Below are 72,089 nucleotides of genomic sequence, written 5' to 3'. Positions count from 1 at the left end.
ACTTCGGCCTTCGTTCCTTTCTAACTGTGCCTGTCTTCCTTCATGGTGTCTCTAACACATCTTTTCCCTTTGTGCAGGTTCGAAAATAGGCCAAGAAAAGAGGGCACGACTTACTCGAGCGCTGCGGGCTGGGAAAGGGGCTTCGCCTTCCTCCAGTGATGACTCTGATGAGCGCTGAGAAGTGGGCCGTTTGTGTTTTTGCATGATTTGTAGCGTTTGCTCCGTTTGTACTGAACATTGCTTGTAACAACCACCTTTCAATATCATAATTCTTTTGCAACGCCACTTTACTTTGCATATGCTTCATATACCGCGCGCTTTCCTTTCGTCTCGTTCTTCTAACGCTGCATACCTTCACTTGGGCGACGCCTTCTCAGGGCAACGCCCTTATCTAGGCGGCGCCTTCTTTCTGGGCGACGCCTTCTTACTTGGCGACGCCATGGCCTAGGCGGCGCATCACATAATCTTCAAACAAGGAAAGATAAAGGCTGAAAACCAAGGCACTTCTTTTTGTCAACTGGTTTTAACATTTATTAGGGCGACCTCATTAAAAAACCCCCGAAAGGGAAAAAGAGCGTCCCCTTCAACTAAATTGTTACATTCTTCTTACATAAGTCAACTGAAATAAAATTTTAAGTTGGCCGCATTCCAACTGCGCGAGATAGGGCCTCCATCTAAAGTCTCCAGGTTGTACGAACCGTTGCCCTTAGCCTCAGTAACTCTGAAGGGCCCGGTCCACTTGGGAGACAGCTTATTCTCCAACTCGTAAGGGTGAGCTTTCCTCATCACTAGGTCGCCCACCTGAAACTGTCGTGGCTTTACTTTAGAGCTATATTGCCGCTCCACTCTTCTCTTCGTCGCTTCAGCTTTTATTCTAGCTTCTTCCCTGGCCTCTTCTAGCAGATCCAGGTTTACCCGCCTCTCCTCATTAGATTCCTCCACCACAAAGCTTTGGAAACGCGGTGAGCTTTCGTGTATTTCTACTGGAATCATCGCGTCCGACCCGTACACCAAACTGAAAGGCGTCTCCATAGTAGAGGATTGGGGCGTGGTGTGGTATGCCCATATAATCCTTGGCACCTCTTCCGCCCACGCCCCTTTGGCCTTCTCTAACCTTCTTTTTAACCCCCTCAGAAGGACTCTGTTTGCTGACTCTACTAGCCCATTGGTCTGGGGGTGTTCAACCGACGCGAACACTTGCTTGATTCCCACTTCAGCGCACAGATTTCTCAACTGCTGACTGGCAAACTGGGTCCCATTGTCAGATATCAGGCGCCTAGGTACGCCAAAGCGACACACAATGTTTCTCCACACGAAATGATGTACCTTATGCGCGGTGATTTGTGCCACGGGCTCCGCCTCTATCCACTTAGTGAAGTATTCGATGGCGACGATCAGATACTTCATCTGCCTGATTGCTAGTGGGAAAGGGCCCAAGATGTCAATTCCCCATGTGTGGAAAGGCCACGGGCTGTATATGGACCGCAACTCTTCTGGTGGCGCCTTGTGCCAGTTGGCGTGCTTCTGACATTGCTTACACCGCTGGGCGTGCCGTGCGCAATCCTCTTTCACCGTTGGCCAGAAAAACCCTGCGCGTATTACCTTGGAGGCCAAGGACCTCCCTCCTACATGGCTTCCGCAGATGCCTTCATGTAGCTCCGCCATTATCCTGGTGCACTCATCGCCACTGACGCATGTTAGGATAGGGTGAGTGAAACCGTGTCTGAACAGCACCCCATCCACCAATGTATACCTTGCGGCATTTCTTTTGATTTTCTTACCCTCCTCAGGGTCCACTGGAAGAGCCCCATCCGCCAGGTATCGTTTATAGGGCGTCATCCAGGTGTCTCCCTTGGACAGGACACAGACCTGCATCCGCTCTTCCTCAGACACACCCGCGTATATACTGATGCGGGGCGCCCTCTGCGTATCTTGGGTCAAAGAGGAGTGACTCCTCGGCCTTCCCCTTGATGCATAAATCTGGAGGACATCCACCATGTTGTCTTCCACGAATCGACACGGAGCTTTGAGTGTCTCCTGGATCACTGTCCTCTGTCTACCCCCCTTGCCTGAGCTGGCCAGCTTTGCGAGCAGGTCAGCTCTGGCATTCTGCTCCCTCGGGACGTGTATCAACTCAAGAGCGTTGAACGCCCCTCTCAACAACTGGACGTATTTTAGATACGCCGCCATCTATGGGTCCTTCGCCTGGAACTCACCCGACACCTGCCCCGTAATCAACTGGGAGTCGCTCTTCACTAGGAGATTCTGAGCGCCCATCTCCTTGGCCAAGAGCATTCCTGCAATCAGGGCTTCATATTCTGCTTGATTGTTACTTGCCTTAAAGGCAAAACGCAAGGCCTGCTCGATCAGTATGCCGTCGGGTCCTTCCAGCACTATTCCCGCACCACTCCCTTGTTGGTTTGAGGAGCCATCAACCGAGAGCAGCCACTGTGAACTCGCTTCCACCTCTTGCTCACCTCCGGGCGAAAGTTCTGCTACAAAATCCGCGTACACCTGCCCTTTGATGGATCCTCTAGGCTCGTACTGTATGTCGAATTCTGACAGTTCCACTGCCCAGCGTACCATTCTTCCTGCCACATCGGGCTTCTGCAGCACCTTCTGTATAGGGAGGTTGGTCATTACCACCACCGTAAAACTGTGGAAGTAATGACGGAGCCTCCTAGCCGAGAACACTACCGCCAGCGCCGCCTTCTCCAGTGCTTGGTACCTTGTCTCAGCTCCCTGTAAGGCCTTGCTTACAAAGTAGATGGGTTTCTGGCTCTGGTCCTGCTCTTGGACCAACACAGAACTGATGGCCCTATCTGTTACAGTAAAATACAACCGGAGGGGCACGCCCGTTACCGGTTTGCAGAGAACTGGAGGCGTCGCCAGGTAATCCTTCAGCTTAACGAAAGCCGCTTCGCATTCCTCAGTCCATGCAAAGCGACTGTTTCTCTTGAGGCACTGGAAGTACGGGTGCCCCTTTTCTCCTCCGGCGGAAACAAACCTCGAGAGCGCCGCCATTCGCCCTGTTAACTGTTGAACCTCCTTTACCGACGTCGGACTCCGCATGGCGATAATAGCCGCACATTTGTCGGGGTTCGCCTCTATCCCCCTCTCGGTGAGCAGAAAACCCAAGAATTTACCGGCCTCTACCCCGAAAACACACTTCTCGGGGTTCAACTTGAGGCGGTATTTGGATATTGTGTTGAACAACTCCTCCAAGTCTGCCATGTGCTGCACCCTGTTCTGCGACGCCACCACCATGTCGTCTACATAAGCGTATACGTTTCTCCCAAGCATTGGCGCCAGGACCTTGTCCATTAACCTTTGGTACGTGGCGCCAGCATTTTTGAGCCCGAAGGGCATCACCTTATAGCAATAACTGCATGTTTCAGTCATGAACGCAGTCTTGCTCTCGTCTCTGGGGTGCATCTTGATTTGGTTATACCCTGAGAAGGCGTCCAGGAAGCTTAACACCTTGCTGCCAGACGCGCTGTCCACTAGGGCGTCGATGCTGGGCAACGGATAGGAATCCTTTGGGCACGCCTTGTTCAGGTCCGTGAAGTCAACGCACATTCTCCACTTTCCGCTCGCCTTTTTCACCAAGACGACGTTGGCGAGCCACTCGGGGTACTGAATCTCCCTAATGTGGCCAGCACTCAGCAGCTTCTGCGTTTCATCTTTCACCACCTGTTGTCGCTCCTCATTGAACTTCCTCCTTCTCTGACGCACGGGGCGGACCGTGGCGTCCATGCTGAGGTGGTGACACAGGAAATCGGGGTCGATGCCCGGCATATCCGAGGCGGACCATGCGAAGGCGTCCAGGTGGCGCGAAATCACTCCTGCCACCCCTTCCTGTTCTTCTGGACTTAGCGAGCTTCCTAACTTGAAAGCTTTGCCGCCAATCTCCCTTTCTAGGGTGTTAGCTGCAGGTTGCTCCCTATTATCATCTTCGGCGGGCGCCGCTTCTTCTACGGGTGCCGCTTCTTCGGGGGGCACCGCCTCTTCCACGGGCGCCTCCTCCATTGGCACATCTGCTTCGGGCATCGCCCTTTCTGCTATGGCCTCTTCAAGCGTCAGCCCAGCAGGCGTCGCCTCAATCATCATTGCGTCCGCGCTCGGCGGACGTTCGTACACCATGAAAACGCCTCTCTTCGTCTTCAGGCTGTTTACGTAGCATTTCCTCGCCTCCTCCTGGTCTGATCTGATGACTATCACCCGGCCACTAAGGTCTGGTAGCTTCATCTTCATGTGACGGGTGGAGGACACTGCGCTTAACCGGTTTAACGCCGGCCTGCCCAGCAAAATATTGTAGGCAGAATTAGCGTTCACGACGAGGTACCGGATACTCTCGGTGCGGGAGGCCTCTCCGTCTGTGAACGTAGTCCTCAACTCCAGGTACCCCCGGACCTCTACCTGGTTATCCCCGAACCCATACAAACATCCCGTATAGGGACTCAGCAGATCGGGGGACAACCGTAATTTGTTGAAGGTCGACAGAAACATGACGTCTGCCGAACTTCCTTGATCAACAAGCACTCTGTGAACCTTCCTTCCGGCCGTGACAACAGAGATGACAACGGGATCGTTGTCGTGGGGTACCACATCTCGGAGGTCTCGTCGTGTGAACACGATATCTGACTCCCATGGCTCCCCTGAGAGCCTGTCTTCGACTGAATTTACCCCCCTCGTGTATTTCTTCCGCTGGGAGGCGGTGGCCCCTCCGCCAGAGAAACCTCCAGCAATGGTATGGACCTCGCCAAGCACTGGCATCTCGTGCGCTGGCTCATCTGCCGGCGACGGCAAGGTGCGATCGTTGGGGAATCTGCGACATAATCTTTCAAAAACCCAGTCCTTACCAGCTCATCTAGCTGGTAGCCCAACGACAGGCAATTGTCAATTTGGTGCCCGAAAGCCTCGTGGAATTCGCACCAAGACTCTTTACAAGGCCCTAACACCTTGTCGGTCTTCGCCGGTCGCCTCAGCCTCTCAGCTATGTTGGGCACGGCAATCAAATCCTTCAACTCAACCACGAAGTTGTACCTCGCCGGTCTTGCTCTTTCTCTGGCGGGGCGTTCGCCTCCTGCTGAGCCCCGAGGCTGGGGCTTTCTGGCCTCGTAGGGGCGTCTCGCCTCTGACTTCTTTCTCCCCGTCGTGGTCTCATTGACTCTGACGGGTTGAACTCGCGTTGGTCCCCTCGGGCGTGGGGGTACGGCGCTGGTGCGCTTCACACATACCTCCCCTTCCGAAGCAATGTGCTCTACCGCCCTACGCCGTAATTCAGCAAAGGTCCTAGGGCGATTGCGGATAATAGATTCTCCAATGGGGCCGGGGCATACGCCTTTCACAAATGCGTACACAATCATAGGCTCCTCTGTTGTACCAACCTTCACAACCTGGGCCCCGAAGCGATTGATATACTCCTTCAGGGTCTCCCCCTGATATTGCTTCACATCAAACAGGTCGTAGGAGACCGGCGGCGGGGCTTTGTTGGCTAAGTATTGTTCTCTGAATAATCGCGACAACTGGCGGAAAGATGTGATATGGCCCTCGGGGAGGCTAATGAACCAGTCCATAGCCATCCCGGTCAGGGTGCTCAAGAAGAGCTTGCACTTGGCAGCATCAGAACCACCTATCAGGACCATCTGTGTGTGAAATGCGGCAAGGTGCGTCTCTGGGTCCTCCATCCCAGTGAAGATTACCTTGGGTCCCGCGAACGTGTTCGGGATCGCTGCATCTAGGATCTCCTGCGAGAAAGGAGTGGAAAACTCCCTTGGTGGGGAATGGTTCTCCGTCTCGTCCTGCCCAGGCCGCCTTCGATCGTTTCTCAGGCCCTGGCGCAACTCCTCATTCACACGGTGGAGCTCTTCGTTGCGCTCATGCGAGGCGTCAAGGTCTGCCTGCATGCGCTCCTGCTCCATCTTCGAATCCGCCATGTCCTGCTGCAGCCCCCTCATTATTTCCAGGACTTGCTGCATGGATAGGTCTGCTGGGGCTACGCGCGCTGCTCTTCGTCTGGTGGGGGCCATTGTCACTCCAACCTCCTTCAACGTTACTGTAACTTGGTAAAATTTCCTCGAACTTGTGATGGGACTGATGTTTTATATCGGCCCCACGGTGGGCGCCAAATGTTCCGTCCGGTTGACCGGGACGTCTTCGTGCACGACCTCAACAGTCAACTGGGGACTCCTTCCCGCCGGTTGCCCGTGGATTCCTGCAAAAAAGAGGACAAAGAGGCGCCCTAGCGGCCGTGTGCACTCCGACGCTCAAGTCAGCCAGCAAGAAACACCAAAAACTGTCCACCCACGTCTCTAAGCGCCGCGTATGGCACTCTGGGGGTGGTAAAAGAAACCGTGTATATGTGTGTGTTGTCCCCTTCAGGCAAAAATCTTCTCCGGTCAGTTGTACGTAACCTTAAAGCACGGGCAAGCAACCAAAGAGTTTCTCGTAAATTTGCCAAAGGTTCCAACCCTTTTTCCGACATTCTCTGCGCTATTTAAACTGCCCCAGCATTTAAAGCGCCTTAAAGCGCTTTTAAACTCGAACGTAACGCACTCATTAAAGCGCTTAATTACGAAACGTAGCGCATTTAAGACGTTGAAACGCTTGGGAGCCATAATAGTACCTAAATGCTGAAAAGGGAAACTGTATTGAATATCTTTAATTACCTGGCACCTGACTAGAGGGTGTTTCTATTCCGGCATTGCTGTCATACACGTGGAGGGCCTCACGACGTCATGACCCCATCTGGGGGCGTTTCTGCCCATCTGGGGACGTTTCTACGTGTGGGTCCTCCTGCTTGGGAGTGCTACTGCGCTAGGGGTGGCTTTTTGGGTGCCAACTCATGCCCCCAAGTATCTAGCCACTTACTCTGAGAGCGTATCTGCCTTCCTCTCACACCCTGCACCCGGTTATCCTGGGCGTGACCTTCCTCTTGGGTCGTATCTGTCCCGAAGGCGTCTCTGGGGCGGCAGGGGTACTTCGCGAGTCAGGCTGCCCTTCACTGGTACTATCACTATGGCCTTGAAGCCACCTTTTCCTTCTCTTTATCACTTTCCCGAGATATCGGGACCTGAGGCTTTCCCACGACGTCGCTCCCTCCATGGTCTTTCCTACCCATGGGTATCGGGGAACCACACCGTGATTGCCTTGCTTTTACACTGTTGGATCTGGCGACGCCCTCACCTGGGCGACGCCTTCACCAAGGCGATGCCCTCACCTAGGCGACGCCTTCACCTAGGCGACGCCTTGCCTTAGCGACGCCTTGTCCTGCCTTGGCGACGCTTCCTCTTGGCGTCTCTACACCTGGGCGACACCTTGAGTTGACTTTGACCTTCCAGTCGTTGACTTTGACCTTGACTTAGTCAACGCCCTGATACGGGACGGTACAGCTTGATTGGGTTTTAACCCACAAAACAAAAAGGATAGATTTTCAAAATCTTTTTCGAAAATGCCAGAAAAACAATCGATTGGACCATCGAAACAACTGATTATTACATGCTTCTATTGCATGAAAAGAGGCCATTCTGTGAGGTTCTGTAAAATCAGAAAATATGTTGTTCCTAAGGGCACTAAAGATTCAATTGATGAATGTAAACCAAATGGACCCACATTCATAAGGGGACCAAATCTTTGTGCTTGAAAATCTTCTTTGTAGGAAATCTTGGAGGAGAGCAAGCAACAATGGTACTTGGACAGTGGATGTTCCAAGCACATGACAGGGGACAAATCAAAGTTCCTAAGCATCTCCTTTAAGTAAGAAGGGCATGTCACCTATGGGGACAACAACAAAGGAAGGATTCTTGGCAAAGGATCCATAGGAGACAAAGACATCTTGGTCATCCATGATGTGCTCTATGTAGATGGTCTAAAGCACAATCTGTTGAGCATTAGCCAACTATGTAACAAGGGATATCAAGTGATGTTCAAGTCAAACACATGTGAAATCTGTCTACCCAACACCAAAGAGGTAATGTTGGTAGGTAAGAGAGTCAATAATGTGTATCTTCTAGATATCTCTTCACCATGTTCAATTGGATATCTTCTATCCAAGAAATATGAATCTTGGCTTTGGCATAGAAGAATTGCTCATATTCACATGAATCACTTGAACAAGTTAATTTCAAGGGATCTTGTGATTAGGCTACCAAAGCTCAAGTTTGAGAGGGATCACATTTGTGAAGCGTGCCAAAAAGGGAAACAAGTGAAAAGTTCTTTTAAAATAAAAAATGTTGTTTCTTCTTTAAAACCCCTTGAACTTCTTCACATGGATCTCTTTGGACCCTCAAGAACTGAGTCTTGGTGGAAATTATTATGCTCTTGATATTGTTGATGACTTTTCTAGGTTCACTTGGACTCTTTTCTTGGAATCAAAGAGTGATGCGTTTTCTGCATTCAAGAAGCTAGCAAGAAGGTTGCAAAATACAAAGAACTGCAACATAGGCTCTATTAGAAGTGATCATGTAGGAGAATTCCAAAATGAGAAGTTTAGCAAGTTCTGTGAAAAGATGGGGATTCTGCACAATTTCTCTGCACCAAGAACTCCACAACAGAATGGTCTGGTAGAGAGGAAGAACAGGTCTCTTGAAGAGCTAGCAAGGACAATGCTTAGTGAATCATCTCTTCCTAAGTACTTTTGGGCGGATGTAGTGAGCACTTCTTGTTATGTGATGAATAGAGTGCTTATTAGGCCCATTTTGAAGAAGACTCCATATGAACTCTTCAATGGAAGGAAGCCTAACATCAACCATCTCAGAGTTTTTGGCTGTAGTTGTTTCATTCTCAACAATGGAAAGGAAAACTTGGGGAAGTTTGATGAGAAAGCGGATCTTGGCATCTTTATAGGGTATTCTCTCACAAGTTATGCATATAGAATCTACAATAAGAGGTTGATGACTGTAGAAGAATCAGTTCATGTTGTCTTTGATGAGGTAGATCACAAAAACATCCAAATCCCGAAGACTAGAGCTGAAGAGGATGAACGGAGCATCAGTTTGGAGAAGCTAGAAATCTGTGCATAAAAACAACCAGTTGATTCGTAGAAACAACCGATTGAAATTCTACAACAGAGTGAGATGCCCAAAGAGTGGAGGATTCCTAGAGATCTGTCAGTGGAAAACATCATAGGGCAGATAAAGGAAGGTGTCTCCACACATAGCTCCATCTCAAACTTCTGCAGGCACACATCTTTTGTCTCTCAAATTGAACCTAAGTCAATTCATGAGGCTCTCAAGGATGAAAAGTGGGTTGAAGCTATGCATGAAGAGTTAAATCAGTTTGCAAGGAATGAGGTATGGTTTCTTGTCCCTAGAACATATGAAATGAATATTATAGATTCGAAGTGGGTTTTCAGGAACAAGTTGGATGAAGATGGTGTGATCACAAGGAACAAAGCAAGGCTAGTTGCCAAAGGCTACAGTCAAGAGGAGGGCATAGACTATGGTGAAACCTTTGCCCCTATTGCAAGGTTGGAGGCTGAGGCTGCATCTCGCTTTTGCTTGTATGAGTGGTTTAAAAATCTTCCAAATGGATGTCAAGAGTGCCTTCTTGAATGGCTACATCAATGAGGAAGTGTATGTAGATTAACCACCGGGCTTTGAAGATTATAAACATCCCAACCATGTCTTCAAGTTGAAGAAAGCTTTGTATGGACTGAAGCAAGCTCCAAGGCAGTGGTATGAGAGGCTTAGTAACTTTCTGCTATCTCATGTTTATAAAAGGGGAATGGTAGACAAGACTCTCTTCATCAAAAAGTCAAATTCAGAAATAATTCTTGTGCAAATCTATGTTGATGACATCATCTTTGGTGCTACACAAGATAGGTTGTGTGAAGAATTTGTGGCTGCAATGAAAGGTGAGTTTGAAATGTCTATGATGGGAGAACTGTCTTTCTTTCTTGGATTACAGGTTAAGTAAACAAAGGATGGGATCTTTGTATGTCAATCAAAGTATTGCAAGGAGATTCTCAAGAAATTTGAAATGGAGAGTTGCAAAGAAGCAAGCACTCCAATGCCATCAAGCTGCTACATGGATGTTGATACTGCTGGAAAGAGTGCAGATCAAACCAAATACAGAGGATTGATTGGCTATTTGCTTTATCTAACAGCTAGTAGGCCGGACATCATGTTTGTGGTGTGTCTATGTGTTAGATATCAAGCAAATCCTAAAGAGTCACACTTCAAAGCTGCAAAAAGAATTCTGAAATATCTCAAAGGAACATCATATGTTGGGTTATGGTATCCTTCTCACTCTCCAATGCATTTAATTGGTTATTCAGATTCTGACTTTGCAGGTTGCAAGCTAGATAGAAAAAGCATAAGTGGCACTTGCCACCTTCTTGGCTCAAGCCTAATCTCATGGCATAGCAAGAAGCAAGCTTGTGTTGCTCTCTCTACTGCTGAGGCTGAGTATATTGTTGTTGGAAGCTGTTGTGCACAGATTTTGTGGCTCAAACAACAACTAACAGACTTTGGATTACATATCAACAAAGTTCCTTTGATGTGTGATAACACAAGTGCCATCAATCTTACTAAAAATCAGATTCAGCACTCAAGGACCAAACATATTGAGATAAGGCATCATTTCATTAGGGATCATGTAAACAATGGGAACTGTGAAGTGAAGTTTGTGGAGACCAAACTGCAGTTAGCTGACATCTTCAAGAAACCACTACCAAAAGAGAGCTTTTTCTTCCTAAGAAATGAGTTAGGTATCCTTGATCTTAATAATCTCTCTTAAATCTGTTTTATTACTGTTAAAGTCTATTTGTGAAGACAAATAGGGGGAGAATAATTTGGTCTTGTGTATCCTTATCTGAAACTGTTTAATACTGATTAAAATCTCTGATATAAAACTATTTTCTGTTGCTGCTAATAGAAACAACCGATTGTTTATCAGGTTTTATACTTTCAATGTGTGAAAATCCAACCTGCTGCTGTAAGAAGCATTGGATGGTATATATGTTTTTCTTTTGTAGGTACTGCTTTAGATTCAATCAGATCAAACACAAGCACCAGGGATATGTCTTCATCAAATAGGAGGAGATTGTTGAACCAAGTGGTGTTCAAGCTTTGAAGAATCCAAAACCCTTTAAAGGATGTTGAAGGTTGTGCTTGTTGTTGCTGAGCTGTCTTAGAAAGGATCTGGGGTAGATTGAGTTATGTAATCCACTCTTGATTGAATCCAAAGCATAGGCATTCTCAATCTTTTAAAAGAAAAGTGTTTTTCAAACTAAGTGAAAAACAACCGATTGTTTTGTCGAAACAACCGATTGTTTTATACTTAGGTGTTTTTAGAAAAGGTTGAAAACTGTTTTTCAAATGGTTGAGCTGTCAAAACCAAAACAACCGATTGATTCGTGGAAACAACCGATTGTTTGTTTTGGTACCATAACAGAAAAATGGTTTGTGCTTTGACTAAGCATTAAATGATTTTCTGACTGTTTACGCTCCAGTTATTAATGTTTTGACCAATCTTTAAATGCAATGAATAGTTTGTTAAGATTTGATAACAAACAATATCTTTGAATATATTCAGAAAAACAGATTTGAGTTTTAAGACTTACACAAGTTTTGAGATTTTCAAAGAGTTGAGATTGCTTAGAGATTGAGATTGATCAAAGAGTGTGAGATAGGATTTTCTCTTGTATTGATTTCAGATTTGCTTTTGTAACAAGTGTAATCCTTGTATTTGTTGAACAAGAACCTTTGTTTGCTGAGAAGTGTTGTGTGTTCTTGAGGGGATCAAGATCAGCATTCTTAGTGTTGGTGTGTTGGCCAAAAGAAGTGTGTGTCTTGAAGGGATCAAGGTCACTTTCTTGGTTGTTTTGTAAGTGATCTAGGTTTGAGTACTTAGTAGTGTTCCTCAGCGGTTTCTGAGAAGACTGGATGTAGCTCTGGGTTTAGAGTGAACCAGTATAACTCTCTGTGTGCATTTTCTCTATCCCTTAACTCTTTAAATTCAGTTTTGATATTTGTAAACTGGTATAAACAACCGATTGTTTTGTTGGTGTTGTGCTTTTAGCTTTGTGTTTTGAAAAATTGATTTCTTAATCAAGATATTCTCGAAGTAATTTCATTCAAGGCTAAAAAGTTTTCGAAATCCCTCTTTAAACCATTCACCCTCCCCCCCCCCCCCTCTAGTTTAAAGCCATACATTCTAACAGTTGTTACATTCTTTTATTGCATGAAGAAAGACCATTCTGTTAGATTCTGCAAAATAAATAAATTTTCTGTTCCCAGAGGCTTTATGAAATGGATTCCCAAAGGTTGTGAGGTTTCATATGATAAAAGTAAACCAAAAGGACCCACATTTGTAAGGGGACCAAACCTTGTTGCTTGAATTCATGTTTATGCTGGGAATATAGAGAAACATGAGGCACTGAGTCATCTGATCAGGTTCTTGGAAGGAAAATATCAACATTGAAGTTGAATCAATGTTATGTATCAGTCCAAGGTACTCAATATTCAAAAGAGACTTCTTGACCAAAAGGCATATGACTCATTGAAGGAACATCATAAAGGATAATACCTTCTTTATCTCTATCTTTAATTCCTTTTAAAATTCTTTTTCATGCTTAATAAGTCTGGTTAAATGCTTAATTTCATCTACACTGAATTCTATCTGTAAATTCTTAAAATTCAAAATTTGTTTTGCTGCTGCAGAAAAACAACCGATTGTTTCGATTGTTTCCTCTCTGACAGCACTGTGAAAGAATGGATTTAATTCTTTTTTTTGAATTTTGTCTGTTGCAGATCTCAATTATGAAAGAATCCTTAGTCAATAAAGCAGTGTTGAAAGTTGATCACGTTCTGGAGGAAGTTACAACATGTCATAAAGGAATATATTCCAAAATCTTGAAAATTTAAGAGCCTTTATGACTAGTCAAAGATCACATTTGATGACCATGTGATTTTCTGCTTTTTCTTATGTTTTATGTGCAGGTCTTGGTCAAGTCTTTTCTCTCTGAAAAACTGAAACCCACTCACATCATTGAATGCAGTTTGGTTCTGTGTTTCTTTAAATTCTATTGCAGTTGTTCTCTCTCACAAGAACAATCAATTGAGTCATCTCTTGCAACATCTCTTGCTCTCCTTGTGTGAGTCTTCTTTGCCCTTTTTTTCTGCTATCATGGAATCAACTCCTCCTACATCAAAGAGGGTCAAAACCAGAGTTGTAAGGTCTGGAGGGAGATTAGAGGGCTGGTTTTCTGGAGACAATGAGCTCATTGAAAGGTATTGGTTTGAAACTAGCACAAAGGTGATTAACAACCCCAAAGTTGTTTCCTTTGATTGTTGAAAAGCCAAAAGCTAGATAATGTGAGGAAGTTGCTCAAAGATCAATCTCTAAGAAGGTTCTTGGAGATGAAGAGGAACATATACCCTGATTTGATCCGGGTATTCTACACCAATCTCAAGTTTGAGGGAAACAACCTTGTTTCTCATGTGAAGGGAGTTGACATGGAGATCACTTATGATGTGTGGACTGTTGTTGTTGATCTAAAATATGCTAGACTAAGAATCAACAAGGGAAATCTTGGAGTAGTGGAGGATTTTAACAAAGTCCAATACTACAAGAGTTGCTTGAAGAATCAAAATGCCCAAGTGAGAACTTGTTCGGTTGGAGGCTTAAAGCTAGATGAAAGGGTGCTTGCTCTTATTGTAACTTGGATTCTTACTCCAAGGGGGAGCAACCATTCTGTCCTAACAGAAGAAGACCTTGTATGCATCTACTGCATCATGAAGAAGATCAAAATCAATTGGATCCACATCATCAAAGAACACATGCAAAAAGCCATGAGGTTAAGTGATTATCACTATCCCTATGTTGTTTTAATCTCTAAATTCTTGCTCTATTTTGAAGTGAATCTTGAGGATGAGACATTTGAGCTGATTAAGTCAACACAAGAGATGAACAATGGCTCTCTTAGCAAGATGTGATTCACCAAAATAAATTGGAAATGGGTGAGTAAAGAAGGAGATCATGGTGCTTCATCAAGTGCTGCAGCTGCTGATTTTGATGAAAAAGATCAAGCTGCTGACATGGATTTTCACCATGAGGAACAACCTGAGATCAATCTAGGTGTTGGAACCAGTGCAGGAAATCAAGAAGATGAAATGCCATCCATGTCTTCTTTTGAAAGATACATGGTAAATAGGCTTGATGGTTTTGCTGAGAACCAAATAAATCTTCATGATTTGTGTGTAAGCAACTTCCAGAGTATAGACAACAGGTTCAACAACATGGATACACGGTTTATGACCTTGGATGAACAGATAGAAGTTGTTCAGAATCAGATTTTTGAACTCCAGTATGGCAACGATGATTAAAGTAAAAGCAACCGGTTGAATTCACAAAACAACCGATTGTTTTTGGTCTTGTATCAGTTTAAGTCCTTCTGTTTTTTCAATTCTGTAAAATCTGGAACAATTATGTTTTCATCTCTCTTTTTTTGTCTATTTGTGAAGACAAATAGGGGGAGATTTTATGTTGTGTTGTCTTTCATTATCTTTTATATTTTTGCAAACTCTATTTTGTGTATGAGTGTTTAAGTAAGCCTTATTTTTGCTGGTTTTAATGCTGCTGATATACTGTTTCTGTTTTTGCTCTAACCCTCTATCAGAGATATTGTGCTTTGCTTAAACTTTGTCTTGCATGAATTGCTTCAGATTCAATCAAATCCAACACAAGCAACCAGGGATTAGTCTTCATCAAATAGGGGGAGATTGTTGAATCAAGTGTGTTCAAGCTTTGAAGAATCCAAACCCTTTGAAGTTTGATGGAAGGTTGGTTGTGCTTGCTGTTGCATAGGTGTTTTAGAATAGGATTTGGGGTAGATTTTTTGTGTAAATCCACTCTTGATTGAATCCAAAGCTTAAGCATTCTTAAACCTTTTAATTGAAAGTGTTTTTCAAACTAAGTGAAAAACAACCTATTGTTTTGTCAAAACAACCGATTGTTTTATACTTAGGTGTTTTTAGAAAGGTTGAAAACTGTTTTTGATGGTTGACTTGTTGTCAAACCAAAACAACCGATTGATTAGAGTATTCAACTGATTGTTTGTTTTGGGACCATAACAGAAAACTGTTTTGTGCTTTGACTAAGCATTAAATGATTTTATAACTGATTACGCTCCAGTTTTAAATGCTTTGACCAGTCTTTGAAAGCAATAAATAGTTTGTTATGTTTGTAACAAACAAGAACAGAGATTTAATAAAAGAAAAATAGATTTGAGTTTTTCACTGATTTTTGCTTTTCAAGAGTTGAAGTTTGCTTTGTGATTGCTTGGATCAAGAGAGTGTGGAATAGGATTTTCATCTTGTATTGATTTTAGACCTTTCTATAACAAGTGTAATCCTTTTGTACTTTGAAGAAACTCTGTGTGTGAAGCTAAGAAGTGTTGTGTGTTCTTGAGGTTGTCAAGATTAGCATTCTTAGTGGTGTTTGTGCTGAGCCAAATGAAGTGTGTGTCTTGAGGGGATCAAGGTCACTTCTTTGGTGATGTTGTAAGTAATCTAGGGTTGATTGCTTAGTGGATTCCCCAGTGGTTTCTCAGAAGACTGGATGTAGCTCTTGGTTTAAGAGTGAACCAGTATAAACATGTGTGTTCAATTTCTCTATCCCTTGAACTCTTTAATTTCAATTTATATTGTAAACTGGTATAAACAACCGATTGTTTCTGCAAAACAACCGATTATTTTTCTGGTGGTGTGCTAAATTGCTTTGTGTTTTTGGCAAACTGAATTCTGAATCAAGTTTTCTAGAAGTAATTTCATTCTAGACTTAAAAGTTTGCGAAAACTCTTTTTAAACCATTCACCCCCTCCCCTCTAGTTTAAAGTCATACATTCTGACATGATTGACTAGATTTACTATTGAATTCATTAGAAAACTACTTGAGGTCATCTAACCTTATTATACTATTATATCTTTAGTGTTAAACCGGTCTAATAATGGGTAGACGATTTATACTGAAATCATTTTAATTTGACTAATAAACAACAATTATTAATATTTTTCTCATTTTAGATAAAAAAAAAATCAAAACTAACTATTATAATAAAATAACAAATGGAGTACTTATTTGTCTCTCACACCCAATTTAAGCTGAAAACAATTTTAAATCTACATCTTTCAATTTTCCTACATCCTTCTAACACCTAATAGAAAAAATAATATTTTTAATTTCTTATTGATTCATTTCAAATTATTTATATTTTAAAATAAAAATTTAATTTTATTAGTATAGAATGGTGTAGTGTAGAAAATTAGGTGTTTGTGTATCTGAGTAAATATGATACACAAACAAAGTTATTCCTCGTAGATCATGGTAAAACCTGACTTCACTGCATAAAAAGAAAATTTTAGTTGTGTATTGTAAATAAAAACATATTATTTTCAAATAAAAATTCATGAAAATTTAGTTTATCAATTTCTTTAATAAATTAGCTATTAGTAAATTTTATATTAATTATACAGTGAAAGTCGGTACACAAGAGTATTTATTATTAACCAATATATACACAGAGGACCAATTTACTCTAATTTTTTCTTTCTTTGAACTATTTATTTTTAATCTAAGAACTACGTATATATAAGTAGTATTTCAATAAAATGAAAAGTAAAGAGTGTATATATGAGTTACATACGAAACAACATCACGCATTGCATTGGCACTATTGATCCCACTGAATATGAAGTTCATACATATAACTAAGTTTAATTTGTTTTCAACTTAGATTTAATAGCACAAAGAAAAACTAATTGTAGTCATTGATGAACCCAATAATAGACATTAACATATCTTTGTTGAAAGGGAAATTGAAGTTATTGTGCAGAGGCATAGAGCCTTTATTTTTAAGAACAATTGCATGCAGAAGGAGCAGGTTGAGCTTGTAGTCTTAAAAGTGCTTCCCTAACAAAACAAAACTTTATCTGACAAACGATCCCTCTAAAACACATCACAGCCGCCACTTGTTATTAGTTTTTCTTGGATGGTGGAAAGTGACCATAGGGTGGGGGACTGCAACCCGGTGGGTAAGGAAGTTCGAACACTGGTGGCGGTTTCTCATAAGGGGGTAGAAATAGTGGTGGGGGCTTCTCATATGGAGGTTGAAACACTGGTGGTGGCTTCTCATAAGGGGGTTGGTACACTGGTGGTGGCTTCACGATAGGAGGTTGATACACCGGTGGTGGCTTCACGAGAGGAGGTTCATATACGGGTGGTGGCTTGACATGAGGAGGTTGATACACTGGTGGTGGCTTCTTATAAGGCGGTTGATACACTGGTGGTGTCTTCTCGTGAGGAGGTTGATATACCGGTGGTGGCTTCACGAGAGGAGGTTGATATACCGGTGGTGGCTTCACGAGAGGAGGTTGATACACTGGTGGTGGCTTCACGAGAGGAGGTTCATACACTGGTGGTGTTTTCTCGTGAGGAGGTTGATATACTGGTGGTGGCTTCACGAGAGGAGGTTGATACACTGGTGGTGGCTTCACGTGAGGCGGTTGATATACTGGTGGTGGCTTCACGTGAGGAGGGTGATATACTGGTGGTGGTTCTACGAGAGGAGGTTGACAGAATGGTGGTGGCTTCTTGTGAGGAGGTTGATACACTGGTGGTGGCTTCTCGTGGGGAGGCTGATACTCTGGTGGTGGCTTCTGGTGAGGAGGTTGATACAGTGGTGGTGGCTTCTCGTGTGGAGGTTGATACTCTGGAGGTGGCTTCTGGTGAGGAGGTTGATACACTGGTGGTGGCTTTTCGTGGGGAGGTTGATATTCTGGTGGTGGCTTCTCGTGTGGTGGTTTGTCATGAGGAGGTTTGTATAGTGGTGGTGGCTTTTCATGAGGGGGTTTGTTATGAGGAGGTTCGTACACTGGTGGAGGTTTCTCATGCGGTGGTTGATACTTTGGTGGTGGTTTCTCATAAGGAGGTTGAAAGACTGGTGGTGGGTTCTCATATGGAGGGTGGAAGAGTGGAGGAGGGATGAATGGGGGTTTATATAATGGCGGTGGTATTTCAGTTGGTGGAGGTTCATAGATGGGTGGTATCTCTATTGGGGGAGGCTCATAAATGGGTATGTTGAAATTAGCCACCACTGGAGTAGTGACAAACACCACTCCAAGAAGGAGCAACGTGAGTGAGTGTAAAGAAGTCATGTGAGACAGCTTGTGGCGAAGAAACTCCTAACTACGAAAAAGCATTTATAGGGAGAGATATCACAAAATTTTCTGTCAAAATCATCTATATTTTCTTATTTTATTATTAACTGTATACAAAATAATATTTAAATCCCAATAAAAAGTCAAAAGTGTGGCAGGTATAATTTGTGGTTTTTATTTAAAAGAATACTTTTGACACCTGGAAATGTAAAACCATTCTCTTAATAGTCCATTGTAATAATATAATAATATATATTAGTATTTTAAATGAAAATATAAAATAAATATAATTAAAATATTAATTTATTAAATTATTAAGTAGGTGTAATTAATTGGAATATCAAAATATCAGCAATTTCTTTCTATATTGAGTACCCCTGAGTGGATTTTCTACCCATTAAAGTTCAATGGAGTCTCCTGAGAACTATGTGTTCTGACAGTAGGATTAATTATTGTGCAATAATTACAGATCTGAGTAAAACATAGGATAAAATTAAAAAAATAGTAGTTATATCACTTGTTTCTAATTAGTACACTGCAGAGGATCAAATTAATAAAAGAGTCCAAGTTATATATTTTTTTTCTTCTAATTAATCAATTACTTGCTTGTCTTTAATTATTAAATTATTTTATTTTGATAACTGTTATAATTTGATAGTATGGTTCTATTATTTATTTTTCATTTTCAAATTTTAATGTATATATATATAATTTATTTGTTAGTTTTTCAGAATGAATAAAATTGATCTCTTGGTATTTTGTATGGTGAAAATAAAAAATGAAGAAAGGATGGAGGGAGGTTGGGATGATTGGTGGAGTAAAAGGTGTCACGAGAAGCTGATGAAATAATGACCACCCGTATTCACTCCAATCATACACCACAACCTGCTCTTTCTCATAAGGTTATATAATAAAACAAAAATTACTCCAATCATAATAAAATTACTTTTATCCAAATGGAAACATATAATATTCTCCGTCAAAAATGGAAACATTTTGCTACTACCTCCGTGAAAAAAATAAAAATAAAACGTAATATCAATAATGTTTGTTCATAAAACTGTGTTTAAAAATATCAGTTAGATTTGATTATTTTTAAATTAAGCGATAGCACCATCACAAAACTATCTAATGTTACGTTCCTATTAGTGAAAAATTATTAATTATTAAAAAAAATCAAAAAAATACGTACAAAATGTTTTTTATACTCTTTTTGATAACATTTATAATATTATTATATAAAAAATTACGTATTTTTATCGAAAAATTAACACCCAATTTTACTCAATAATAAAAATATTAACATATTTTTTTATAAAGAGTATTAGTGAGATGATTTTTTCACGAGTAAAAAATGTCTCATTTGCTAACAAAATATATTTGAACGTAATAACGCGACATTCGGTCTTTGAAATGGCCCGCGGAACAATCTTCCCTTGGCTAAATTAGTTTAAAAAAATAAAAATATTTAAAAGTGTTTAAGTATGTGCATGGAGTAGAAGGTGGGTAGAGGAAATATCCCACTAAAATAGTCATGTTTGACAGAAATAAATTATGCAAAAGGTGTTTTTTTTTAATTTCAAAATAATAGTCTTTTAATATTATAAAATACTAATAAGAATTTTTTAATCACATAAATTTAAGCGAAAATATATATTCAATTTTACTCTTTGATCCTTAATTTATAATATAATAATACTTAAAATATATAACTATTTTAATTGTATTATTTAAATAAATAAATCAAGTCAATCAACTTTAATTATATTATATTAAATATATAAAATAAAATAAAATACTTAAATAAGTTAATGTACCTAACTCAGAAATATGCTATAGTTGAAAAGAGTACGCTGAATTGAGTTTACTCAATTTCCATCATAAGCTGGTACACTTTTACACCCACGCTAGATAAAAAGTTTCTTTGAGCCACATGAACTACGACTTCCACCGCCACATCTTCAATATTTTATTTATCCATCTGTAAATAAATTTATTTATTATTAACATAGTAAAAATATATTACATGAAATTTATTGCTTGATAGTCAAAGATTCAATAAAATATTTTTAAAATTTTAATGACTCATTCTATTAATACTTAATAGATCAAAATAAATTTAAAACAATCATAATTTTTAAAGTTTTTAAAATTATATTTCAAAGTTTTTAAAATTATATTTTAAAATCTTTTTTACAATTTTTTCATTTTTTAAATTTAGTTTAAATTTATTTTTTAATTATTAATTGCATGGTTAGATATCCATCTATCCTAAAACCATATATCAAATAATATATTTTCTTATATTTATTAAATATATTTTTATGGACTAATTGAATATATATATAAAGGAAAATAATGGATAAATTGAATTAACTTTTATTAAATATATTGAATTAGATCTAATTTTGAATTAACTTTTTAATGAATCCAAATAATTTACTCAATTTGTTTATCTGATTTATTATATTCAAAAATAAATTTTAACCTATTATATTTTCTTATCACCCTACATGTAATTGACAAGTATATAAAATCACAAATAATATTTTTATTAGTAAAAATTAGTATGTATTAAAAATTATAATAATTCAATGTAATAATGCATACCAATCAACGTATCAGTGTTTCTTTACATAATAAATCACGAAATCTGCTTGATTTTTTGTCGTCACACAAAAATTAAACAATATAAAGATATGGTATTAAGACGGAACTTTAAATTTAATTTAATATTATAAAATTAGTTTATAAAAATGAGGTTTATTAATTTCATATCAAATGTTATTAACTTAAATCTTCCAAATGTAATATTATGATACTTATATTTAATCTGTCTCAAGCTGTTTCTGCGTTGGCCAAATTTGGATTTGAAAAGGTTTCACTATCTGCCAAATTTGAGCACATTATTTCCAACACATATAACATTTAGGCATCTAAATCATTTCTTAAGAAAAATATTTTAGGGGAAGATTATTGATGTTAACTTCTATAGTGATGCATAACTTGAAAGTTTCTATAAAAAAAAATTATTATTATATTTTTTTTAATAATTTTTTTATTAAGGTTGTGTTTAGATTGAGGAGTGAAAGTATGGGGATTTGGGAGGGTGGATGTGTGAGGATTTAAGAGAAAATATGAAGAAAGTTAATGTGTTTGGAGTAGGGTACGTTAGAATGGATTTGTGAAAAAAGTTTATGAAAATTTGTTGACAATGTGATGATTGTGAGAGTATTTTTATTATTATTATTTTTAAATGTAAAATGATGATTTTAAATTTACTCTTTTCTTTAAAAAAAATAGAATAATCAAATATTAAGTATTTTTTTTTAAAATTTGAATGAATTAAAATTATTAGTAGTATAATCTAATATAGTTTAATAATTAATTTATGAAAAAGTTACGAATCACTTGAAGAACAAATAATTTACCTGTAAAATTTTGAATATATGTAAAAATTGTCAATTGTTATATGGAAATAAATAATTTATAAATTTATAAATTTAAAAATTATAATTAGAAATTTCTTTTATATTAAATGTAAATAATATTATTATATTTATAATAATAATAACTATATGATTTATTTATTATAAATAATAATAATTATATTATTTATTTATTATAAATAGTATATATTTTGTATTAACAAAATCCTGTTATTATTAACTATTATTTCATTTTATTAAAATATTTGATTTAGTTAAATTTATTGTAAGGATAAATTTAAAAATAGTTTCATGTGATATAATTTTTCTTTGTTTCTCTTTATCTTAAGAGGAGAAAATATATTCGTTCATACTTATATTCTCTTATTTTCTTCTCACAAAATTCTCAATCTAAATAATTAATATCCTTCGAAATCTTTAATCTTTGTTTGTGAATTGTAAATTCATAAGTAAACAAATCCTAAAGAAGGAATTAGTTGTTAATTGAGTTAAAAAGTTGATTTTAATGCACATCAAAATTTAGATCCATTATTTTATTTCATACTTTACTCCGTACTCATAAAAACTATAATATATAGCCATATTGAGAGGTATGTATGTTTTGTGGGAGAAAGTGACATGTTAACTAGTCTTTGAAATTAATTGAAGCAAGTATAGGTATAGCTTTTGCTTCTTACCCAAAAGTCAATAAACTGTTCATTTTTTTCAATTACTTATTAGTTTAACAATGAATATGCAAATGGACGAGACTTGGTTACAAATTGAATTTAATCATAAATGGAAAAAAAATAAAGCTATAATATTAAACAAACCCTCGATTTTGTTTATATTTTTTGTCTGTGACAATTTTCCTAATATCTTATATGAGAGACTAATTTCTCTCAACTGTAGTTGTTGACCGACTAGTTACTAAAATACTTAAAAAAATATATTTGAAATTAAATTTCACTAAGTTCCTACAATTAATCATGCAGTACTTTCATTAACAAATCCAATATTGAATCTGAGGTTTAAATGAATATGTTGGCATCTGTAAAATCTAAAAAGGTTTATGTGATCTGTCTTCTTTGCTTTCCTAGCTATTTTCTAGAATATCAGAGGGAAACAGCTAGATCCATTATTGATTTCGTGTTTAGGTTTGGTGAACATGATTAAGACCCTTAGAGATAATTATAGTTCTTACGTCACTGTTTTCAACCAAAATTCCGTGAAGTAGGAAAATCCTCACTGTAAAATAGCATAAAAAATGCCCCTTCTAATAATATATTATTTTTGTGGGGTGTAAAAGAGTAGGTTTCATATAGTTAATTAGTGCAATTATTTTTTTACTTCTAATCATATTTCTTAAAAGGAGTCTGATCATGTATTGACACATGATAAAAAGTGCCTTTGAAAAGGTATTATCAGAGTGTAGTTACATAGTTTGTGTATAAAATTTACAACCAGTTATAGGTCAAAATCAAATCCTTGGTAATTTAATTAATTCATAAATAAATCTAGATGCAGAAACAAAAACAAATTACTTGGTCCAACTTGCTTAGTAGGGAGGCCTGTCACTCAAACCCAATGGGTCAACTCTGATCCATTTAAACTAAAAAGACACTTAATCCAACCAAAACAAGAATGCTTCTTCCTGCACCTCCATCACTTCTTCGGCCACCTCCAAAAATTTTAAAATTTTAAAATTACCCTTCAGTAAAAAGATAAAAATAGAAGTAATGTTTTATAACTTCCGGATTATGTAATCTGAAAGTCAAAAATTACCACTTCCAGATTACGTAATTCAGTACCTATTTAACAACTTACAATACCGAATTACATAATATAGCACTTATGTAAGAAAATAAACTTATCGGATTACGTAATCTGGAAGTAAAAAATTAACACTTCTTAATTACATAATTTGGAACCAATTTTCTTAAATAAGTTCTAGACTATGGGATCCAGTATTGTTAGTTGTTAAATAGATTTTGGATTATATAATCTGGAAGTGGTAATTTTTTACTTTCAGATTACGTAATCCGATAGATTTATTTTCTTACATAAGTTTTGGATTACATAATCCGGTATTTTGAGTTGTTAAATAGGTTCCAGATTACGTAATCTGGAAGTAGTAATTTTTTACTTTCAAATTATGTAATCCGAAAGTTGTACTTTTTGACTTCCAGATTACGTAATCCGTAGTGTAAAACATTGTTTCTATTTTTATCTTTTTACTTAAAGGTAATTTTGAGAATTTTAAAATTTATGGAGGTGGAGAAAGAAGTGATGGAGGTGTAGGAAGAAGTAGTCCCAAAACAAAAATGATTCAACAAGCTCTATCCACAATAGTCTCACAAAACTTCCCCCATGACTAACATAAATATTAATAATAGTTTATATAACTAAATCAAAAGATTTCATTTTAAATTTTTAAGTTCACTTAGTATTTTAAAAATGTATAGTTATAGTTGTATGAAGAAATTTTTGAATTAGGCATCAAAATAAGGACGATCACATCACGGAAAACAAAAAGAGAAGATGCACAATGGACAATCACATTCGATTGATAAGGAATTTGAATCGTCGAAAAGAAGCTCGAGAGATCATCTTACAGAAACACAACTAGAGAAATCTTATTAATAGTTCTACACAAATAAATGAATATTATAAGAATTTATAGTGTTTGCACCGTTCATTAGATGTGTGTTATCATCCAACACTCTAGCTAATATGATTATTACAATGGATGAGTTGTATACTAACAATTCTCACTTAGACACTTTTACTTTAACATACTAACAAATAATTGGACCATTGTATACTATTAAAAATGGTAAATAGTTAGAAATATGTACACTAACAATTCTTATATGGATTCTTAGTCATGCCTAGTCATGCTTTTTCTTCCTATATGATATAATTTACAGCCTCACAGAAAACTGGTGTAACCAACTGTATACTGAGTTAACTAAAATGTTCAACCTTATTAACCAATGCATTATATTTCTAATAAACATAAAGTTTTCAACTTTTACCATTCTTCTTAGGCACATACAACCATCAAGTTTGCATTACTGACATGTGTTAACCCCAGTCCATGTGGTTTTTCAATACCAAATTAACCAAGCTTTGAGCTTACTTAACCAAAACTTATTTAATGATTGGGCACTAAATTTTGGATGTGTAAAACATGGCAATTGCTTTACTGACCTTCCATGGGTCCTTAGCCATAGGGACGACAAAGCAGGGCAGACCAGCCTGTGGTTTTGTTGACAAAAACGCGGAGTGCGCTGCCAATTCCAACTTGCTGACTCGCTTAGGCCTACCTTGCATAACCCGTAGTCTGTGCAGGCCAAATGCGGGACAGGGCGGGTTGGCTCGCATAACCTGCATAACTTAAAAATCTAGAAATTTCTTTTTGTACCCCCATATTCATTTTCGCAACCTCATGTTTCACATTCTAGAATTTTTACTCACATATTATTATGCATGTGTCGTGAGAATAATATTGTGAGACCATTTACCTAATGCATCTAAATAAAAAAAAACTAAATTTATTCAAAATTTCTATTTAAAAAAATATTTTTTATTAAATTTTTAAAAAAATATTTCTTATGCAGGCTGGCCCACGACCTACAGTCCAACTCTTATGCGAGGCGGACTAGTCAAATCAGCCCGCATATTCCATGTGGAACAGGCCAACCCGATCCGCATTTTGCGAGTCAAATGCGGGGCGGGGCAGCTCACATTGTCATCCCTACTTAGCGATGCCTAGTCATGCTCTTATATTGTTCCCATCTAATACAATTTTCAGTATCAAAGGGAACTAGTTTAACTAACATCCCAACTGATTTAACCAACTTCTTCAACCTTGTTAATAAATGTTTTTTTATTAATGGTAAACATGATGTTTTCTACTTTCAGCATTCTTCTTGGGCTCATACAACCATGACCTTTACATTATTTTCATGTGTCAATCCCAACCCAAGTGGCTCTCCAATACTAGTTTAACCAAAACTATTAGTTTACTTAACCAAATGTGACTACATGATTAACACTAAATGTTGAATGAGTAAAACATGAACTGTGTTTCACTAAATTCTACGAGTCCTTATCCTTGCCTAGTTATGTTCTTATATTGTTACCATCTAATACAATTTACATTATCATAAGGAACTGTTTTAACCAAACTCTTTCCTATTTAACCAGTATCTCAACCTTGTTATTAATGTTTTATATTTCTAATAAACATGAAGTTTTTCACCTTAACCATTGTGTTTGGACAAATTTAAATTATGAAATTTAAACCACAGAAACTTCAAGATGTTAACTCAATAATGGCACTGGAATCAATTAAAAACAGTAAGCCAATTGAGAGAAATAAAATTTTCAAAATCGCTGCCAGATTACCGTATTTTTTTCGGCAGAATTGTACACTTTTTTTATTTTATTTATCATTTTTTGTGTACTTCGTATTTTTGAATGATTCTTTTTTCTATTCTTTTCTAACACTTTGAATATCTCAAATCCAGAATTTCAGAATTTTCCAGTAAGTAAATCAATTGCAATAAGGAAAAAAAGTAAGCACTTTTTTCAGAAACAGAGGAATCCTAATAGGAATAAAAAACAGGATTATGAACTAGCAAAGACATAATAGAAAATGATGTATTGGAACTTGTATAAGTCTAGAATACAAGTATGAACTCAATTCTAAAAAGAAAATGGACAAATGATCAATATCAATTCAGAAAATTATAGACACTAAAGCAAGAAACAATCAAAACAAGAAAAGTACTACTAGAAGTAATGACAATTATGGAATAACATGACTAAGACAAAACTTGACATGATTACAAAATTAAAAGACACATCACAAATTTTAACAAGTGAAAGGAAGCTTAAGGTAAACTCTAGGAAGGATAATGCCATTCCAAAAGAGCAACCATACTCATAAGAAGAATGAGTGCCATAAACCTTTTCACAAACACTTGGTATAAAAGAAAAACAGCAAGAAAACTCAATTAATTCCTAAAACAGAAACTTAAATTGCAAGAAAATTAAAGAGCTCTTGAAATTAAAGTGCACACAACTCAATAATTAAGCAAGAAGAACCTAAGACTCATGATACCACATGATGTGATTCCACTAGCTTAGAAGAGAAAGGTTCTTGACCTTCTTAGGAATCACCTTGAGTTGGACATTATAGAGGCACTTTTCTTAGAGTTGGATCATTGTTCTAAGACAAGAACTCACCAAAAACTAGTACCAAATCCCAAACTCATTTGGATGAACCAATTTTAGTCAAATTGAACCGAACAAAAGAGTAAGAAAAGCAAAGGAACAAGATGAATGGACTGAAATATAAAACTGCCGAACCAAAACTCATAAAAAAAACAGCAAGAACACCAAACCAAAACTCAAGAACACAAGCTAACAAAAACAATAGAAAGAGAAGAAAGGAAGGAGAAGAGAGTGCTCATGAAGATGGAAGAATGTTGGATGATATCGCCACTAGAAGTGTGGAATGCTCCTAGATGAGAGTGATGCCGCCACTTGAGGACTCCAATGATCCATCAAGATAAGACTAGAGAAGAAGGCTCAAAGCTCTCCAAAGTTCACTCAAAATTTGAGTAGAGTTTTCTTATATTAATTCCAATCTGAATTTTACAAAGGAAGCACCTCTATTTATAGCCTAAGGTGCTGAAAAAATAGGTGGGAAATTTCAAATAAACTCATTTGAAATTCCCACCAAAAACAAGTCACATGGGAGGTGTGACCTTTTTCTACTATGACACCTCCCAAAAACTACACCTACACCTATCTACTAATACACCCCCCTCCTAAAGCTCCTAACTAAAGCCTAAAAGATGCTAAAACAAAAGAGGTTTCTAATGTTTCCCTCTAAGCACCTTCAACTAAAGAAATTACAAAAAGAGAAAATAAATGTCATCTAGCTCCCAAAGCTTTGAACATGCTTCTTGTAATCCTTTGAGGTGGTCTTTGACCTCCATGGGCGTCCTCCATTTGTGCCTCCACCTCTTCTTGATCTTGTTGATTGGCCTGCATGTCCTCTTGAGCTTGATCTCCATCAGTTACCATCTAATACAATTTACATTATCATAAGGAACTGTTTTAACCAAACTCTTTCCTATTTAACCAGTATCTCAACCTTGTTATTAATGTTTTCTATTTCTAATAAACATGAAGTTTTTCACCTTAACCATTGTGTTTGGACAAATTTAAGCATGACATTTGCATTATTGTCATATGTCTACCCCAACCAATGTGGCTCTCGAATACCAGTTTAACCATGTTCTAAGGTAACTTAACCAAATATTTAAATTGATCACTAAATTTTGCATGTTTTACTGAGCTATTTAAATGACATGCGCCCAAATTAAGTTAGACCATCAACACTAACTTTTGTGGGTCCTTTATATTTGAGTGTACATATGTTTGATGGTTCAACATAACTTGCACCTTCAAATTGAAATTCAACAGGACCAACACCTTCAGGTTGAAATTTATTTGGGACAACACCTTCACATTAAATTTCATTTGGGCTAGCACCTTCATCAATTACTACATTATCCACTTCCACCTTATCCATTTTCAAATTTTCCTCTCTTGATTCACATTTACCTTGCTCATGGTTTTCATCATCATTTTTCTTACCAACTTCTCAGTCCATTACCAACTCTTTCAATTAAACTACCTAATACTCAAGTTTTGAAATTAATGCCTTCACTATTTTGTTTTTCTTCAATAGTTCTTTATTATCAACAATAATATTGTTTATATCATAACCACAATAGTTGGACCACCAACCTCTCTTATTATCTTCTTCAATTGCTTCCCTTACAACATCAAGTGCAACCTTTGCACTCGTTAAAGTCAAATATTTAACAACCTACAATTCACATAACAAACAATCCATTAATATGATTATACATAATAATCACCATTAATTACAAATAATACTTATATAATTATCCTTAAAAGAACATAAAATAGTTTTCTTGCAAATGGTCACATCAATCCACTTCAGCAATCAAGGAAACATACTGGCAAAATCATTATATTGTGCATGATATTTCAATACATATTCTAAAGCCCACACCTATGATTACAATACATTGAACACATTCTTTCACCAATGAATAAATAATTAAATAAAAAAATCAAATCATAACAAAAATGTCCAAACTAATAACATACTTGTGATACAAATAGGCATCCTACAAAATGCAATTGTTATGACTTCCTTTCTTGCAACAAACAATTAGACGTTTGACAAAGACTTTCAACCAAATTATCATAGATAACCACACCGTAATTATATTTCTCAGTCATTCACAAATCATCTACTAGGTTGAAAAAAAAAAGCATTAGGGTTTATGTTTAGAAAATAAAACCCAACCAACCTAAGAGGTACATACAACAAACAAAAACCCTCTACATACCATTAAGTTCCTCAAGTTTGTGGAAAATATCTTCTACACAACAAAATTGTTTGCAAATAATTTTCTTATCTTGCATTCATTATCTCCTTCTTCAAAATTATTTTTTCACCTCGCATAGGAAAAATTAAAAGCCTAACAAACATCTAACATATTAAAACATTTCTTTTATTTGAAATCCTTACCCTCCCTTTTCTCATCCCATCTGCTACATAATTCAAACATCAATGGGAGACAAATATTTAATTTTCCCTCAAGCTCAGACAAAAATTAAAAGAAGTTTTTGCAATGCGAATCTTATGGATGGTTGACATAATCTTGTTGACTTTTCCAATTCATCTTATTTTACAAATGTTTGATACAAGGATGGAAAAAAATGCAAAAGTTTCATTATGTTTAAAATATCATGCTTACCTTATTACACATTTCGAAAATTGAATTTATTGTTAACCTTTGAGAGTTCACATTGAATGTCCATTCTTTTGTTGGATTTTATGCGGTATTTGACAATTCATATGTTATTATGTCATCAATACACGTTACATTCATATTCGCAACATAGAACATGAAAATCTAAATATTTTATGTTTATAATATTAAGCTTTTGATTATATAATATTAATTTTTTATATATTATATTAACAAGAAAAACATTAAAAGTGTAACATATTCTCTGATTCAAAATATTCCACGTATCTATATAGAAAAGAACAATAATAGATAGAAAATAGTCGCAACACGTGTGAGTTGATTTTAGCTTGGCACATGTTTTTTAGCATTTTTACTTGGATTAAGATTGTGATTAACAATAATAGGTGAAACTCAGTGAAGATTGTCACAAGACATGAACTTAACCAAGTGGTTAAGTAAGTATGAAGGTTCTTTTCAAAAGAGCAAAAGAAAAAACACAAGCAAGATGATGATGATGATGAACAAGGAATTAAAAACAAGATAACATAAGGGCGGAATTTAAAGAAACATAACCAAATAATGGAATGACATATGTGAAAATGGAAGGAAGAATAAAGGAAAGATTAAGATGAAAGGAAGCTTATGGATATGGGGAAAGTGGGAGTGAGTCACACCACTTGGGGGAGGGAGCTCCAAGATGAGTGAGGGGGAGTCCCCACTTGAAGCATTCTTTGCTCAAGATAAGACTCAAAGATAATTTGGAAACCACACAAGGAATCACTCTGATGTTTTGCTCAAGATAAGAATCAGAGAGAATTTGGAAACCACACAAGGAATCACTCTGATGGAGTTTCTTTATTTCAATTTCAATGTCATTTACAAGAGGGGAGACACCCTATTTATAGATATGAGTGCCTTGGTGAGCAAGAGAGAAGGGTAGGGGTGACACATGTGAAGAAAGCTTTCTAGAATCTAGGTTAACCTAAAGAATGTCGCACGCATGGAAAGGGTTCTAGAAACTAGGTCAAAAGTGTGCACATGAGTGATCTTCTAGAAGCCTAAGCTAGCTTATTCTTCTTCTAATTGGGCAAAGGTGAGCCAAATTTATTACATTTTAATCTTGTCTTAAAAATACTATATGGAAGAGCAATTGATAGTCTGACCCATGTTTGGGTGTTCTTCTTCTGAGAATCTTCTGATGGATGGTGGGGTCTGATCTCCCAACCTGAGATGATTGACCTAGCCTTGAATGGTCTTTGGAGTTTGTGATAATCTTCTTGTAAAGTTAGATCATATCAACACAAAAAGGTGAGAATAAGATATCTCAATTAACTTATAAGAAACATGGAAACAAAAAATAATTATAACTCAATTAAGAGACATGGAGAGAATGATAAGAAAATTGAATCTCTCAGTTGCCAGAAGGCGAGAGCTAACTGGTTCAAGAATGGTGATTCCTATACTAGGTTCGTTCATTCCTCCTTGAGGTGGAGAAGGCTCAGAAATGAAGTGAAGGGCATCCAGGTGGGGGACCATTGGTGTGAGGAACCAAGCATTGTCCGTTCAGAAGCAAAGAAGCTTTTCGAAGCTAGATTCAAAGCAACGAAAGATTTAGGGGTAAGACTGGATGAAGTTGAATTCAAGTAGCTATCTCCGACTGATAACGGGGGTCTCCTAGCATCTTTCTCTGAGACAGAGATTACGGATGCAGTGTGGTAGTGTGAAGGTACAAAAAGTCCGGGCCCAGATGGTTATAACTTTAACTTCATCAAAAAGAATTGGGAGTTGCTAAAAGAAGATTTTGTGGCAGCGTTGTCCCTGTTTCATGAGACGGGAAGTATCCTGAAGGGCTGTAACGCCTCTTTCATAGCTTTGGTTCCTAAAGTTAGGGACCCGTCCAAGCTCGAGCAATAGAGACTCATCTCATTAGTTGGAGCTATGTACAAGATTATTTCGAAGATTTTAGCTAGTAGAATGAAGAAGGTGTTGTCCTCTTTGATACATGAATGCCAATCAATCTTTGTGAAAGGAAGAGGGATCTTAGACAGTGTTCTTATAGCCAATGAAGTTGTTGAGGATTTAAGGAGAAGTGGGAGAAGAGGGTTGTGCCTAAAGGTGGACTTCGAAAAAACATATGACTCGGTTAGATGGGCGTTCTTATATGATATGTTATCCAGGATGGGGTTTCACAACCTCTGGATCGCATGGATTAAAGGATGTTTGGAATCCGCCACTGTGTCTATGTTAGTCAATGGGAGCCCTACAGAGGAATTCAAGCCAACTAGAGGGTTAAGGTAAGGAGACCCACTTGCACCCTTCCTTTTCCTAGTTGTAGCTTAAGGCCTTGCTTGGATAGTTAGAAGTGCTAGCAAAACCACTTTGCTGACGGGCCTCAAGTTTGGAAGGAAGGAGATTGAGGTGTGCATCCTCCAGTTTGCGGATGACACTATTTTTCTTTGTGAAGACTCCTTCAACAACGTGGTAACCTTGAAGGCCATCCTAAGGGGGTTTGAATTAGCCTCAGGGTTGAAGATCAACTCCCATAAGTCAAAGCTTGCAGGCATCAATGTTCAAAGTAGTGATGTAGCATGTTATACAAAGACGTTGAACTGCAAACAAATGGGAGTACCGTTTAAATATCTGGGCCTTGAAGTGGGAGGTAACCCCAGGAAGAAGCAATTATGGGATCCGACCGTTAACAAGTTAAAAGCGAAGCTCAGTGTGTGGAAAGAGAGATTTTTATCCATGGTAGGGAGAATTTGGCTTATCAACTCTGTCATATCTGCTATACCTCTGTATTATCTCTCCCTTTTCAAAGCCCCTGACTCAGTCTGTAAGAGGATTACCTCTATCCATAGGAGATTCTTGTGGGGTTGGGGGAAAGAAAGCAAGCCAATTTGTTGGGTTAGTTGGGAAGATGTGTGCAAACCTAAAGAGGAGGGAGGATTGGGTTTAAGAGAAATACGAAAGTTAAACCATGCTCTCCTAGCTAAATGGAGATGGCGTTGTATATCTCAAGAGGAGGGAAGATGGAAGGAGTTATTGGACTCAAAGTATGGGTTGGAGCCTAGAAGCGTCCATACACTAGTCAAACTCCAATCTTGGTGGTGGAAAGATCTCTATAAAGTGTGCAAGGAGGGAGGAGGAAAATGATGGTTTCAAGAAGAGCTAAGTTGGAAACTAGGGTGTGGAGACAAAGTAAAGTTCTGGGAGGAGGTGTGGGTTAGGAGCTCTGATCTAAAATCCTTGTTTCCTAGACTGTTCTCCCTATCCTTAAACCAGGGGAAAATAGTGGGTGAAGTTGGCGTGTGGATTAATTCGGATTAGAGATGGAGGCTGTCATGGAGGCGTGCCAGAGTTGAGTGGGAATTATCACTGGAAGCATACCTTTTTACACTACTATCAGGGGCACTAATGAGAAGGAATGACGTGTATGTGCAGGTGTGGGGGAAGGAAGAACCAGGCCTTTTTTCTGTGAATTCTGCTTATGAGTGCCTTGCCAAGCAGTCTCGTGGAACCCAATCCGATGTGTTTAATCTCCTTTGGAAGACTAAGGCATTCCCAAATGTGATTGTGACAGCTTGGAGAGTGCTGCTGGATAGAATCCCAACAAGGGTGAGTTTGAGTAGGAGAGGGGTGATGATGGAATCTACAATATGTGCAATGTGTCAGGTTAAGGAGGAGTCTTGTCAACATATCTTCTTGGAGTGTAAATACGCACAATGGGTATGGTCTTTGTGCTTCAAATGGATATGTATCTCTTCTGTTCAACAAAATGATTTAAATCTGCACTTTATGAGTTTTTATCTGAGCAATGCTAGCAAGAAGCAAAACCTGGTATGGAAAGGTGTCTGGGCATCTGTTATTAGGTGTATCTGGGACCAAAGGAACCTGATTGTATTCAAAAAAGGGCTAGTAGATGCGGAGGAGGTGTTTCAGAAGGCTCAACTCAAATCCTGGCTTTGGATGAAGCACAAGGTGCATTCCTTTACTTATTCTTTTGTAGACTGGATTCTTTTTTTTTTTTATCAGCAAAGAATACAATTGAATAAAAAGGGGTACTTCAGGAGTACCCCAACCAATATACAAAAGACCAAGTAACACAAGACAAAGGCAAGTAAACATTTTAAAAAACAGAAAAAGCATATACACAACCCCTCATCCACCTATTTAACCATATCTTCAATACAAGCATGTCTTGCCCACCTAGCCTCTTCTGTTACGTGTCTTCATATGCTACCCCCAACACAACTTTCTTTTAAGCCCCTAAAAGTGTAAAAATCAGGAGCACCAGCAAACTGACATACTTCCCCATGACTTCTAGCAGTGACCACGATTCGTGCAAACCACCTCACTCACCCAAAAACATCCCTGTGGCAGCTCTTGAACCAGCTCCTTCTCTACACCAAGAAGTACCTTAACTCCTTACCACACCTTCACCAATAAACCTGCAGATAGGTAGGAAAAAAAAAAGATAACCTTCATCAAGAGTTATATTTCCTTTACTGAAACAACACAAAACCAGCACATATTCCACCCTGCAGCACCCTGTTTCTCCTTAAAATTAAGTCCTACAATTTTCCCTCATTTCCACCGCACCTACCGACCTTCCAACTAGCACAGATACCTTAAAGTTAACGCATCAGTACAGGATCATCTCAACGCCTACCCTCATATCAAAAACCATGCATACAAATGATTGGACTAAGAATCCAATCTGAGAAAGAAAAACTAAATGGAGCCGTACCAAACTTCAAACATAACCACGTGGCCAATTGAGCTGAGTGGAAAATTTCTTCAGCATCCAGAATCCCTTGTTTGAACACAATCAGATTTCTCTGATCCCATATGCTCCTAATAATTGCGATCCACAGACCCTTGCAGACTTGATTCTGCTGATTGGTTAAGTGAGGAAGATGAAAGCTCTCAAAATGCACTCAGAGATCCTTGTGCTGCACAGACACTATACCCATCCACCGCAGGCAAAGAACCCAGATCTTTTGTGCACACAAACACGTCAAAAAAATATGTTGAGCTGATTCTTCAGTAGCCTTACAAAAAACACACACTAAGGAGTTGATAGCAAGGCTTCTCCTTATGAGGTTATCATTCGTTGGTAACCTCCCAATTAGGACCCTCCATGCTGTACACACATCCTTGGGTACCGCTTTGTCTTGCCACAACAGCGAGAAAACATTAGTCGAGTTGTCATTGGGATAGTTACACAGAGTTAGATATGCAGATCAGACAGAAAACACACCTTTGGGATCCCCACTCCATTCAATAATATCCTCAGCGTCCCTGAGGTTCATCATTTCTTCCTCTACACTAGTTTCCCACTCAAATCTAGTCCTTCTCCATCCTAACCTCCAGGACCAGCCTAACTCCCCCCACGTGCCTACCTCACCCACCAATTTTCCTTGCTCTAGGGATATGGTATACAATGTAGGAAACATAAATTTGAGCTTATTATTGCCCAACCATGTATCTTCCCAAAACCTGATTTTGTCCCCGTTTCCCACTTTCCATGGAACATGGTTACGGAACCAACCCTCACCTTCTCCTTCTTCGCATACCTTTCCAAGGTCACTCCACCACCAGGAATAATTTTTACCACAACGTTGAATATTAACCGAACCATTATAGTACTTAGATACCAAGATCTCTTTCCATTTCCCTTCTTCTTCACTCATCATCCTCCACTTCCATTTTGCTAGCAAAGCCCGATTAAACTTCTTAATATCCTTAACCCCCAATCCCCCTTCCTCCTTTGATTTGCACACATTTTCCCACCGAACCCAGGCAATGTATTTGCTATCTTTGCCCCACGCCCAAAGAAACCTCCTCTGTATACTAGAAATCTTATCACAGACTGTAGTTGGTGCTTTGTAGAACGACAAATAAAATAAAGGTATAAAAGTTAAAACCGACTTAATCAGACATAACCTACCAGCAAACGATAGACATTTTCCTTTCCACGCACTAAGCCTGGCTTTAACTTTTTCCACCACTAGATCCCAAAATTGAATCCTCCTTGGATTACCACAAATTTGCATTCCCAAATAAACAAAAGGTATTTGCATGATATCACAATTGAGAGTTTTCGTATATAGCTCAAGATTGCTTCGATCTACCTTTAACCCTGTTATCTTTGATTTATAGAAATTAACTTTGAGCCCAGAAACCATCTCAAAGACTCTAAGAATCGCCTTAATTGTAAAGACATTGGAAAAGGAGTCTTCACATAAGAATACGGTATCATCTGCAAATTGCAATAAGCAGCAGTCTACCTTATCTCTCCCCACCTTGATACCTCTTAACAGGTCCTCCTTTACAGCTTTACGAACTAAACCCGCCAGCCCTTCAGCTACAATGAGAAACAAAAACGGCGCCAGAGGATCTCCTTGCCTCAACCCCCTCGTAGGTCTGAACTCCTCTGTTGGACTACCATTAACCAGAACTAACACCGTAGCCGTCTCCAAGCATCCTTTCACCCACTTAATCCACTTGCTATGAAACCCCATCCTCTGTAACATGTCTAGCAGAAAAGTCCACCTAACTGAATCATAGGCCTTTTCAAAGTCTACCTTCAGGCACACCCCACTCTTCCGATTTCTTCGGACCTCTTCAATTACCTCATTTGCCATCACGACACTGTCTAGCATACCCCTATCTTCCAAGAAAGCTGACTGCACATCATCAATAACCAAATGCATGACTTCCTTGATACGGCATGATAAAACCTTAGTGATAATCTTATAAAGAGCTCCCACTAAGGATATAGATCTGAAGTGCTCAATCAAAACAGGATTCTTCATTTTAGGAATAAGAGCAATAAATGACGCATTGCAGCCCTTAGAAAAGCTCCCAGATTCTTGAAACATGTACACTGCTTCCAAAATATCCTCCTTTAGAGTCTCCCAATTACTTTTGATAAAATTAAAGTTATAGCCATCTGGACCCGGACTTTTTGATCCCTCACACATCCACACTGCAGCCCTGACCTCCTCCTCTGAGAAATCCTCTACCATTTTCAGGCTAATCACCTCTGGAAGAGTCATGAAGTCCACAAGACCAAGTCTAACACCATGATCAGGAGTGGCCTTGAACCTCTGTTCAAAGACACGTTTCACTTCCCTACACACGGCTTCCGGTTCTTCGCACCACTGATTATCTATTTCAACGCCTTTGACTTCGTTCCTAAGCTTCCTCCATCTAATAATAGAGTGATAATACTTGGAATTTGAATCCCCATGCTTATACCAAGTAGATCTAGCTTTCTTCCTATTTAAAGATTCCATCTTTTTATCTAAGCTCTTTTTTTGGCTAAGTAACTCCCACCTTCTCAATTTCTCCCCTTCCAAAAGATCACATTCAGCATCCTTGACATCAAGGTTCTCAATCTCCATCATGATTTCACGCTTACACTCCTCAATATTTCCAAAAACACTCTTGTTCCACTCCTTGATGTCTTTTTTCAATAACTTCAATTTATCTTTGAGCCTGGACATACTGTTCCCCTGTACCTCATAATTGTTCCACTTTCCTTTCACCAAGTCCTTAAATTCAGGTTCCATAAGCCAAGCGTCAATAGTTTTGAAGGGTCTAGGTCCCCAATCTTTATCCCAAGACTTGACCACTATAGCACAATGATCGAAAACTTCCCTCTGCAAAACATACTGCTTGCTCGTAGGCCACCTTTGTAACCATTCCAAGGATACTAAGAATCTGTCTAGCCTACTTTTGGCGGACCCACCTGACTTAAACCAAGTAAACTTTTTACCTACGAGAGGTAATTCCACCAACACCTTCCTATCAATAAACTCATTGAAATCTCTAATCTCTTTCTTCTGACTGGAAAAACCTCTAACACCTTTCCTTTCCTCCATAGATCTAACAACATTAAAATCCCCGCAACAGCACCACACCTCATTATGATTAGCACTCTTAATGATTGACAGGGCATCCCACATGACTACTTTATCACTAACCGAACATGTTGCATACACATTCACAATTACGCATAGGCAGTTCATTTTGACATGAGTCCCAGATACAGCTATGAAGCCTCTTCCTTTAACATGAGACTTGTACTCAAACGCTTCTTTGTTCCACATAGAGAGAATACCTCCTGCCCTATTTTCTCCTTCATTAAGTACCCAACCAATTTTATTATCCCCCCATAAGGCAAAGCATTTAGAATCAGAGAAATCCGTAACTTTTGTCTCCTGCAAACACACAAACTCGGCACCTTCCTTGTAAATAATATGCTTAAGATATTTAGCTTTAACCCCTCCTCCTAGCCCTCTGATATTTAAATTGATAATAATCATCAACAACCTGTTTTCGTACCCTTCTTCATCTTACTCAAGACTTGTCTATCCCTATCCTCCATCACCTCCACTTCTTGTAACATCATGACATCTCCCCATGGACATGTCGTTCCTAACCTTTTTGCCAATTCCCATATCCTAACTGATTCGGATTCGACAGCTTCTTTCCTAATTCGGTTATTACATTCAACAATTTCTGAATCTGACAACGCATAAGTTAAAGAACGTGACCTGGTTGGGTATCTATTCCCGGAGTGTAGTGATCCCGTGCCCCCTTTGGAATGCCACCGTCTCTGGATTGTTCGACCCCCTTGCTTCCATAGCGCACGTAGATGGCGTACTCTGTCAGGGGTTTGATGGTCAGCCACCTCTGTAAGGTCCTCCCCGCCGCTATCAGCGCCACACATCTTCTCCCCCAAATCTCCCTCGCGTCCTTTACTGATCATAAGCTTCCGACAGCTACTCGATTCAGATAGAGAGTTGTTTACCCTACTCAGCGAACAATCACCCCCTTCATTAACAATAAAAGAGTGCTTCAATGGTTGCTCCACCCTCGGGCTCTCTGGTGTTGGTGATTGTACATCATCAGGCCCCAATGCACAGACGCTTTCGAGAAATTTTCCTGAAACTGGTGCACGCCTGGTTTCGATGTCCACATGGGCCTCTGATCCGCTAAACTGCAAATGGGCCTTAGATAACACTGGGCTTTCGTTTAGGGAGTTAGTAGACTCCCCCACTTTTACTAAGTTGACCAGGGAACTTTGTATATCCCCACACGCCACATTGACCTGCTGAGTGGCTGTTGTCCCTTCCTCTGATCCTCCCTGCAAACTCACCTCCTTTTTTGTGAAAGATGAAACAGCCTTTCCCTGACCTGACACAAGATCTTCTGCACCTTCCTTTTCTATCCCCGTTTTTTTCTTATTCGTAGACCACCCCTTCCCTTCCCTTTTGTTTTCCTCCGACCACCCCCTGCTTCCTTCTCCGTTCCCCCCCTTTTCATTACTCAGATTCGCCGAGAAAAGAGAATCTTCAACAAAAGTCTCAAAAGAAGATACGCTATCCGATGATCCTTCAAGACTATGTTCACAATTACACCCGAACTTGACTCCATCATAATAGTTCATCTCTTCCTCCAGCGTAATATTATACAGACACCCATTAATCCAAAAGCCTTTGGACAAATCTACCTTACGAGATCTCAAAATTCTTACTTGAAACCGCGCATACTCCACCCGAGTTCAATCCAAAGTGGCTTCATCCACCTCCATCAGCGTTGCCATATCCTCTATCACTTTCAAGAAACACTCCTTGCTCCATAAGTGAATAGGCAGCCCATAACATCTGATCCACACCCGCTTGTAACTGACCACGAGAGATTCTGACCAAGGTTTAAGTTCCTCAAAGAAACAATTGAACCATTCAACATTAGACTTTACTATATCCTCTATTTTCTCGCCGGACTTAGATGACAACAAAACAAGATTGTCTCCCAAAAAACGTATTATAAACATGCTCAACCCTCCCTTAAAACATTCTTCTTGCAGAGCCTCATGTTCGCACTTCGGCTTCATGTGACCAACCATGTTGTTCTTCATCCACGGTAAGATACTCGCTTTAGTCGTAAAAGAAGGCCCTTTCCAAGCATCACGAAATGGCCTTCTTACTACATCAGCGTATGATTGCTTACATAGACCGTTTCCGATAACATCCTTCCCTACTTCATTCCCAATAACTTCTTTCCCTCTTTTCTCCATCCACACCTCCTTGTTCTTCCTCTGTGTGTTTCGAAAGGGAGGCCCACCACTTCTACTTTTCTCCTCCAGCGAATGAACACTACCTTTACTCTCGAAGCTTTCCCTCTTGTACCTTGGTACATTAACGTGAAGTTTCATGTTTCCGATGAAGCAGTTGTCTAACTCCCTCTCCAAGCTTAGAGCATTACCCACCTCAAAAAACCTTACGAAACCAAACCTTCTACCCCATCTGTTCAAGCGTTTAGAGATGAAAACTTCTTTAACCCCGGCCCATTTCTGAAACAGTCTGAACATTTCATATTCACCATGATTTTCTGGAAAGTTTGAAAAGAAGAAAGTTGTAGAAGACTTTGCCAAGTGCTGATGATAACGACGCTCCACCTGTCTTCTCCGAATCTCCTCCTCCTCTCTCGCCCCTCTCTACACTGGATTCTTAATCCAATGCTTTGCATTAGAAGTTATAATTAGGACTCCCAGATGCCAAAAGTTTTAAGACTATGGCCTATACTGGATTTATAGTTGGTTGGAGGTGTTGGTGAGTTTGTCACGGCCTACAGCTGGTGCAAGATGGAAAGGAAATATGTGCTTGTATGCAAAGGGAGTCAAAAGGAATGTTAAGGACATGATGGAGGATTCTGTTTTGATGTGTCTTATAACAAATCAATATAGGCAGGGTGTATGTTGGTTCATGGTTCTTTTTGCAGGAAACAAAAACTGTGTTTGTTATGTGGTGTTTTGGTTGTTGTGGAAATCCCTAAGTGTGTTTGCTCAACTAGTGGTCTCACATTTGGATGGTAGCAGTAGAGGTTGTGGTGGGGATTCAGACATGTTGGGGAATGTGAGTCGAAGTTGTAAACTCCAACCAATCTAAGTGCGAGATGGACCCTGGCAAGTGGTTAGTTGGTTTCTGATAAAAGTGAGCTTAAAAGGAGCAAACAGGGGGAAGCCAAAGTCCAAAAAGGAGCGAATGGAAGATGCTGCATTGAAGTGATTAATTTTGTGACAAGTGCTACAATCGTGCCACTGCAAGTTGGGTAGAAGGAATGTCAATGAGGTGGTGGAGATAACCAATATTTTGGTGTATTTTGATGGTTTTGTAGCTGCAGTTTGCAGTGCTTATAGCATTCCAATACGAGCACGGTGCTAGCTGGAATAGGATGTGTAGCTTATGCAACAAACATTATCTTTCTATTGTTTCTGGGGTGTTTGTTCATCTCTTTATTCTTGGAGATTCTTAATGTGATTTGGTTTATGTAAAAGGGTTGGAATACCCCTTTTGTATTTAATTTCATTCTTTACTGATAAAAAAAATAAAAAATTAAGAGACATGTAACAGGATATAAAATAAACTTAATGAATCTACAACATAACAATTATTTAAAAATAGTTGAAAACCAATTTAAATTCTTAGGAGATAGAGAAGTTTGGAAGATGAAGCACATTTACTCTTTAACGAACGAAGTACATCTACTACCTCTAGATTTGCAATCATCATATCTATATACCTAACCACAAGTCCAGAACAAATGGTGAAGAAACATTTTAAATGATATCTAATCAATTTATAATCCAAAAGTGTGAAGGACAATACGGTGTAAGTCATGCAACGAAAAAGTAATAAGAAATAATTGCACAAAAAAAAACAAAGAATAAGATACAATATAAGTCATACTTCACAAAATAAGAAATAAAAAAACATAATCCATTAAATTTTTTTGAAAGATAAATATATTTATTTAAAAAGAAAAAACACGAGTAGATGTAGATATCCTATTATAAAAAATAGAATGAACTACATGAAAAGGCAAAAAATTAGTATAAAAGAATTGTAATCATAGTCACTAATGTATAAGAGCCAATTCCAGTGGGCCTTCCACTACATCTAATCCAAGTGGAAGTTGTCATTCTCGGACCAGTAGCTTTGAAAGCCTAAAAGAAGGATTCTATTTTAGATTCATCAAATACAATAAACAAGTTTTATTGTTATAGTTACAGTATTTTAATCTCAATAGAGACCAGTAATTTTATTTTCTACCTATTTCCTTTATCTCGGTGGACAACTAACGAAATCTAAAAAAAAGGGTTGGTTTTTGGTGTTATTGAACGGTGGGCATTCCTCGTTCCAGTCATCAATCAATGAGTAAAAAGCAACCAAATTAACCATTATCAAGACTAGGAGAATGATGATTTCACAACTATTCTACCCCTCCAATATTACAAAAAGTCATAAATGAACCTTTGTATGCTATATTTAAACAAAATGACACTTAAGCCTTGGGGATGAAAGTCGTTATTGAGAGAATGGATCAACAAAAGAAAGACTGGTACCTCTGACTCCCTTTTTCTCTCCCATCTTTTAACCCTTTGGAAGCTCATTTTTCAACAATTCAGGAAATTGAAAAAAAAATAAATGGTTATGCTCCTTTTAAGCAAATATCATACTAAAGATTGTTCGTACCTTAAGCGTCTTGTTCCAAATGAACCTGGCAGTGGTTGAAGCTGTGACAATGCTAGTTATTGATTCACTATTGGAGGCAAAGTTGTGGCACATTGTCGGCGAGAATGGGGATTTACAATTCAGGATTTGGAAAAGGGTTAGGTTTTGGGCACTGCTATGTTTTGGATTTGGAAAAAAAAGTTGGAATAAAGTGTCTTTAAATTTCTTCCAATTTCTTCTCTTTGAAATTTAGGCGCCAGGACATTTGGGTTTTTTGCCATTTTTTATTTGGTTAATTTTACCTATGGATTAAATATAAGATTATCTAGGGATTTTTGTTTTCCCATCCCTTACATCCGAAGGTAAGGCTTTTTTGTGACCCACTTTTTCACTTTCTCTTTCTTCCAATGAGTAATAATATTACCTACGGAATTTTTTAATGTAAGATAAATTTACATATAAATCTCAGTGAGTAATTTATCTATGGAAAATTGAGTTTTTTTCTTATAGTGAATAGCACTAGTATTATCACAAAATAAATGTATCTTACCGAGTTTTACACCAAAATCTTCAAGTTGCTCCTTAAGGCACAAGATATGAGGACAACAACTACCAACTACAATTTATTCAACTTCAACATTTGAAATAAGGACACATGATTGCTTCTTACTATGTCATGATATCAAACTTGATCCAAGCAAGTGACATATACCACTAGTGCTCTTTCTGACCAATTTACATCCTACAAAATAAGAGTCATAAAATCCAACGATATTAATTAAAACATTACTAGATATCATAGTCCAACATCCTTGGTTCCTTTGAGATATTTCAAATTTATCTTTGTTGTAGTGAAATGGGATTCCTTAGGACATGACTAAAATCTTGCACAAAGAGAAGCAACAAACATGTTGCCATGTCTACTACCAATGAGATATAACAATGATCCAATCAGTCCTTTGTACTTTGTTTGATCAACTGATTTTCCCTTTTCAACAACACCAAGGTAACAACTGGATGATATAGGTATTGATGCTTCCTTGCAGTTTTTCATCACAAACTTCTTTAAAATGTCAAATCAATCAATATTTGGATTGACTCTTGGAAAGTTCCATTTGCAAGTTGCTTTATTTGTAAACCAAGAAAGTATGATAGCTTCCCATCATTGACATCTCATATTCACTCTGCATAGCTAACACAAACTCCTCACAATCATTAGTTTCTCCAAAAATAATGTCATCTACATATACTTGAACAAGAATGATATTTGAGTTTTCTTTCTAGATAAAAAGTTTTGTCAACCTTTCTTCTCTCATAGTTTTGAGATAAATGAAAGTTGTTAAAACTCTTGTTTTGGAGCTTTTTATAAGACCATAGAATGAGTGCCTTCTTGAGCTTGTGGACATGTTCAAGATGTTTGTGATCTTCAAAATCAGTAGGTTGTGAAACATAGACTTCCCCATTAATGAATCCATTGAGAAATGTGCTTTTGACATCCATTTGAAACAACTTAAAACCACTCATACAAGAAAATTCCAGAAGTAGTCTAACAACCTCTAATCTAGCTATTGGTGCATATGTTCATCATAGTCAATGCCTTCTTCTTGATTACTACAAAAAAAGTGTATATTGTGGCGGTTATTTTCGTATAAACTGGCGTTTATAACCGCCACAATATACGCTTGTGGCGGTTTTCAAAACCACCATAGAACTGGCCGCCACAAAGTTTAATGTGGCAGTTTTATGCTATCCGCCGCAACACCCGCCACTTTAAACATAGTGTAAGTAGTGACGATTTTTATATGTAAGTAGTGTCAGTTATAACTGTCGCAATTTACATTCATTGAAGAAGATTATGGCGCCATAATATACGTAAGTAGTGGCGTTTTTAACTGACGTAATTTTAATTCTGAATAAATAAAATTTATCCACCACTTTTTTATAATCTTTTTTATAATCTGTTTTATACAATTATAAAATTTAACCACCACTTTTTCATAATAAATTAAAATAATGTATAAAGTTATAATCATCCATTCATTTCATTAAAAATTAAAGCACACATAATAATGTTCAAAAGTTTATATGTAATTGAAAATTAAAACACATAAAAAGTTCATGCATCCCTAATCAAGTTTAAAATTACAACACATAATTGTTCAAAAGTTCATACATCCTTAATCAAGTTTAAAATTAAAAGACACATCCCTAATCAGTTTTGCTTCCAACACTTGATCCTATTACTTAATTAGGTGATGGAGCACCACTTCCATAATCTGATGCCTGAAATAAATAATTTTAAGTTAATGAATTTGTATGTTTATAATTATAAAATAAAAGACACCAATAAATATTTCAATATATTAATACCTCATTGGTGGATGCATGAACCAAATTAGATGTCAAGCAATATATGCAAACAAAGTGTTCATTTGTTTTTTCACAATTGCAAGCTAATTTTCCATTTGAGTTACCTTGTCCTCCATATTTGACGAAATTGAACAAGAGGAAGCATAGTTCATGTTGTGGATCCTTTGAAAGAAAGGTTGGAACAAGCTCCATATGATCCTGAGTTTGTCTGGGCAATCTTACTCCAATCCCACCATATCCATGTGAAAACCTGCATAATCTTACAAAATGCAAGATTAAGACATTATATTCAAACATATATATGGATTCAACTAGAATGTGTTTCTTCAAAACTGATTCACACTTTCTAAATCATTATATTTGACTCAAATGTAACATAGCTTTTACGTGTATCCATCTATCCACAAAATCACAATTTTATTATTTAAAAAAATAAGAATATTTAAAGGATATTCCATTTCTATTATAAAATAGTTATTTTCAATAAAAAAATCACATTCATAAACTTACAATATTCAACTCAGTCCATAAATAAATTTTACTCGTCCTAATGACTTTATCAAAATATATAGAGTCCATAAATCCAAAACAATTACCCAAAGATAAAAGTCTATATAAAATAACATAATATTTATCAATTGGTATTTTCATATATTTCTCTGCACCTATGTAATTTGCAATACCTTTCAAAAACTGTTTTTTATTATTTGATCAAATTGGAATCCCTATTAATATTTATGCTGCTGTGTTCCTTATTGTATATATTATACTGTATAGTTCTACAAATATCTACTGTAATATCTTTTAAATAATGACTCATTACATGTATTGTTATTGTTAGAGTGATATTAAACTGCCCTAATTTTATAATTAAGATTCCAATATTTATATATTACATTAAATATTTTATTGATTCAATTTAATTCAGTTAAATTATTACAGATATCAACATAAAGAATTACCAAATTTTAATAATATTTCAAATTCAAAACTATTTTATTCTAAAAAAAACTCAAATATACATGCAAATTTGGCTTGTTCAAGAAAAAGTAATGTCTTGGTGCCTATTTATATCAATGATAATAGGTGTTTAACCAAGATTTAAATTACACATGTACCACTAATAGTTTCTAGTTATTTTCTAAGGAGAATTTTTTGTTCATTGGGTTGGGTTGTATATCTAACATGAACAAAAAAAACAAAATAAATGAGTATTTATTTTTCTCACTATCTAATTACATTTCTCTAAATATTTATGTATAACTGTACTAATATTTGTCCAATTTTTCTTATGTATATTTTTATGTATTAGATGTACAATAAAAGAAAATGTAAGAGATTATTGAAACTATGTAATATAAGTTCTATAAATTTTTAAATTTTATAATATTGATATATGAATTTATATTTCATGAATTATTGTCCATGAAGAGATTCACATATCTTAAAATCATATGGAGAACTAAGTTCTTAAAATTTAGAAACAAATAAATTTGATTAGTATTTTTGTTTCTTTTTTACTTTTGATTAATATTTTTTTTTGTTTATATATATATATATATATATATATATATATATATACTTTGAAGAATATAGATAATATTTAAATTTTCAATTCTGATTCTTATTATGCTAAAATTATAAATAATTACTTGGAATTGCATTTTCTTTTACAGATTTTTATCAGTAACAAAAAATTACATAAATTTAAGTAATAAAAAATAAATATTAAGGATGTTTCAATTTTTTACATTATTGTCCAAGGTATATTTATGCACAAGATTGTACAGTGAAGTAAAAAATATATATCAAAATATCTTATAAGATAAACTCAATACTTTCTAGTTATTTTTATAATATCAATTTTAGAGCTAATATTATATATCTTTCCAAAATATAGGTTATTGGATGTTTATGTCCTAGTATTAACACCCTTCTTTCCATACATAATTTCTTCTCAACACACACGAGTAATTATACTCAAACAAAAAAATCCTAAACAAAAATTCTTAATTTGGTTTTATTTTCAGTTTTAGTAGTTTAAACCAAACAGACCAAAACAAAGCATCAAATATTCTAAAGTTGGTTTTTCTTTGTAAAAAGGAAAGAATGACCATAACTATTTTCATTAAACCTGCATAATCTTACAAATTCTACTGATTAATTTCTTTGCGAAGTTTTAATAATTTGTTTAACATAAAGTTCTGGTCAGTATTGACAACCATAAAGTTCAACACTTCTCTCTAATATATATATATATATATATATATATATATATATATATATATATTTACACTTTAATTCAAACATAAAATGAAATGCAAAGTACGTGAGTGTCTAATGTCACTAAGTAGATATGTATACAAAATGACTATTCATCCTTAAGAAATGACAATTCGATTTGGAGTCAATGAATTGTTAGTGGAAAAGGTAGAGACAAAATTATAGTCAATAAATTGGGTGCTGCCTCAAGAGCAATTCTCGCCCTTGCTATGACTCCAAATTGTCCAAACTTCTACAAGCTTGATGCTATGAGTTTGTGTGACAATCTTACTTCAATCCCACTAGATTAGAAAGCTAGGCATGGAAATTTTTTGAAGACGTGAACTTGCAAGATCATGCAATCTTGTGAGTAAAAAATATATTGCAATTTTGACAACAATGCTTCAAACAATTATTGTTATAACTTACCATGCAGGTAAACCAGCATTGAATTGAATTATATAATGAATCTAATTATTTGTCTTATTAAACATGGATTAAACTAGAACTTTTATTCTTTTACAAAATACTCAAATTAGACCTATTGTTTTCTCAGTACTTTTTCATGAAATAGGATAACATCACTACAATTTTCCATTATGCTTCTGCAACCCTTCTGTAGGGCTTCGCCAGATTGGCCAACTGTAACCATGATCCCACCACCCCTTCCTTACCTTTTTTTCCTATATAAACTTCTATTTACTTAAGCCATCAACAAAAAATTAACAGAGAGAGATACTCACTAGAAACTCAGATTACAAACTCACCTTACTTTTCTGTATGAGCATGCTTTGAGGAGAGAAAGCAAATGGACATGTGTGTTTACCCCCAGAACACAGTCAAGAAGGAAACAGAGGAAAGGAAGAGCTAGTTCGTATGCAAAACATCAAAAGCAAGAAATGTGAGATTTTATAAACACTGTATTGATGAGAGATAAAAGGAATTAATTCAATTTGATTTATAATTATCCATTTAAATATAGTAGTGTGGTCTTGGGTGGATATTTAGGAAACCATGATTTGTATTCCTCCAGCCAGGGTATGCTACATGTCTGACCTATTGAGCTCCCTCTAAACCTATTGAATTCTCACAATAAATACACTAAATAAAAACAGAAACACACATCACATCTCCAAAACTGAAGCAATTCTACCCACTTGGTTGATACTTCACATACATGACTGGGACACCCTATTTCCTGTCCTGAATCTCTGTTTAAAATTAAACTTATCACACTCACTTTGGTCATTGATGTGGCCCATATACTTGCTATTCAACAAGATTCTCAAGACAGGAGATGAAAGAGAGCTAGGAGGAGATAATTTGAATGCGATAGATCCATACCTCTTCCAGCAACCATCAAGTAACATAGATTCTCATCCTCCCCGTGCTCTGTTCACATTTCCCTGTTCACATAATAATAATTCTCATCAAGTAACATAAAATCAACTTTTTATTAGGCTTTGTAAAATGATCTTTGTGGTAGATATGTTGGAATTGGAGGAAAATGACATGTGTAACTTTTTGGCTATTATCTTAATAGTTTTACTTCTGTGTGGAGATTTTATTTGCTTATGGCTTGGTTTCTTTACAAGTAGTCAACAAACCTTTTGTTAGGAATCACATAGCAAAAGCTCAATCTCCAAATGATTTTAGATAGGTTGCCTCCCTTTACATTCTCCTGCTACTTATTTACCTTTGAAATCCCCTCTAACTGACTAACTTAATAAAAAAACTACAATAACTTTTCCAACTTCTGAAAATTTTCCAATGTCCATCTTCTTACAGGTCAATTATTACAGAAGAGATTTCTATTCTCTTATTGTCAGGGAAATATATTGATATTGCATTAGTTGACCACAACAAATTGAGGTACTTTTTTTTTACAAATATATTTATATAATAAGCCAATTACTCACATCAACTTTAAACAGCACCTTAGGTAAACCAAGTTCACTCACGGAAAAACTCTTATTTAGAAAACTAGCTAAAATACTACTACTTAAAACTCTTATTTAAATTGGTAGTGATGTGCTACTACTTAAAATACACAATTCTCTACTCCAGTATATCCTTGTGTTATGTTTTCTGGTTGGAGATCTGCAACAATCTGCAAGGTTTTTTGTTTGCGATTTATTGGTAAGCAAGGGATCCAAGCAAGCATGATGTACGACATTCTTCACCCATGCTATATCAGATTGGCTCACCCTAAATCTCCTTAAGTTTCTACTCATAAAACATTTGTATCACATCAAAATCTCCTACGTAATCTTCTTCAGTGAAGAGTCGTGCTCCACAAATTACAAATTGCTAGAGTTTATTTATCAAATCATTAAGACAACAATTCGGAATGAAATTCACCACAACTGAAATATCTAAGACCCAAAAATCAACATAAGTAAATCATACCAATCCAATCAAATCAAATCAAATCCAATCAAATCAAAGGACATTGGATAAATCGAACTCAGAAAGAATGTGAACAAATCCTTTCGCGGAGGCGCTGATGGTGGCGATTTCGAAACATCAAGTTGTGCTGACAACATAAACCCAAAAATATTTAGGAAGAAAATATTCATTTAACATTGTCCTAGTCAACTCGTCCAATGATTTGTTCTTTCTTTAAACTTCTCTATTTTGTTGTAGAGTTTTAGGTGCAGAAAATTTGTGTTGAATACCATTTTTTTCGCAAAATGAATTAAAATTTTCATTTTGAAACTCCCTATCACTTTTAATTTTACAAATCTTGTTGCAGTTTTCATTTTGTAAAAGCTTTGTAAGCTTTTTGAAAGTTGAAAAAGGTATCATTTTTGGATGCAATGAATAAATTCCATGTAAACCTAGATAAATAATTTACAACAACTAATGCATAGTAATTTCCTCAAAGACTCATAATTCTGAAAGGATCAAATAAGTCCATGTGAAGCAGCTCGAGAGATCTAAAAGTTGAAACTTTTTTTTTTTTAATTTGAAAGAAGTTTTAGTTTGTCTTCCTTTCTAACATGTTTCACATACTTTATCCTTCTCAAACTTTAGTTTTGGAATACCTACGACAAGATCTTTAGAAATCAACTTATTCAAGTGATGCATGTGAATGTGAGAAATTCTTCTATGCCATAATCAATATTCTTTCGTTCTTGATAATAAGCATTCAATTTTAGATTCAATGTTTGTAATGTATAACTTGTACACATTATTTACCCTTTTACCTACAAGTAAGACATATCTTGAAGTTCCTTCACAGATCATACATGAATATGGCTCGAAGATAACTTGATATCCTTTGTCACAAAGTTGATTGATGCTTAGTAAGTTGTGCTTCAGTCCTTGTACATACAATACATATTTAATTATCATTGAGTCCTCATTACCTACATTACCTCTGTCGAGAATCCATCCTTTATTGTTGTCATCATGTGACAAAACCCTTATGTTTTAGTTTCATATTGATAAATTTTGAAGCATCTCTAGTCATATGCTTTGAAGAACCACTATCACATAAATCTAGTAGAAATCATAATTTTTTACCAATTTACTTTTACCAGATCACACAATTAATCAGTTGAATTTTTGAACACACAAGAAACACTTAAAATCAAATTACATAAATGTAAAAAGAGAGAGAGCATGAGAAACACATAGAGATTTTTATATTGGTTCATTCTTCCTTAAGAGCTACATGTAGTCCCTCATACACACTAATTGAGATCACTATATCCAAGAATCTTTACAAACAAGACTCACACTATAGTCACTCTTGTACTCTACACGTATGACTTATATCACAAGCAACACCCTACTGCTTTAAAAAAAATAAAAATAAAAAATCATATCTATACAAGAATTCTATAAACAAGTGAATTAAAGAACAACTACACCTGAATTACAACATATAAATAAACAGGTTATGGAAATTCAGGTAAACTTTCTACAATCAAGGAAAGTAATCAAAGAAAGCTCAAATAAAGTTCCAAGAATCAAAAGAATTTACTCAATGTAAATTGTGCTCTCAAAAATAAATTTTCTTTGTTTCTGAAAATGTTAAAGTCAGTGTACAAAAAAGTTTTCAAAATACGTTTTTATAATCCTCACAGGAAAAATGTCTTTTAAGCTATTAAGTTATTTTTAATGGATTAAAAACTCAATTCAACCGATTGATTTCACTTAAAGTGAAAACAATGGATTAATTTGAATCTCTAATATGTTAAAACCATAACAAATAATATCATCCTTAAAACAAAGAGATTTCAATTTGTTAAATAACAAGTTTTAACATATTAAACATCTCTACATAACTTTTTGAGGTTTTAAGTAATTTTAACAAATTAAAGTAAAATTTCAATCATTTGAAATTTTCTCAATCCCAATACAAAGTTCTAAACACAAATATTTCAAAACATGATTCTTGGATTTTCATAGATTATTTACCTTGATAAACATAAATAAACAGACACAAAAGCACAAAGATGCATATAATGACATCTTCTTCAAAAGATTGATTTTCATTCTTCAATGGACTGAATACATTAAATACAAGTTTCAACTCCACCTATCCCCAATAGTTTATAACTTTGAGGTTCTTTCCTCTAAATTTTCTGTTGTGTTTCTGTTTCTAATTAGATGTAAGTAATCATTGTAGATTCAACTAATTGTATGTATAACTTTTGGACAAGCTCTCACTAGTTAGATATCAAAATACCAAAGATTTCATAATACTCTCAAAACTTGATTTGAAATCACAAAAAAAAATTGATTCGAAATCACACAAATGACAATCAGAGACCGCCCCTGAGATAAATAACCAAACTCTATTTGTGGGACACCAACACCAAAATAAAAGGAGACCATGAAAACACAAGGAGACCACCACTTGAGATAAATGACCAAACACTATTTGTTGGACGCCAACACCAAAATCAAAGGAGACCACGGAAACGCAAGGAGACTACCACTGTATAAGAAACTAAAAAACAAGGAGAATAAATGAAGGAATTTAAATCATGCCACGTTAGAAATGAGATTTGTGTACTTTATCATTTTTCACGTCACCATGTCAAGTTGTGATATGCCACACAGAGGCGTTTAACCTTTCACGCAAAATGTTTGTAATTAAGTGGAGAATCTCATTATTAAAAGTAATGCTTCAAAATTTTGAAATATTTTTATGAATATTTATTTTTTTAAAGCCATTAAAACATGTGTGACATTCTTCGGCCTTTGAAAAAAAAGGCCATTCAAGATGAGGAAATAGATAAATGTTTGAGATAATGAGATGAAAAAAATAGAACAAATACCTTAATCTGTATACATTATTATTGGTATAAGTTTATACACGATCAAATAATTAAATTTTTTAAAATTACTATTATAAAAAATCAACAGTATTAGTATACATGATAGTTTATGATTATATACTACAAAAAATCTAAACAGATGACCGATGGATTTTAGTTAATTAATCACAAATAGCTCTAATCAGACCCAAAAAATTAGGCTGATAAAACAAATTAGATCATCCAAGCAAACCTCTTAAACCCTTTTTTTTCTTAATTTTATGGAACAAGTTGGAATTTCAACTCTTCTGTCAGAGGATGATTGTGGTTCGAATAAGTATCACGAAAAAAGAGATGGATTAAATGTTTTAAGTAACTTTGTTCCTCGAAATATTTACTTTATTTCTTCTGTCAAATAATTTTTTAAATTTAATTAAATTTTATAAAACTCACTTAAAAGGTGAAATTTGTATAATTTTATTTAAAAATTTATTTTAAACAATTAGTAATTTTGTTTATTTTTTAAAAAAACTCGTCAACTTGTTTAGGACTTAATATTCGCACAAGTATACTTTATGCCATTATTCTTTTAGGTTCATTTAACCCAATTCTACCGTACTAAAAAAATTCGTGTCTGACGACAATCACAATAAAAACTCAAAAGAAGTTAGTTCACCAAGATTCCCGAAATCAGACCCACGGACCAGCCCAGCCTACGATTCCTGGCAGCTAAGATGTTCTTGTTTTGATAAGGCAATCTTTCAATTGGATTGTAAAATTTGAACCTAACTAAATCAAATATTGAAAACAATAAAAATTATTGTTATTAAACTTGAACATATAGTTTGCAATACTTGCATACACTAAAAAAAATATTTATATGCATAAATTATGTGAATATCTTCTGCAGTCTCTATCCTCAAGGTTGGTATAAAATAGGTAGACGTAGGACTCATGGTAAGAGATTAATTTGTTTAGTTACACGTATATATACTTCGTTTTGTATGCGATTTTATGATTTAATATCTTTGAAGAGTTATTTTTCTTATAATTATTATCTAAAACTGAATAAGAAAGAAGTAGTTGACGTTACTTAAATAGTAAGTACCTAATTAAATTGATTAGGACAGAAAGAATGATGCAGTGAGAAGTGGGTGGGTACCTGTTTTACGCGTTGAAAAATATGATGATTTAGCAATTGGGCCATTTAGTTTGGGAAAAAAACAGGAGAAGTGATGTGAAACAAGTTCCCTTGTATTTCTGGGACCTCAACGCACTCACCTGGCTCCCACTTTATTCTTCTACGCGTTCGAATATGTTCTTTTCACTTTCCACTTTTCAACGCCCTCCACTCCTTTCTTAAGCTCTTCTACTCAGAAAACCCGAATATGATTAAGCTCTTCTACTTGAATTTGACTTAAAGCTAAGATGATCGTTGTCAATATATAGACAACCAACTACTCGCAACTTCAAACTGCTGTTATTACCTTACCTACTACCTCTTTTTCTTTCCTTTCACTTTGTTCTTTCCTTTCTTATTTTGACTTTTGAGACCTCAGACTCCGAATGGAACGTGGGGTTCTTGATGGTATCATCAATAAGCTGCTCGAAGTCAGAGGCAGACCCGGCAAGCAGGTGCAACTTTCTGAGCCTGAAATCAAGCAGCTTTGTCTTGTCTCCAGGGATATCTTCTCCAACCAGCCCAACCTCTTGGAACTCGACGCACCACTCAAGATCTGTGGTACTTTTCTTTTCTTTCCCCCTCGACCACATGTTTCTATTTCTTGCTCAATTTTATTTTTCTATGATCGTCTCAATTTTATGATCTTCTGTATGACAAAAAACAAGTTAAAGCTATGGGATAATTCTTTTAGTACAAAACAAATCAGTTATGGTGTGTTATTATTGAATTGGAGATCAAATTTGATGTATCTTGCTCTTAATTAAGTTCATTCACATCAAGTCTGCTCAGATAAAATCACTAGATTCAATCACGGAATCCAAAGTATTAAAATAAGACCTCTCGATAGTAAGGGAACAAAAGTTCATACTTAGAACCACTTTTCTACTCCACAGACAATGTCAATGTTCCGATTCTAAGTCCATTGAAATAACATCGTTGAGATTAATCACCACATCTAAGATTTTTTCCATTTTATAGTTCGGAGTTTGATCACAATTTTTTTCTTAAAAGGTTTCTTATAGGGTTAAGGGAGAAAGATGTATTTAGATTACTCTTGACCTCAACTCCTAAATGATGTGAGATTATTGGGTGTACTAGAACAACCCCCCATTGAGGACTAAGAAAATGAGGATTGTGAAGGACTAAGGGAATGATGATTCGTACTTTTCTATCCCCACAAACAACGTCAATGTTGTTCCAATCTCAAATTCGTTGAGAGAGTATTGTTAGGGTCAATCATTGCCTTCTGGGTATTGCCTATTTTGGGAGCTCAAAGTTTCATCACATTTTTGTTCTTAAAAGGCACATTGGAAGGTTAAGAGAGGAATGCATATTTAAATTGCTATTGACCTTGACCTATGAAGTTTTGACACAATGTGGAGGCTCCGTTTTCGTGCTTCGGACACATCTTCGACACAGGCACATCGCGGATGCATGAACGACGCGGTGTTTGATATACCTATTTGAGCCAGATACAAACTTGTTCTTAGACACGTCAGAGATGACACAGTCCACCCCCTTATACACGTCCCTCACACAAAAAGCATTCATGAATCCATTCTAATTAAAAAAGTAAATATAAATAGAGAAATGAGGAACAAATAATATATCTCACTCTTAACATCCTGTTTCAGGAAGAAGATCAAGTAATCTTAACATCCCCGATGATCAAGTAATCTTAACATTCCATTTTAGGTGAAAGATCAAGTGCATATACACTCTATAAGTTACACAAAAATTATAGAAGAGGGAAGAAAAAAGAAAGAAAAAACCTATGTTGTGTTGAGTTGCATCACCGTGAGCACAGTATTGTTGAGTTGCAGGCTTGTAATAAACAAAGAAGAAAAGCAAAGAAAGAAGCAAAAGGGGGAAGAAGGAAAATAAGTAGTGAGCGAAAATTTTAGAAGCGGGAACCAATGAGTGCAAATTTGAGAAGCACTTTCTAGAGGAGAATAATAACCGAAGGTAAGGAAAATTTTAAAATAATTTTTTTATTAAATACAAACAATAGAGTGTCTTTAAATTGAAATGACAAAACAAGTCTTAGAATAAAAGGTGGTAAAATGGGTCATCCCGACCTATTTTGGTTTGACCTGTCGTTGTCGTTGGCGTGTTGACTCTCCAAGATTGTGCAGGCTGAAAATAGTAACCCGCCCTATCACAGGACGAGTTGATAGGTTGGCGGGCTGGTCTGCCACTTTTCAATTTTTTTCTTTTTATGTAATTTTTTTAGATCTATTTACTTGATTATAATCATTGATATAACTTTTTGTACAATAAAAATACAAGAAAGAGAAATAAAATTAAATCAAATTTTAATATTCTAATGAAAGAAGGTTTAATACCTAACAAATTAAAGTAGTTATCAACAATACTTCAATGAATCAAATGATGTATAAAGAAATTAATTTAAATAAACAATTTTTATTCCAAAAGCATGAGAGTCCTCTTTAAAAATGCCAAAAATAAAAATGCAGGTTGGCCCCGCCTACCACCTCTCAGGTTAGTGGGTTAGACAGGTCAGACCAATACATGTTGGCGGGTTCAAAAAGGTAACCTGTCTCACCTAAATGATAGTGGGTCGTCCTGGCTGGTTTTGTCAACCCTACTTACAATTGTGAAAGCAATAAAACATTAACCAGTTTGTTGATGCTAAACATGAGTGATTCACTATAAGAAAATCGTGAAATAGAAACCAATTATAGAGACAAAAAATAATCAGTTGTTATAGTGACTAAATAGAGATCATTTTAGAGACTAAAAAAAATTTGGTTTCTAAATTAGTTTCTATTATTGTTAAATAGTTTCTAAATTAATATCTAATTAGCTACCAAGGTTTTAACTACCAATTATTTATATTTTAAATTTGGTAGCAAAAACTTTGGTAGCTAATTAGATACCAATTTAAAAACCATTTAACAATAATATAAACTAATTTAGAAACCAAAAGTTTTTTTAGTTTCTAAAATGGTATCTAATTTAGTTAATATAACAACTAATTATTTTTTGTCTCTAAAATTGGTTTTTATTTCATGATTTTCTTGTAGTGATTTAATGCACCCCTATAAAAAATGATATTTATATATTTATTAGATTAATTTATTATATTGATTAACTTATTATACTTTACAATTTTGAAAACGTTAATATTTATGAAATTATTATATATAATAAGGAGAAAAATCAACATTTTATAGTGAAAAATCAACATTTATTTTATCTTTACAAATATAGTGATTGAGACCATCAAATTGATCTTATTTAGCAAGAAATCTTTATTATAAAAAGTGCATTTTCTTATGAAGTCAGGACTTCTAATTGATATATACGTCAGCATATAAAAAAATTGAGAAAAAAAAGTAACTTAGAAAATCTTTCAAACAATCTATAAGAAACTCATGGAATCATATATATATATATATGAAAATGGTTAATGATGAGTGGAGTGATCTTAAAAAGAAAAAAACAGTTATAAATTTTATGGCTTTGAATAGATGTGGTCTGCACAACTCTTTCTTTTCTTATATTGTTAGGGGTGTGTATCATCTGAAACTTTGGTCTTTAAGTGAATCGTGTAGTCTGTGAAGCTACCTCTGTCTTCACTAAAATGGGATAAGGCTTGGTTATTATTATTGTTGATAATGTTGACTTTGATGAGGTTGTTGTTGATAAGGTTGTGTTTGTCTGACCTTTCCTAGACCTCAGAATTCTTGTCCATTCATGTTTGATATATTAATATCTTGCGTACCTAAAAATACGATTTTCTATTAGATTCTTTAGATTGCTTCATATTTTATCATATTGAACTAAAAGAGACCCTTCCCTTGAGAGAGGTATGCTAAATTGTTAAATTCTATTTTAGGGATGTTAATTTGTCTCTTCTTATTCTGTTAAAGTGATTGCTTCATAGAAGTTTGGTGTGTTAATTGACAGGGTTAGAGATAGCAACATAGTTGGGATTCTTCCTCTATTGTGATGCCTTTGCTCGTCTTACTTTTTAAAAATAGAAGTGTGCTAAATTCAACTGAGGTTTTCTCATAACCTACTGCATCAAGCTTTATCTAAGTCAGGATTTATTATAGAATGAATAAGAATCTTTCAAGATACTTAATTATCTTCACAAGGACTTTAACAAAGCAAAACATTTGTGTGTGGATTTGTTTATTATGGAAACCAAAACTCGTCAATTGTAGTAGCAAATGTCTCACATATTTTCACTTGTAAATACTGAAACATGAATTTGTTCCCTCTGCAACTCAAGTACCTTAATTTACTACGAGTTGAGAAGCATGTCTGCCGGTAAAGAAATTAATCCTAAACCATCACATGTCTATGGTTCTAACCGATGTCTACATAACACATTCAAATTGTACAATAAAGAATTAATAACATTTTCATTATATGACATACAAAAGATTAACAGGGGTTATAAAATAGTCCAAGACCATCTAATATTATCTTCTCCCGGTATAAACAAGTTCCGAAAGTAGTTAAAGTTTTTTACTGCTATACAACCTATGAAATTTATACTGAAATAATTTGCTGTTAAGCACTCATAAGTTATTGAGTAAAATTTCTATATCACTGTTTTTCTGGACATTGCTTGCATGATTTTCTCCATAATTCATTCTTCATTCTTGTCTTCTAGTTTCAACCCTCTAGTTTCTAATAATATATTGCTAGTTTAATAAAGCTTTTGTGGATGAGGTCGGAATTAATGATTTTAATCCTAGTTCATTCCAATCGATCATTGATTTTCAAAATGTCTCAAGTTTAAATCTATGGAGGTGCATTATACGTAACAAAAAATTGTCTATCTCATGTGCCAAAATACTTCAATCCCTGGGTGCATAAGCTAAAGTTCTATGCTTTCCAACTTTTCAAGTAGCTTCATGTGAAAATACTCCTCTACCTCCTACCTGTTACCTCTCATTTTCACCTTATATTCACTCCCTAACCAACTTACATTTTAGAACTGGTTCTCACTATTAAGAGAGGGAATATTATTCCAAATAGTAGTTCTATCTGTCACGCAGTCTAAATTTCCATGTTAACTGCTAGGCACTGTCTTCTTTTTAAATGATTTTACATCTAGGTGAACATTAGCATCCCGTATTGACAATAAGATTTGGAGTTTGGGCTAAAAGTTGTAGGTAACCATCGTGCATGACTTTTTATTTTTTGGTCCTGAATGAAATTCATATTTTGTTATTCAAGATTGAAACTGATATTTTGTTTCATTTCTGTGTTACCAGGAGATATCCATGGTCAATATTCTGACCTTCTGCGACTTTTTGAGTACGGTGGGTTGCCTCCTCGTTCTAATTACTTATTTTTAGGGGACTATGTTGATCGTGGGAAGCAAAGCTTGGAGACTATATGTCTCCTTCTGGCTTATAAAATAAAATATCCTAATAACTTCTTTCTTCTGAGGGGCAACCATGAATGTGCTTCTATAAACCGCATCTATGGATTTTATGATGAGTGTAAACGAAGATTCAATGTGAAGCTTTGGAAAGTGTTCACAGAATGCTTCAACTGTTTGCCAGTGGCAGCTCTAATTGATGAAAAAATACTCTGCATGCATGGTGGACTCTCTCCTGAGTTACACAATTTAAATCAGATAAAGAGTTTGCCGCGTCCTTCTGAAGTGCCCGAAACTGGTCTACTATGTGACCTCCTTTGGTCTGATCCTAGCAGTGACATTCGGGGTTGGGGAGAAAATGAACGTGGAGTTTCCTATACATTTGGTGTTGACAGGGTGACAGAATTCCTTCAGAAGCATGATCTTGATTTGATTTGCAGGGCCCATCAGGTTTCATATTCTTTTCCAATGTGTGATTATAATGCTGGAAATCCAAAATGTACAATATGCTGATTGTATATGTTCCATGTCACAGGTTGTGGAAGACGGATATGAATTCTTTGCTGACAGACAACTTGTAACTATCTTCTCGGCACCTAATTACTGTGGAGAGTTTGACAATGCTGGTGCAATGATGACTGTTGATGAGTCACTCGTTTGCTCTTTTCAAATATTGAAGCCTGTAGAAAAAAAGCCTAGTATATTTCGTTTTGGGAGCACTACCACAGTTAAGCCTAGTACTCCAACAAAAGCCAAGGTATTTTGATTCCTTGAATCCATTCCATACCTTGCAACTATTCAACAAAAAAGGGTAAATTAATGTAGCAGAAATTAATTTGAGTTTTAAGCATAGATATGTGCTGAAAACCTTGAGGAAATAGTTAAAACGTGACTATTAAGTAATATCAAGTTCAAGTATAAAACAGGATTCTTAAGGGCGGGGCATAACAATAACTTTTCTTCAGTGTATTAATGTATTCTAGCAGTGGAAATAGCCTTTCTGCTCACTTTGGATAAGGTTGTCTCCATGTAACCCTATAGACACCTAAATTTGTGGGAGCTTCATGCACTAATTTTTGTCAAAGGACTAAGTGAGTAATTTAGGTTAACGGCTGGTGCGGTATTAATGTTAGTCCCAAACCCAGTGTCTTTAGCTCATTGTATGTCACACTCAGATTCTTTGAACACGTTTGCTACGTCATAAATTCAAAGAATGTAGCTTTAGTTCCTTGGAAGATTAGAAATATATGGATCAAATATATAGAGTTTACAAAAAAATATGATTATTTTTGGTAAGCCATATTTACAGAGAAAGAATGGCAACTTTATGCAGATTTGTTAGCTCTCGTCTGACAGGAATTCAATGTGACTTCGGGTAGAGATAAATAACATGGACCAAAGACCACAAATCTATATTATGTTCATATTTTAGTTGTAACTTGTAAGTAATGTCTGGATTTCTCATAGAGGGAGTTGTCTATGTTTCATAATAAATAAGAAAAACTCCCTAATTATAATTATAAATTTAAATAGTTGATCTTTTCATGGATTTGGGATTACATAATGTATAGTGGAGCTGATGTCCCTTATCAAAAACAAAATTGAAACTTATGAAGATTCTTGTGTTTTATTCTTTTTGTAGCCAATAACAGAGCATGTCCTTGTCTATAAACCATTGAACAATATTTTGCGATATGTTTACAATCTTTCTTTTGTTTCCCTGCTCTTCCAGCAATCATTTTTTGGTGCTAAAGCATGACCTGATGAACGTGACTACAATTAGTAAATGTTTGGTACATTGGAAGAAGTGTTTGGTGCTCACTTTAGTGTGAGGAAGAATACAAGTATGAATATAATCCTTTAGGGATAGCTGAATGTCGATCTCCCTTGGTGTTATAGTGAATTAACCTTTGAATGTCATTTGGAAGTTATTTCACCATTGTCAATGTTGGCGCTTGGTTGGTTAGAATGTAAGTATTATATCCCTTTGCTTGTGGGATGAAAATAATGAGAAATGAAGAAATAAGATTTTGGCCAAATCACATGCTAAAACTTAGAAATATATTTTTCAAGTACACTGCATAAATCATTCTGTGTTTATACAGTCTGTGTGGATCATGCAGATGATGAATTGTAGATAACAGTAGGTTATACTTATGATGAGTTGTTTTCCAAGTTAGTTGCTAGCTGCTGCTCCATGCTGTATATATTGAAGCTTCTTCTAAATCACATAATACACATAAAGATATTCATAAACAAAGCTTATTTTGCAGTGAATTCAAAATAGCAGCAGTAGCAATATCAAAAAGATGTACGCTGATCACATTAAGCTGTTTCTTCCTATTCTTATTATAAAACACATTTTAAAATAAATTATTGATCTATTTTATAAGTTTTATACAACTTAATTTTTTTTTCTTGATTTATATCTATTAAATATTATGAGCATTTATGTTTTGTATTAATGAATGCTATGGAGAAAATGTTAAAATTTATTAATAATGAAAATTAATTTGATACTGAAAAATAAAAATTCAACTAAAATACTTTTTATAGATACGTGTTATTGTATTTGAAGTGTCTTAATTATATTAAAGACTAGAGGAATAATTTACTTTGTATAACTGGGAATGGAAAAGCTTGTTTATGCATGTTATAGAAATTAAAACTGCATCAATATTAGTCTGCAGATTCTCCCCTAAAGATTTATATATAAAAATAATATAATGACAAATTCTTCCTACACCTTATAAATTGTTACTTACATCTCATTCCTTTTTAAATTTCTAAGTTGTCTTCTATTCTATAAATGAATATTCAGAATTCAAAAAAATACATTCTGAAAATAAATTTGGAATAATTTTTATGTTTCAGAATGAAGCTTTAATATAAAATTCAAAATCTTATTCTGAAAATATAATTTGAAAACATAAAAAGTACATTTTAAAAAACAAAATCAAGAAATATATTTTATTTTAAAAAATCAATTCCAAAAAACAAAATTCAAAAATATATTTCAGAAAAAGATTCTGACAATTAAAAAAATATTTCTCGTAAACCTGCTCTTGGACAAGAATTAAGAAATATTCTGATATACATCCTTCTTTTATTTAAAAGTATTTTTGTCATTTTAGATAAAAAAAATGAGTGTAAATTCTAATTTGATCCGATGGAGGAAATAACTACCAAATATAAATAAAAGGGCTAATTTAGGATGAAACTTCTGTAATAGACCTTCAAATTCTCTAGTAGTTCATGGACTTTATTATAAAAAAGAAACTTTTTAGCACGAGATATCTCTTCATTTATTCAGCATCCTCGTTAAATTAGTTGAGTTTTTCAGTGTTTGAAATATATAAGATAGTTAGTCACGTTAAAAGAAAAAAATTACTTAAATTTTAAGCTACATTAAACGTCTAATTACATCTCCTGTTTTATTTATTTTATGTTAAAAGTATTCCAAATACTAAATTAGGTGTCATCAATTTTGATTTTGATTTTTTTAATCATTTAAACATATAAACTATTTACTAAATAGTTCAAACATGTGGTATTTCTTCCTGCACCTGCATCCCATCAATTAAGTGAAATGATCAAAATATCTTATTTGATTTTTCGTTTTTTCATAATATACTATGAAAAAATTATTCTGAAAAATACATTCCATAACATATATAATATGCTATAAAAAAATTATTCTGAAAAATGTTTCCTGAAAATATATTTTATGATTTTGGAAAATATGTTCCGAAAACATCAAAATGTTTTCGAATAAAGAAATTCAGAAACTATTTTAAAATAGAATTTTTTTTTTCAAAAATAATGTAGTAGAGGGAGAAATTTGTTGGAATTGAAGAAGAAACTCCCCCAAACTTGTCTCATAACTCTCCTCCATTAAAATTGGGCCTTCACGGCTATATATATATCCATATTAGAAAAAAAAAGCACATTTTATTAGTTGTTATTAGGGAGTTTCTGCCTGCACCTCTAAATTCTTTAAAATACCGAAAATATCCTTTCATAGTGTTGGATAATTCCGACATAGGGGTTTCATAAGCAAAAATTTTCTGGAATAGAGATTCCGTAAAATATCCTTTCTAAAACACATTTTCTTTTATTTCTAGATTGGTAAATCCGGAACTAATAAAATATATTTCGGGAAATATATTCCGAAAATATTCTGGAAAGAGCAATTCAAAATTCATGTTTTAAAGGGGTAAAATAGTTTTTTTTTAAAATGATAGGTGCAGGAATAAATTTGTTAGGGTGCAGGAAGAAACAGCCTAATTATTATTTTCTGGATCATTTCGACCTTTATCTAGTGATCCAAATGACTTCACCATCGCAATCACATCATTAAGGCTGATTGATAAATTTCAACCTAAAATTGTTTGCCTATATGTACTTCCTTCAGTGTGTGGTTGGAATGTTGTGAATTTTGAATTGTTTATTATTATATTAATTATAAATATTTGTTGTGTTATTTTAATTGATATTAATCATTTATGCTTATTATATGAGTGAGTTTATGACAAGATACACATTTGCTAAGTACTCGAACTAGGAGCTCTTGCTTTTGTCTGATTATTATAAAATTTCTTTCTACAACTAAATAATTTTCAATATTGGACGAAAAACTCTAACAGTAAGTAGAGATAAATTCTCATTCATTCGCTGAGAAAAAAAAATCTCATTCATTCCCTTGTTTGTAATTTCATGAGACAATAAGTATCAATTTTATTTTCTACATATGTTTTTTTTAATTATTATTGTGTGTTTATATATGTCATAATTGTGCGTCATTTTACTATTAAAATATATCCTATGTTTCTGAGGGTAAATATACACTTGATCTTAAATTCCAAATTCCAAATCTTTCTCTAAGTATGTTTAACTTACGTCCATTAATTATAATATAAAATTAAATAGTAATATAAATATTTTATATAATTACTTTTCTAAAATAATTTTAAAATCCATAATAATATAATGTATGTATTTAAAAAAATTATTTATTATAATTTTTAATTATATAAAAAAGAGTTCTTCGTTTCTTAGGATATCAATACTAGTTATTAAATAATTTTTTTGTGACAAACTTTTCTGTAGGATCCTAATAGTTAGGCAGAGAGAATCCCCTCAGTCGTTCTTAATGATTTTAGGAGGGGTAAGAAATATAATTTTTATCTCCTCTCTCTGATTGTTTTATCTAATTTTCCATCAAAGAAAGTTGAGAAAAACATGTAACAATATTGTATTATTTTTTTTCATTAAAAACTACAAGGTAAAAATGGTACTATGTAAATATGTCAGGTTTTGTATGGTTTTATTTGGATTTGTTTTGTTTTTTTAGATGGTTCAAAGATGTTTTGCAGTTAGACTGCTCATACCTTTTTGTATAAGGGTTGAATCACCCCTAAAGTACTTCTTATCTATATATATATTCTTGATTGCTAATAAAAAAAAATGTAGAAACAAAATGAGTTAAAACTTGAGAAAGTTTTACTCAATATAGAACCCAAGGCTCACTTCATAAAGAGATTAGTGTGTTTGTATTCTTTTTTCACTAACCAAATATAATATAAAAATTGAAAAGATTGTATGTGATAAATTATAATATAAATGTATCTGTATGGACAAAAAGGGACCCAGATTGTACTTGAAACTTGTTGTACCATTGTTGACGTGTCGGTAATCCTTGAGTTTCTTCAAGCTTCCTTCCTTCGCTATTGATGCTCTGCCGGTCGGGGGTACTTGCGATTGCACTCCGACGCTCAATTCAGTGCTATGATTTAAGTGTATTCTGGTAGAATATGAAAAACGTACCTTACACCTCCGCAGAGGGCTTTATTTATAGTGTTAGTTACGGGCCCTTATGGTAATGGGTCGGATATCAGTTATTAACTAACATGTATCGAGGTCCCTAATTAATAAAGATGTGCAGTTTTCAGTTAATCAATTGTTGACGGATTCGTCAGATATATTTCCCGCATATTTCAGGATATGAATTTGACTAATTAAGTGCTATTGTAATTGTCATTACTATTATTTATTGTGTGCCTTGAGGTGTCCTTTGGCTAGGGCGGTATGTCACCTTGGCCGAGAATGGCTCGTTCGGTATCGACCGGTACAATAAAGATGTCAATTTTGAACTTCACAAAACTATTCCTAATATAAATGACTCACAAAATAAACTTATTTTAGTAAATTATATCATTATCTCACTAAATTACACAAATATTATTTTCTTACACAAATTAACCTAAATTAATTTATTATAACCTCAATATTTTACAAATTATAATAAAACAATTAATATTGTAGAATAAATTTTTTTAAAATTAATATGTGTTCTTCTTCATTGAAGTTACACGATAGTATAATTGATGCAACCTTACAAACTAATGGATGCAAACAAATAGCACGCCCCTCTACTAAAATGGGTTGGAATGCCTGTATACCTAATCTAGAAGAATCTCTTCCTAACAATTTCTACATTGAGAATCAAACTTCAATCTAATATCAATTGTTAGATTGATGATTATCATCAAGTTAAATGTTACGGTGATTATGTTAGAGATACTCTTATAACAATATAAGCATCATTCATGACTTGACTTACTTAACCTATGTCATGGTACAATTGATGCACAATGCAAAAATATGATAAAACTAAATTAAAATTAGTCATTAATGTTCTCACTAGGGAGTAATTCTACTAATTAGAAGTTGATACAGAATGTTTGAACCCCCTTTGAGAAATTAGGATCTTTTTACCTACCAAAATAATGTAAATTGTAGGGACTAATTTTTTTATGATAATGTAAGAGTGTGATATAAATTAAAAATGGATCTGGAAAAAAAAGTTGAAAATAAAGAGTTAGTTTACCTATATATCATTTTTGTAAATATATGAATTTTTGTCTAATCCCCCATATTTTTTTTTTGTATTTTCTTTCTTTTTGTTTTTTCTTTTAATAATATTTTTTCATAGATGATTATTGTTACTTGGGGTGTCAGTTTAGCTGAGATATCAAGTTGCATAATAATGCTTAACATGAAAACTTTATATAAAAAAAAATATGAAAATTTTATTTCTTTTTCTTTTGCAAAATAGAAAAATAAAACTTATTTTGCTTTTCATTCTCTCGTCTTCATTTCTCATTTTTCCTACTCCTTAAATTCAAATATCTAAAATTATTTTCTTCCTTCATTGTAAAATTTGACCAATAATCTAACTTATTGAGTTACTTTTTTTTTTTCTCTTTTCTTCAATTTCTACTTCTTTATTGTTCTTATAAGAAAAGAACGTAGATCTTTCGAGGTAAGGGAATGTGGTTTTCCTAGCAAGCCGGGTTATGATCTCAAGATATGATCGTTGATGTCTCTGAAGACAATGATGAGAAATCCACTTGTAGAAGATTTTCAACACTTAAGTCAGTGGGAACAAAATAAATTATGAGTATATAGGTGAGTATGAGAATTGAGTGAGTACTCTTTGTGGGATTGATCTATATTTAAAATGTATCCCTACATGTGTCACCATAATGAGGGTGACGCATATATGGATGCATTATTTGTGTCACCATTATTATGAGGGTACATATAAGGATGCATTTCATAGATATTTTTGGTATGTGTAAGGTATTCAAAAAATATTTAAAAGAAATGAGAGATACGATTGATTATTGAATATATCCTTCAATTAGTTATTAATATATATATTTCAAGAATTCTGAAAAGTTAGAAGTGGAGAAATCAAAATATTTTTTTGAGATCCTTGAAGCAGAAAAACCTATAAAAAAGAGACAAGCTTCAAGGAAAAATCATCGAGCTTCAAAGATTCACAACGACATTAAAAAATCAAAGCATTAGAGTTTCCTTAGTTTTCTTTATTTTCTTCTATGAAATCTTTTCGTTTTGCCTCTGTATGGAAGGATAAAATCTTTTTGATTGATTTTCTTGTGATCTTGCAATGAATTTTGAGATTTTTGTTCAATAAATTTTTATTCTTAAAATTCTCTATAACAATTTGTGTTAGAAAGTATCATCTTTTTAAATTCTATTTTTTTTGTTAAGGAATTGTTTTTTAATGATTATTGAGGATTTAGTTCTCTTCTTTATTAGAGTTCTAGTTTAGTTCACTTAGTTCTAATCAATCTCGTATTCACTTAGTTCAAGGGTTAAAAGATAAATATCTTATGGGTAGACGTGTTTGGAGACAAATGAGATATTGAAGATGTCAGTAGACGTTTATCTTGCTAGACGTGTGTCCTGCTAATAAGATTCTATTAATTTTGATTGATGTTTGTTACTTTAAGTTCAGTGTGAGAATCTTAAGATAATTAGTGTTGAATTATTATGGAACGAAGTTAAGAGTCAACCTGCTGTTTTCTTAACTGTTCTACAATTATTTATTTAATATTTTTTATAACAATCTCAACCCCTCCTATTTTAATTATTAAAATTTATTGAGAGATGACTTGTTACAGCTATCATCTATTTGAAATTATACGGTCTCCAATAAACTAATTTTAATAAATTATGAAAACGGCAACTATCAAGGTGTGTTTTTGTTTATTTATTTTAATCATAATTATTACAGTGAAACTGTTATATAAAATCTCCTCCTATATCTTTATTTATTATAATCTTAATGGGGTAAAACTAAAGATATTTACAATCTTTTTCATTCTAGCAACTCCCCGCCTAAATAACCAACATGTATTCAAGTAGCTTCATTTAAACAAACAAAAATAATCCTTTAAGAAGACATTTTTTTTTTCATATTTTCTCATCAAATTATGCTCATTTAAGTGAGAAAATTCCTTTTTAAGTGATATTTTTAAATAAAATAATCTTTCTTAATGAAATATTAATTTTTTATCAATTACTTTCTAGAAACAGTCAAATTATTCTATTTATTAGGATTAAAATAAAAAAATTCTAAAATAAAATTCAAAACACTTAGAATATATACTTAATAATAATTACTAAAAACTGAATTATGAATTTACCTCGTAGAATTTCAAATCATCTATAGAATCAACTTCATTTTGCTTGTAAATTAGTCGTAGTTAATAATAATGGGGTTAAAGTCTAAAATCAATATAAGCATTGCTTTAAATATAAAAAAATATATTATATGTGTAAACTTCTTCGACTACATTTTAAATTTTTTAATTTTTAAATATTCAATCCCACCCAAAGAAAATTTGAAATTTGTAAATATAAAATTTATATATTTAATATTTTAAATGCATATAATACAAATACGTAGATTCTTTTCAGTTACTTATTAATGTGAGCGGATAGTAGAAGAAGTTAATATCTTACACTGTATTGAATCAACGTTTGATTTTTTGTTAAATGAAATATCCATTTGTTCAGATCAAAATAATTTATAGATTAAAAATTTGTCTATCTTATTATTAGTTTCCACGAGTTCTTGTCTAGCTGTTTTAGATTTTGCTAACAGGTATATGTATAACTACAAATTATAAATTATCGATTGTATCAAATCAAAATTGAATTAGTACAAACATAATTAAATAGATGTGATCTTTATATATTCTAAAAGTACACACTAATTTTTTATTTTATTTTCATAGACACAGGAAAATATGAGTATTAAATGAATAGTTATGATAACGAAATAGTAATTAAGAAAGTGAATGCAATAAATAAGTAATAACGCGGTTTCAGCCCTAATAGAAGACAAATTAATAGTGTGAGAAAGTGATGGAGAGAAGGGTGAGGACAAATAGAAGGGCACCAAAGGTTATGAATGTGTTGGAACTTATATGCATTTGATGAACAGAGTGGGCCTAAGATGGATGATGATGATGATGATAGGTAGCCATTGATAACATCAAAAGCGAAACCGCGTCCAACATTAAATTCACAGGACGCGCATGTAGGAATGAGGACATTGGCCAAATCCAAATCCCATGACTTTGTATCCATTGGATTGGATTGTGGTCAGTTGACTTTGACAATTGGCATTCCCCCCTTCTCCCTTTTCTTTTTCTTTCCAAGCAACTTCCTTTCCTTCTGTTTTGGATTACTCTCTTCAAACCAATTTCTTATTTATCTTTCTACATTAACAAATACATTTTTTTTTTCAACTTAACTAAATCATTTTCCTTGATTAAAAAAAATATATAAAAAATCAAATTGTCAAGGGAAGATACGTGTAGTTTCTACTCAAACTAATAATAATAATATTTATTTTTGTTTCTAGAAAATAAAGACGTAAAGGGAAGGCAATAGAAACGACGTATCGTATCATGATAAAGACATTTTTATTTTCTTGTTCAGCATGACTCACAAAATGATTCATCAAATTGATGTACACCTCGTTAATTTTTAAATATCATCACAAGCTATGAACTGTTATAGACTAGACACTGTTGTTTTTTGAAAGTGCTGAATTTTATTATTACAAGTAAACATTTTTTTTTATAAATATAAAACTTAAATTTGTTATACCAAAAAATGTTGAATTATAAAATACGTTCTGTATTAAATGTCTTATATTTTATCATCAAAATCATAAATCAGACGATAACATGTTTTTTTTACTAACGTTAAGTAAAATTAAATAAATATATTACACATACTTTATAAATATGTTATGTATATAATATCCTAAAAACCTAACTATAACATTATAATTGAAAAACTACTATTCAAAGTTATATAGCTAAAGTTTTTTAAGAAAATATTAAATTAGCTAATGTACAAATTTAGGAATAAGATATAAACTCAAACATATCGAAGTAAATAAAAAATTAGATTAAGTGTTGCCTTGCCTTACACAATACTTGATCTGTCCTGAAAGGCATAGAGAAGTTCTCAGCAACTTCCAAGACCATTTATCTGTAATATTTAGTACTTTGCCATCTGTGTAAAGTATTTAATTAACAAATTATTGTTTCAATAAAATTAATGACATTGACAATGTGGTTTTTTATAAACCCAAAGGGAATATTAGCCACGAAGGAATCATCGAATCGACCAAATTTCCTTATAATTTCCACATGGCATTTTTATTTTATACATATTACAAATATAAAATATTTACATACTTCATAGATAACTATTTTTTTATAGTTTTTAATTGATTTTTTTTAACATGGCTATTAATAAATATTCTATTATACTAAAACAATAAATATTTAGCAATGATCTATGATGAAATTCATGTTTAGTCAATATTATCTATTATAAATATTAAATTAGTTGGATCACTTTTAAAAAAAAATCAAAATTATAAAGTAACTATAATAACCTTAAATTTTTGGTGTTAGTCACATTTACGAGTATAAGAAAATAATATTTTTTTATTTATAAAAAATAATTTAACCAAATAACAAAACATAAAGATCGCTAATTTGTTTGATATTGATGAACTTCTCTATTAAGAAAAGATTGCTAAAGAGGAGCTTGATCATGCTCTTCACTGTCAATATTTGTTTGGAAATCGAAATACTGTTTTTTTTCCATGCTGTGGTCAAAAGGAGAAATAATTATAGTGGGATTCAACGTCTATGGATTGATAATGAGGCTACTGAGGATCCTAAACTCACTGAGGATCATATTTTGGACTTTTATAAAAATATTTATGCTGAGTCTATTTCTAATGTTTCAGATACAAGTAATATGGAAAATTTTATTGGGTCTTATATTCCCGAGTTAGTTTTCTCTGAGGAGAATATGATGTTGGTTAAATGTCTTGATTTTTTGGAAATCAAGAATGCTATTTATAATCTTAATGGTAATAATGCTCCTGATCCTGATGGTTTTGGTGGTGTTTTCTATCATTCTTGCTGGGAAATTATTGGGACAAATGTTTGCAATGTTGTTCAACAGGTTTTTTAAACAAAACTGGGTTCTCCCTAGAATGAACACTAATGTGTTATCTCTTATTCCTAAGATTCAGGGTGCTGACTCCATTAAAGATTACAGTGCAATTACTGTTCTAATTTCAAGTTTAAGATTATTTTTAAGATACTGGCAGATAGGCTTGCACATGTGGCTACTAGAATAATTTCATTTCTCCTAATCAATATGAGTTTGTGCATGGTACACAAATTTGGGATTGCATTGGTATTGCTTCTGTAGTTATTAACATGCTTTCTAAAAAGGTTAGAGGAGGTAATGTGACTTACAAAGTTATATTCATAAAGCTTTTGATACTCTGAGTTGGAAGTTCTTATTATAAATTTTGATACGCTTTGGTTTTCACCCCTTGTTTGTCGGTTGGATTCGTACAATTCTCCTTTCAACTATGCTTTCTATCAGAATAAATGGTAGTTTGATGGGTTTTTTTTTCTTTGTAGTAGAGGTGTTAGACAAGGTGATCCTTTGTCTCATTTAATTATTTGTCTTGCAAAGGAAGTTCTTAGTAGAGGTATTTCTAAGCTTGTGAATGATAAGAAAATTCTACATATGACAGGTCTACAAGGTTATCTCTCTCCCTCTCATATTTTGTATGCTGATGATATATTTGTTTTCTGAAGGGGAGATAACAAGTCTTTCAGAAATTTGAGTATTTTTCTTGAAACATATGGTGATTTTTCTTGTCAATATGTTAATAATTCTAAGAGTAGTTTTTTCACCATGTATAATTCTGCAAGATTTGTCACCAAAATTCAACGTATTCTTTCTTGTAGTCATGGTTGTTTTTCTTTCAATTATTTAGCAGTGCCTATCTTTGTTGGTGCTCCATAGTGTCGATTTCTTCAACCTTTGGCTGATAAAGTCAAATTGAAGTTAGCATCTTGGAAAAATAAATCTCTTAGGATGATGGGTCAGATTCAGTTGGTCAATACGGTGATTACTAAATTTATAGCTTACAGCTTTAATATGTATAAATTACCTGTTTCACTTCTTAAGCAAGTGTAATAGTGGTGTCGAAGTTTTATTTAGACTGGTGATATTCTGAAAAAATGCATAGTTACCATTAATTGGGATACGATTTGTTCTCCTCTTGAGAATGGAGGTTTATTAATCGTCGTCATGAAAATAATGCATATCTTCTTAAGCTTGCTTGGAACTTTGCCTATAGCAACATACCTTGGTCTTTTCTCCTGAAAGCCAAGGTTCTTAAATCAAAATATGAGTTTAGAATGGTTTATAGATCCTCATCTCTTTGACTTGGAATTAAGCAGTTTTATTTTATTATACTTGATTATACTTATTGGACTGTTGGTACAAGTACTTTTTTTATTAATTTCTAGAATGATAAATGGTGTTCTACTACTTCTTTAGCAAATATTGCAAAGTTATCTGATGGTACTAGCATTCCAAATACAATCTCAGTTTTGGACAGGTTGTGATTGGAATTTTCCCTTGTCTTTACAGTAGATGCCTCATTTTTTAATCATATTATGGTTAGGGAAGAACAGGATATTCCTAATTGGATTCTAGAAGAGTCTGGTCATTTCACTCTTAAATCGGCTAGGACTTTTTTCTTGGAACCAAGAGTTACATGTGGTTAGGGTAAACTCATTTGGTTTTCATCTATTCCGCCTTCCAAAACTCTAGTACTTTGGAAAGTTTTTCATGGGCGGGTTCCTACAGATCAACATATTCAGAATTAAGGTTTGCATTTATGTTCTATGTTTATGCTTTGTGAAAAG

The 72,089-nt window shown here is 34.8% G+C and overlaps 3 protein-coding genes and 1 long non-coding RNA gene across 5 annotated transcripts; 1 reads left to right on the top strand and 3 right to left on the bottom strand.

Annotated features, from left to right (window-relative positions):
• Window positions 1-16,739: 16,739 nt before the first annotated feature.
• LOC137817165 (uncharacterized) lies at window positions 16,740-23,720 on the bottom strand. Its single transcript, XM_090304922.1, has one exon. It carries the CDS (start codon window positions 18,156-18,158, stop codon window positions 16,980-16,982), a length of 1,179 nt encoding a protein of 392 aa, XP_090161048.1. The 5' UTR covers window positions 18,159-23,720; the 3' UTR covers window positions 16,740-16,979.
• Window positions 23,721-39,037: 15,317 nt separating this feature from the next.
• On the bottom strand, window positions 39,038-39,847 carry LOC150025880 (uncharacterized). Its single transcript, XM_090304792.1, has one exon. It carries the CDS (start codon window positions 39,845-39,847, stop codon window positions 39,038-39,040), a length of 810 nt encoding a protein of 269 aa, XP_090160918.1.
• A 4,241-nt stretch (window positions 39,848-44,088) lies between these two features.
• On the bottom strand, window positions 44,089-44,696 carry LOC150025879 (uncharacterized). Its single transcript, XR_016522917.1, has 2 exons — window positions 44,465-44,696; window positions 44,089-44,273 (listed from the first exon to the last, which is right to left on the bottom strand). It is a non-coding gene; the product is annotated as an uncharacterized LOC150025879 (long non-coding RNA).
• Window positions 44,697-52,994: 8,298 nt separating this feature from the next.
• Window positions 52,995-60,482, top strand: LOC137817164 (serine/threonine-protein phosphatase PP1 isozyme 3). 2 transcript variants are annotated; one of them, XM_068620414.1, is made up of 4 exons: window positions 52,995-53,636; window positions 58,334-58,893; window positions 58,979-59,200; window positions 60,176-60,482. In XM_068620414.1, the coding sequence occupies exons 1-4, from the start codon at window positions 53,462-53,464 to the stop codon at window positions 60,200-60,202; spliced, it is 984 nt and encodes a 327-aa protein (XP_068476515.1). In that variant the 5' UTR covers window positions 52,995-53,461; the 3' UTR covers window positions 60,203-60,482. The 2 variants fall into 2 exon arrangements, with proteins under 2 accessions (XP_068476515.1, XP_068476516.1); XM_068620415.1 differs by having other exon boundaries at window positions 53,020-53,636; window positions 59,777-60,482.
• Window positions 60,483-72,089: the final 11,607 nt, after the last annotated feature.

The sequence above is a fragment of the Phaseolus vulgaris genome, chromosome 7 (assembly GCF_051622355.1).
Source record: "Phaseolus vulgaris cultivar YP4 chromosome 7, ASM5162235v1, whole genome shotgun sequence".
NCBI lineage: Eukaryota > Viridiplantae > Streptophyta > Magnoliopsida > Fabales > Fabaceae > Phaseolus > Phaseolus vulgaris.
Note: the sequence above shows the minus strand (reverse complement) of the source record. Positions and strands in the feature narration are given on the sequence as shown.

Bases quoted from the DNA above. Each gene is read 5' to 3' on its own strand.
- LOC137817165 (XM_090304922.1), bottom strand. From the start codon at position 18,158: ATGACTTCTTTACACTCACTCACGTTGCTCCTTCTTGGAGTGGTGTTT.
- LOC150025880 (XM_090304792.1), bottom strand. From the start codon at position 39,847: ATGTTCAGACTGTTTCAGAAATGGGCCGGGGTTAAAGAAGTTTTCATC.
- LOC137817164 (XM_068620414.1), top strand. From the start codon at position 53,462: ATGGAACGTGGGGTTCTTGATGGTATCATCAATAAGCTGCTCGAAGTC. The intron at 53,637-58,333 runs GTACTTTTCTTT...CTGTGTTACCAG, and splicing joins CGCACCACTCAAGATCTGTG to GAGATATCCATGGTCAATAT. The intron at 59,201-60,175 runs GTATTTTGATTC...CTGCTCTTCCAG, and splicing joins GTACTCCAACAAAAGCCAAG to CAATCATTTTTTGGTGCTAA.